Genomic DNA, 72,089 nt, shown 5'->3' on the forward strand with positions numbered 1-72,089 from the left:
TCTAAAGATAAGTTACACATTAGTTCTGTCTAAATTATACATTAGGAAAATGAGTGAGTATAGTCAAGCACTGGAATAAATTGCCTGAGGAGATCTGTGAAAAGCTTCATCATGGGAGACTTTTAACAAGACATAAGACAAATATCTGCCAGGGAAGTTGTAGGTAGAGTTTATTCAGCATTTGGGTGGGAGGTAGAATGGCTGATCCGTGGAAGCCCTTTCCAGCCATAATTTTCTATGATTCAGACACCTCTGCCTGTAAAGATTGCTTCACACCGTGTGTGCATAATAGCCTCTTGATCTTGATAACAGCGCTAGATCCAAACCTATTATGTCACTTGCAGCTTCACACTTCATAAAAGTTTATTCAGTGAAAACAGCATCTAAAACCTCCATAGCACAAGGATGTTAGCCCTGTGTCCAGGCAGCAGACAAGGCACACTGGAAAAGATGAACACATCTGCTGAGTTCTCAGCAGTAAAAGCTGTCAGCATAGGCAGAGGAATGCAGGCAATAAGCAGATGCTCACAGGGAAGAGACACCATGATACAGATCCTGGGGATGCTCTTAGCATTTCTCCCAGGTGGTTGATTTAGTTAAGGGCTCAATCTGCCTCAGCCATCACCAAGTGCATCACATTTGTCAGGAGCACAGGCATGGAGCCAGCAGAAGCCTCTGCTTTGCTTTCTGGTGACAAAAGGAAATATTCTGGTCATGGAGAAAATGTTATAGGTAGTGTTTGAGCATTTCTAACCAGCTGAGGTTAGACTGAGCATCCATCACTCTGTTCATACAGCTTCAAAACAGCGCCTTGTGTGCCTGCGTGTAGCAATCCCCAAATCTCTCTGGTTAGGACCAAATCTCTCTGGCTAGGACCATCAATGCCTCATTTGGAAACCCATCTCTCCAAATCTTGCTCAATTTCCTCACAAAGAACCCGATTCTCCTTCTACACATAAATGGGTCATTATTTGCCTTTCCTTCTACTTGCAGGTTTGTACATGGAAGACTTTTGGAGCTGCTTATGCACAAATGTTGTTGTATTTCTGCCAGAAGGATGACTAAGAAAACAAAGCCAAAGACTGTGACTATCCTCACCAGCTGGTTTTATACATCTCGGAATAAAAGTATATTTTAAACTGGTTTCTGCAAAAAGGACCAGCCACAGAGACATATTGAAGCTTTTTTTGCTGGTCATTGCTGAATAGCATGCTAAGCATTGACAGCAATGAAGAAGCAGCAAGTTAGAGAAGCCCATCTTACGGTGTTTGTCAGTGGGAGTTCAGAAAGAGGCAACAGGAAGGATCAGGCACCTGGAAGACTTGGGCTGTGAAGAAGGGAGGTTGTTAAACAGAGATGAGAAAACTGAAGGCATACTTAGTATTACCTAAAATGCTCAGACAGCTGCTGCCAAAAGTAAAGGAATAAACATTCAGTGGAGACAGAAAAAGAAATAATAGACTTAAACTGCAGCAAGAAAGATTAATTGTCATTAGAAAAAAATCTCAGAGAGATTGGGAAATACCTACTTGCAAGTTGTCAAGAACAGGTTATGCAGATACCCATCAGGAATGAGGTGTTAGTGACAGGAATGAGGTGTTAGTGACCATCCCTTTAGGGACAACGACCTCTCAAGGTCCTTTCCAGCCATATTGTCTGTACTTCCATGATAAGATACAAAACTGATGCAGGTATGACAGGAGTTGTTAGCAACTGGAAGAAAATCCAACTAATTAAAAACTTTAGAAGGTTGCTCTCCTTTGCTGCTCTGCCTCAGGAGATTGGAAGGTCCCTGGGGCAGTGTCTGAGTATAAAAAGCAGACAAACATGGAAGCAGAAAACAAAACTTTTGCTTCAATGATAAAGACACTTAGAAGATGGAAACAGAATCTACTTTCATTATGCTTGGGCTTGCTGCAGAGCTGGAAGATGTATAAATATTTACAGTAACAGGTAACAGTAGGCTCCTCATTATCTGCAATGGCACCAGGAGGGAACGGAGAGGTCCTCTAATCATTAGTATGCATCACTACTACAGCAGTCAAGTGAGTCCAACAGCTCTAATGGCAGCACCATCAGGACCTTAGATGTTAATTATGGAGTTAGTTAAACCTCTAACAAAATGGTAGAATTGAGGCCACAGACACAAAATCCTGATCTTTAAGAGGTACGCTGCACCAGATGCAGTGGTTTGTTTTTTGTCCAGCAGAAGGTGGGAAAAATTGTTGTTAGACATTCATGAAGGGAGCCAAAGGTGTCCTATTTGTTTCTGCAGATTTCAGTCTAGCAGGTTAAACCATCCTGAGTTGTCAGACGTGAGCCACTGGGGAAGAGCTAGGAGCAGTTACACCACTTGAGAACTGAAGCTTTTTTTCTTTGTTGCTGCTTGCACACTCAGCAAAAAGCCTGTAATGAATTCAACTGGCTTGTTAAAACAAGACCTGCTGATTTCTGATCTCAGCTTTTTGGACATTGTCCCTCCACACTCAGACATGTTTGCAGCAAAATGCAAGTGGCCCAGCCCAGGCATTTCGTAATGCAACCAAACACTCTACCTGTTACGCAATACAGGAAAGAAATAAAAAGATGTTTCTGTAAAAAAAAAAAAAAAAGTATTTTGACCAGGGTCATGCTGACTTGAAAAATTTTTGAAACTGGAATTTTACAAGTATTCTGGGACAGGTGGATTCCAGAGCTGTTGGGCTGAGAGAGCTTAAGGGTGCTCAGTGAGCAAATGGAGAGATAGAACCCAAGTTGCAAAGTAGGAACTGACATACACAGAAATACGGGTGCACACCTTGACAGGGTGACCAGTGCATGCCCCAGCAGGCTCCAGGGACCCTGACTCCAGCTACCCAGAGCACGTTCTGTCTTCCCTCCAGCTCCCTGCCCAGATCTCCTTCCTTTACAAGGGAGCTGAGTGGCAGGAGCAGAGAGGAGGGGAAAGGCCCATAGGAGCAGCACCCACAAAAGCCAGCACACAGAGAGAAGAGTAACTAAGCATGGTTGGAAGAAACTCAAAGTGGGCAAGGAGTGGAAGAAGCCCTATGCAGCTCAGATTTACCTGATTTTTACCCAGGTCAGGGAAAGGCTCATCCATCCAGTCAAAGACCAGTTCTTTTCCTAGAGTCAGATCATTTCTTGCTTATACCAGAAAACAGCTAGGGAGGAATCTAGGATCTCCATAACTGGAACAGTTTGAAATGGGAAACCCAGACTAAATTACTTTCTACCCATAATTTGGCACACCAAGGCCTCCTTCTTTTGAGACTAATGACCTAGTTGAAAAGCTGCAGGGCATTGTGGAAGCCAGCTGTCTCAGCCTTCCTTCCTGACGATGTTCTGCTGTGTGTGAACCATATTTTGGAGCCAAAAAGGAGAGAGAAAGATTACTGGGTAAGATCTTTGGGCGTCTGCTATTTTTAGGAAAAGATTCCCCTAAAAATGCTGTTACAAGCATTTGTAACTGGCTAATTATAAGTGGGTGATGCTGAGTGTGATGGATGCTCAGTAGTATTAGTGTGTAAGCTGAAGGCAGAGATGCGGGTTTATAGGAGCCTCCTGAGTTTAAACCCTTCAATTTTAGGTACTCATAAAACTAACTGACATCAATAATTTCTGAATGAAATCACACCCAAGTTCACTTCTAGATGTGTGTGCTCTGCCTGGACCAGGCAGCCCTCACTCACTGTGATGACTGTTGTTTACGCTGTTCTTAGAGGCCTTTCCCTGTTCAACTATTTTATAATTCATCCACAGTGAGCTGGGCCCTTTCTCTAGTCCCTTTCCTTTGCTTTTGCTACTTGTTTCTGTATGTCAGTTTGACAACAACATACATCTTGTTTATCAAGAAAAAGCAAACCGCTTTTTTCCTGCCTAAGCCATCAGTCTGACAGCATCATTTGGCTTCATAAAGAGCTGCTGCCTTTTTTTATGGCTGCAGTACAGCTAACTGTGTGCTTATCTCAAACTGTAGAGTGTTTCATAAATTTGTGTGCTTCCTTTCTTGGTTTTGAGGACTTTTTTTTTTTTTCTTCAAAACCCAGAGTCAGAAGCCAAGAAATTGCACTAGACTTACAGCTTCTGTCTGAAGAGTGTGTTTCTCACTCTCCTAGATGCAGAGAAATTCAGAATACTCTGAAGACCCAGACGTAAATGGAAAGAAGTGAAACCATATCATTCAAATCGAGTTTATTTTAAGGGAATCTTATTTTAGGGGATGGTGATAGAAGTGAGGAGGCAAGGGACAGATGAACTTTAGTTTTGGTTTCATTTTTTTCTGTTTGCCGAATGCTCTGCCATGGTTTGTCTCTGAAATGCAAAAATTCCTCTCCCCTTACTGGACAAAATTAGAGAGCAGTAGCTTGGGCCCTGTAGTTTTACTTTTCATACAGGAACAGAAGGCCAAGTTTAAAGAGCCTGGGATGTGGTTTTCGAATAACCCACCAAGCTATTTGTATATGCATATACATGCACAATGTATGAGGGTGAGAAACCCATTTGAATCTGTCATGATGATGATATCAGAGAAGTATTGCTATATCACTACTAACTTTAAAGTTTCTTGGATAATGGGTCCATAAGATCACAGGTCCTGTGGGTAGGGCATCTTTTCTGCTTAGCTTGTTCCCATTACCAGCCCACTGGATCTGCCTTTTGAGCTGGGACCTGTCCTCAGGAGACCTCTATCTATCTGCAGCAGAGGCTGCAATGCCACACAGTGATGGGTGATGGGAGCAAGATGCCATGCACGCCACGCACTGCGAGTGTGACCTGGGAAAGCCAGGAGAGGACAAAAGGCCAGGGTCATGAGTACCGTGGCAATAATACAGGCGGCCAATGCTTCTGGCACCATTGGGCACCATAACTGTTCAGGATGACAGCACCACCGCACTGCCCATTGCTGGGAACCCGTCCAGGTCTGGGAGCTGACACCTAATTTCCCTGAACGAGCCATTACCATGACCAGCCTTAATGCCTGATGGGAAGCCCTCTAAGCAGAAGTGAGCAACCCAGCTCATGAGGAGCTTGCTACAGCCTGCAGAACTCGTGGACAGACTGGTGAATCTCTGCAATCTTTGGGGCTGTCATTAGAGTTTGGGTGATTTTAGGCAGAGGGTGACCACATGTGACTTTTGCCTCACGGGCAGTAGCCCCCAGGGCTGATGCACCTGCAGTCCTGCGTACATAAAAGACTGAAAAGCAAAGACAACCTTGGAAGAGCTGGTGTGCTCAGAAGCTTGTCCATTATTTTCCTACAGATCAGCTGGTCTGTAAATACTGTTATTATCCTTATAAACTCTGCCACCCTCTTAGACATCTTTGTGGGTTTGGGTCAGCAGAAATTAACAATCTCCTGATGGTACAAGACAGGAGGTGGTGGCATCACACAACTGATATTAGCAAAGACATAGTCAGTCAGCCCATCAACACCTAGCTCTGACTAGGCACACTATAAATATATATATATAAAAGGAAATTCAGGCTTTTTTAATTTTCAATGAAAAAAACCCCAACAAACAACCTTGAGCTCATATAGCTAATTTAAAATACATGTACATTGAATCAATAAATTAGGTGTTATTTCTTTTTGAGTACACATTTTCAGGGTTTTTTTTTTCATAGTCATCAAAGCTAGAAACTCAGATTTTAAATGAAAGCCTCTGTCTCCCATGGGACTTGAAGGAAGCTACTGAATGTTGAGAGATGCAGGTAAACCCATCAACTGGCAACACTGATAGCAGAGTAGAGATATCCTGTGCAGAAACTGTGGGGAATATCACCAAAACTGATGGAATCAGAAAACAGTCACATTGCTTAGAAAAAATTATTTTAAAGAAAGCTATAAGAAAGGTCAGACTTATTATAGTGCTTTGACTGGTTTTGGATGCTTTGCAAAACCAGTTTATGATACCACAGAATAAGTGATATTGAGAAAAATAAACTGAATAGCAGGAAGCATCAGCATCTGTGTTATAATAGAATTGCACGTCTCCTGTGAAGGCAAAAGGTGCTTGCTCTATTGTTGCTCACAGCATGGTAAATCCTGTTTTGCTAGGGAAGATAAATGATAAGGTACTTTTTTTTCTTTTTTTTTTTTTCCTTTTTTTTCTTTTTTTTTTTTTTAATTCACAGCTGGTCGGTCTTCTTATCAGTGACAAGATTTGCAGAGCACAGTTGCACACGCCAAAGGTGAAGCCACCCAGCTACAGGCTATTTTCATCGTCAATTCCTGTCAGGGCTTTGGCACATAGCTTGAATTGCTTTTCTTAGCAAGGCACCTGCTGCATCTTAAAACAATTTCATTTCCCCGGAAAGAAAATGCTGTGGCAGCAATCTGCCAGCCTTGCTGGCACATGTGAGACTTTTATCAGCCAGCCCTGCCTGCACACGTAAGACTCCCATCAGGTACTGGAAGGTGCGCATATTTTTCCAGGTATGTTCTCAAGGGCAAACTGCACATCTTGTGAAGGTGTGGGAAGCAGTATTTGGACTGTTATGCCCTAAGGATGATAAAACCGCTGTTTAAAGAGTGTCTTCTTGAATAACAAGTTTTCACCACATCACAAAGCTTTTTCCACCACTGGGCAATTTTCAGTGTTTTTCTATACACGAAGTCCATGACTCTGACTTTCTCCCCGGTCAAGGATTAATTTTAAAACTTCAGACTCAGAGTACTCTTGAATTGCTTCAACAGTTTTCTGCAGTTCCTTATGTTATGTGATTGTCCAGGGTAGTGTGTTGGGGAGGAAAGCCTTAGGCGAAACATTAGCAGGTTGTTAAATTCTTTTTTATCCTATTCAGCAGAAGTAAATCTAAGCCTTAGCTACTTTCATATTTGTGAGATACCTTCATTTTCCTGAGTCTCAGCTCATTGAGAGGATCAGTATTTTAATCCTGTTTTACCCAGTACCACTTTCTCTCTTAAGCAATTGTTTAGAACGGGATTTAGTGAAAAGAAGATTAGGGAAACGGTAAGGGCATGGAGAGCTGCCCACCACAAATAACACGCTGGTAGCTTGAATAATTGGCAATATTAACTGTAGCGGGATGCATCTCATTGGGATTAAGCTTCAATGCACCTTAGCTTCCTAGGTCCTTTCACAGAGAATCATGGGGCAACAGTCTTTCAGTAGGAAGTATTAATCTGTTTTAGTAGTTGTAATTGCTTACATCACTCTCTGTTGCTTACATCACACCCTATTGCTTTGGGCACAAGCCCTGTACGGGTGTCCTCGCATTGCACAGTGGATTGAGAAGAGGGCCACCCACCCTCCCTCTCCCCAGGTCTAACACAGCTTCCTAAACCTCCAAGGTGGTGGGCTACATTCACCCAAGACATCACATCAGATTTTACACAGTGACAGGTTTGGCCTGTCTAAAAAACCCTTCAGGGTGACTCCCAAGAAAACAGAAAGAAAGGTAGTGCGATAAATACAGCTAGACAGCAGTAAGAAATTTCTTTGAGAAAATCGTTCTGTTTCCAACCCAACCTTAGTTTTCCAGACCATTACATCCATTTCAGATCTGAAGAAAAGTCTTATGTGAGTAGAAGTGTGTTTGTCTTCGTTCTCAATTATTTTAGTTGGTTTAATTAAAGATACTACCTGGGAATAAGCCACTCCAAAACCATGAAGGTTTTTGTCAAATTCTAGACAATTAATTGGCCAATTCCTTTATTTTCATCCAGCAGGAGTTAAACATGAATCGATTTTAAAATGCTACGTGCCAGATGACCTACAGTAAGTGAAATAGTTGGAAAAACAATCGTGATGATGGTAAAGGGTCACAGAATGAGCTGGTACTTCTAACACCAAGGAAGGACCTAAGCAATAGAAAGCACAAATGAGGTTTTCAGCACACCCCTCTATGCAGCAAATTTATTTTTCCTTCAGTTTCTCTATAGGAATCTTATTCAGAGGTTGCATCGCTCACCTTCTCACTGGCTATTGCAAAAACGACAACACTAAAAAGCACTGCAATACACAGTGCAGGTTATGGCCAGACAACATGGTGGGACCTGCTGGGACACTGAAAACTGCTTTGTGATGTGGCCTCCCCACTTTGCAGTGAACAGTGGCATTATAGGGTCTCCCAGCTCCAGCCCTCATATGCTGTAATGGAGAAGCAGGCTCAAAACCCAGATCAAAAACATATAGCACCAGCAAAAGGCAGGGGCAGTTGTTTAGTTAATATTTAAACATATATACAGCTTTCAGCCCTTGACAACAACATCTCCAGCAACGACGCAGAGAATTCCTTGAATCCTGCCCGGGTAACTGCCAACTCCTGTTTCTTCTCTGGATATTTGAAACTGCATTTGGCAAGTTTTCCCCCAACCACTCAGACTATTTGAGTAGAGCTCTTCATGCTTGTGTTATTTTCTTTTCTGTTTGCTGCCAACATCCAGAAGTGATCTCATCTCTTCTCCACTTCTAGCAGATCCCTGAATCTCCTCACCTCCTTTTCAACTGCAATCTCTTCCTCCCCAGTTCCCCCAGACCTTTCACTGCCCCTTTGTCTTTCAGAGGCTCCAGAAATGGTCTTTTGTCACTGTGGAATCAACTCCTCAAAACCACAAATTCTTATCTTGTTAACTCTCATTTCTTCCTCTACTTTTTTTCCTTTGGCATCACTGTAAGCTAGCCTTAAGCCTTCATCTGCCACATCTTAAACTCAGATTTACTAAGTATCCCTATGTCTCCCTAGGTGACCTTCACTCCATCCCTCTGACGTTTCCTGCCTATTGCTGATGTTCAGCCAAGGACCAGAGCACTGAACGTCCATTGCCTCTGGGAAGCCATACCAGTGTTGTCAGCCTCCCTCCAAAACTGCAAAATCACCTATCTAGGCTTGACTCCTGATGCCTTTGAGATCGGAGCAGAGGAGTAGGAAGCAGATCCAGTCCTGCTTGCGTTTGGTTCTAGCTGCTGCTTTTATTCAGGCTCAGCTAGGCTGTTTTACCCTCCTGAATTGTTAATGGGAAAAGTGAAATGTTGTGGGGTGAAGACTGAGATGTGAAAGTGAAGTGCTTGTGGGTTGGCATCTGAGGCACTTTTTTCCATCAGTCTTGGCTAAGTGGTACGTGTCATCATACACTAGAAAATGCTGTTTTCTATATGTGACACATGTAGGGACACTTAGGGACAGATTGCAAATGAGTCCCCTTTGGATCATGCTAGTAAAACAGTTGTTTCTTTTTATTCTTCAGAAGCAGCACTTCACCACATCCAGAAAAGTGATTGATCGTCTTTTGGGAACCTGAGAGCAACATCCTGTGAAAAATTTGAATAATATATAAAAGAACTAGATGACACATGGTTTATACATATATTTTTATATGCATGCGAGCGCGCACACACACATATGCATATATATGTATAGTATATATGTAAATATATATGTGAGTTTATATATAATATTATCTTTAAAAGTTATCTTATCAACACCATTTAAAAATAGAAATAAGAGAAATAGGGATAGGAGAGAAGGGATGAAATCATTTACTATCTTATTTTCAAGACTAAGGCGGCAATGACTATGAAGACATAGAATATCCTGAAGGGAAAGAAGGAAAAATAGACTGGGCAAAGACTAGAAATGAAACTGCAGGGAGTAACCTATTTTGTGAGGAAACTGCCTGTGTAACCTGCTTCACTTTGAAGAGTGCCAAGTATCTGCTATTATAGCCACTTACTAATAACCCATCTGTCAGTCTTCTAACTCAAGCAGTTCAGCTAAAGATGGTATCTTTATCACAGAAATAGTATTAAAAGATAAGCTCGGTTTTGATATCTTAATGATCATTTTTGTTTCCCATGAGAAAAATGAATTCAGGATCCTAATCGAAAGGATGAAATTCTGCATCTAGAAAGCAAAGAAACAATGTTTTAATGAAAATCCATTTAAATACCAAGAACACTTTCAAAAGAGCTAACATTTGGAAGAAGACAGAAAATAAGAGCAGACACACTTGTTCTTCGTTGCTAGAAATAAGTAAATTACTTTTGGGGGTATTGTTGTTGGGTTTTGTCTCTTTTGCAATGCTCCTGCAATCTAATATTGAGACATTTACAGCTTATTTCAGACACCTTTTCTACCCTGAGATATGCCTGTTCAATAATAATTTCCCAAATCCACCTGGTAGGTGTTCCCTGACCACTGAGCTGCCCCATCTTAAAAGCACAACCGCTTTCCATTAATCATTCTTGAAAACCTTTGCTTTCCTAGAGGTGTAACAGAACCTCCCTAGGGGACTTCGAGTAAGATTTTCTTGTGATGGTCCTTTCTTCAGACTTGTCTTTGTAAAGCATGGAGTCTGAAAAGATCATTTTGTCTCAGTTTTTATGAACTGTAAAATCGTTGATGTTTGCATAAAAATACTTGCAAAACTGTTCTCTGTAAGACATCTTTATCCAGCACTGAGCAAGCCAGCCAGATAGAGTTCAGAATGTGCTAGCAACGCTCAGAAAAAGACCTCATTAAACAACAGCCATAATGGCACTTGCCATAGCTGGAGTTGTTCATTATACATTATATTATTGCCCATCTCCCACTTTTGAAAAGCCAATGCTGGAAAGAAATAAAAAGCAGCTGTGGCAGGCCAGTCTCTGGAGTAGGCAGGCTAGCCAAACCCAGCATGACAATCAGTGCTGAAAGGCATGTGATCATCATCAAAATAAAAAGTGCCTTTAAAGCATCACAATCTCCTTCACACTGGGTGAGGAGTTCGGTGAAACCACACCACACAACTGTAAAACTGAGGTAAGAATGAAAGGTTTTCACTAGATTGCCCATATTTCCAGAAGAACAAGAAAAGACATGCAGATTATCAGCAAGAATATTTGTGAAACCCAACTGCTTTTGGAAAAAATAATGAAATGGAAATAGATATTCCATACCCAGGAACAGACAGGACCAGGGATTTTAAGAAAACCATGAGGGGTGTTTTCTGCATTAGATTCATAGAAGTTAAGATATTAATCTGGCCAGACTTCTGTATTTCCTAAATCATTCAACTTCACACAGTAGTGTCTGCAAGTGGAATAGATAATTTTAATTTGGCTAAAAAATATCTTCCAGAGACGTGATGATGAAAAATAACTGGTACTGACTTGGAAACAAGATACAGAGAATTTCTGTCACGCTTTATTAACCTCACTCGCTCAGGGCGTGTACCTCAATTCTATTTTTAATTTGTCCAGTTTCAGCTTTCAGACACAGGCTGTTGTTATGCCTTAGAATAAAGAGCTAGGCATCAAACATACTAGTATCTTTTTGCTGTGTGTCTGCAGTGAAAACAATATGATTATACTGTGTTCAGCTTCCTTCTCAGTCTTTGTTTCTATATGCAACTCAAGCTATGTATGCCCCTCACTGAGAGTCATTTTTTAAGCCCTCAGAAAATTTGCGCAGTTCTTCAATGAATCTTCTCTTGCTCCTGTGCAAGACATGCAGCACTTCTATACTCTGCATCCAGCATCCTTAAAACCATAAAAATACCCTACTCCTCTTAACACCTTCAGGGATCACGTTAGCCCTGTTTGTCACACTGTTAGACTGGCATTAACACTTTGTGGTTTGGTCAAATTTTACAAATTTACCATTTTACAAATTTACCATTTTCCATTATCCCATTTTATATGCATACTGTAACACATTTTGTTTGTTACCAAGTCCAGCTCATGCTGCATTACCAGCCCTTAATCTGTCATAATTTATCATTCTGCCAGTCTGTATCATCCACAGGTTTTATTGGAAGGGATTTTATATCTATTTCCATTTTTAATAAAGGTATTAGTTTGAGCCAGTACTGACTACTGCCCACCGGTTTTACACAAAACCTATTAAGCTAATGATCTGCAGCATGAAACCCCAGGAGAGCATATGGGCATTGCTGAGTGTTGACTAATCACTCCCTGATTCTGCAAGACCAAAATCTGTTCAGGCAGGAGGTTTAATTTTAAGATAGTCATCTGTGTTCTTTCTGTAGCCAATGAAAAGAGAAATTCACTTCCAGGTGCATCCTGCCATAAAATACACAGTTAATATGTGGCCTGGATCTGCCTCTCTCACTGCACCATGTCTGTAGCTGGAGCTTAGTGGATTAACTTAGCTAAATTGCCTAATTAATTATTGAATGGCTGAAATTAAGTGATATGAACTCAAACCTGTATGTTTCTGTACTTACAGAAGAACAGAAACACCATCCTAAGGAGCAAACAGAAATACCACTGTAATCTCAAGTATAACTGTAGCATGAACAGGAGGCTTGTGATTATCTTTGCATTTCCTCAGAGCATTGTGGCTGTGGACAGCAGGTCACTGAACCAGGTCCAGAAAAGGGACAGCACAGAGTACATAATCAAGAGACAAACAACGGAGGGGGAAATGGTGGCGGCGAGCCTATTCTCAGTATCCAGTCCAGTGAGAGAGTGGCTCAGCATGTGTCTTGACATGTTCCATCTTCTTTACATAGTCAGGTCACACACCGGGAGCATGATCCACTAAAGGGAAAGTTTGAGGTAAATTAACATGACGGACTCTACGAAAATTACATGTACATTATGAACAACAGCTTCTGATTTATACCCAAGACTAAAAGAACTGAAATAATCTTTACTGGAGCTGTTGCATATCTTTCCCTCTTGGGTGAAAAAAATTCAAAGGAAGCCACAGGCAGAATATCAATCACATCAAGGTCTGCAATAGGAGGAGAGTACTTGAGTTGCTTGGAACAGACACTGCCTGGAAATCTAGAAAAATCAGGGGTTTTGATGTGACTGCTTTCACCCTCTTTGACTGCCTGTACAGCTGACTGGGTGGCTGAGGGCTAGGATGCTGTCCTTGGTCAGTCGTTAGGCACCAGGTTTCTTAAATACTGCAGCACTTGCCCAAAATTGTGGAGATAATGTGCCACCTTGGCTGGACGCTAGGTGCCTACCAAGCTGCTCTATCACTCCTTCTCCTCAACTGGACAGGGAAGAGAAAATATAATGAAATAATATAAAGTCCATATCTCATGGGTCGAGATAAGTACAGGGAGAGATCACTCACCAATTACTGTCATGAGCAAAATGGACTCAACCTGGACAAATTAATTTAATTTATTACCAATAAAACCAGAGTAGGGTAATGAGAAAACAAAACCAAATCTTAAAACACCTTCCCCCCACCCCTCCCTTTTTCCCGGGCTCAACTTCACTCCCAATTTTCTCTACTCCTCCTCCCCCCAGCGGCACAGGAGGACGGGGAATGGGGGTTGTGGTCAGTTCATCACACATTGTCTCTGCCGCTCCTTCCTCCTCAAGGGGAGGACTCCTCACACTCTTCCCCTGCTCCAGCATGGGTTCCTCCCACAGGGTGCAGTCCTTCAGGAACAGACTGCTCCAGTGTGGGTCCCCCACAGGCACAAGTCCTGCCAACAAACTTGCTCCAGTGTGGGCTCCTCTCTCTGCATGGGGTCACAGGTCCTGCCAGGAGCCTGCTCCACCATGGACTTCCCACAGGCTCACAGCCTCCTTTGGGCACATCCACCTGCTCCAGCGTGGGGTCCTGCATGGGCTGCAGGTGGATATCTGCTCCACCGTTAACCTCCATGGGCTGCAGGGGGACAGCCTGCCTCACCATGGTCTTCACCACGGGCTGCAGGGGAATCTCTGCTCTGGCACCTGGAGCACCTCCTCCCCCTCCTTCTTCACTGACCTTGGTGTCTGCATAGCTGTTTCTCTCACCTGTTCTCACTCCTCCCTCCACTGCTGTTGTTTCACCACAGTTCCCCCCCCGGCTTTCTTAAATATGTTATCACAGAGGCGCTACCACCATCGCTGATTGGCTCAGCCTTGGCCAGCGGTGGGTCCATCTTGGAACCGGCTGGCATTGGCTTTGTTGGACACAGGGGAAGCTTCTGGCATTTTCTCACAGAAGCCCCCCTGCTACCAGAACCTTGCCACGCAAACCCAATACACATGTTTAAGATGCTAGTACAGGTGCACAGCTTAGATGTCATGATACCTGCTCCATGCTGTTAGCCTATGAAGAGAACTAGGATCCAGTGGCACTGGACGGTGGGTAGCCTGAACTACTCATTGCTCTCTTGAAGCTGGACACCTTTGTAGCAGTCTACTCATATCCTCTTTGGGAGGCTAAGATTTCTCATCTGTCACAAAGGTCTGTGGAGAGCTGCTGACTGCACTTTCCATTTCTTCTTAGCACATTACCGATAACTAAAGAAATGCTCTGAATTCAGTGAATCTGGATAAGTTAATGGGCTCCAAAGTTGAAACAGCTGTGCAGAGCAACATGTTTTGAATTGGGAGATCACAAAGGGAAAGTTGGACCAAGTATATGTGATAAATGACAAATTTTCAGAATTTGCTGATGGCAACACCCTGGGAAGTAAGTCATGCTTTGTTCCTTTCTCCTTCCTTTTCCTGCTTCACACCATGATCCCATTGGATCTGGAAGTGTGACTGAAGATAAGGTGGTGTCTCAGACTGCTGACAAAACTTCCTTGTCTTGTTTTATTTTTTCTTCATGGACATTAATGACTGGAGGGGAAGGAGAAAAGCATTTTGGAAAAAAAACAAAAGGTAAAAAAAATCCCTAAATGTAAACCTTAGGATAAAAAGGAATGAAAGGCACTTAAAACACATTTCACAGGAAACTAATTTAAGAAAACACTTAACATATTTTCTGATTCCAGTATGTGAAATCAGATAACTGAAGATTAGGATTATATGTACAGAAACAATTTAGGACACAAGGGGAAAAAAGATTCTGCTACCTTGAATTTAGTTCCTGTCAGAAGAAGGCCTGGTGGTAGGACAGAAGCTTTCTTATCATCCCAGACAAGAGCCATATTAACACTGCTTGCTGCAGAGGGACAAGGGGCACAACGAGAAGTCACAGCTAGTTATTTGAAGAAAGAAAATCTGACCAAGTCTTTTGGCTGAGTGAAACATCTACTCTACTCGTTTTAGTTTGTTAACATAATCTAATAGATATCTCATGAAATCAGTTGAGATTGGTAGATAAAAACAATTAGCAGAGAAACTGAATTCATTTTGCACAGATCTGGCTATCAGGCAGGGAAAATAAATTACTATCAAGCAAGTTCACATTTTTTATAGCATTTTATTATTTGCTGTCTGGAAAATTCAGCCAAGGATTCATGCACTACAATTCTAACCTTTGCATTATCAAGTATGGAGTCATCTAGTCAAATTTACATGTGTTGGTCTGTGGTGGGTTGACACCAGCCAGCAATGAAGCACCATACAGGCTGCTACAAAATTTAATTCCATCCCAGCCAGACCCAGCCAGACCCAGTACAACAGACCTCTATACATTTCATAGAAAGAGTTAGGTACCTAGGAAAAAAAATCCCAAATATTAAACCTCCTAGTTTCACCAAAGGAAGTGGCAGCACGTTTTCTGCCAATTTGAAGGCTATTTTTCAACTCAGCAGAAGAACATTATCAGCTTTTGTTAAGAAATAAAATAAAGGCAGGAGAATTTTTAAAACAACATTCTTCTATCTAGGGATATTTCTTCTTTCCCAAAATTATATCAAATTATTCCAATCAGGATTTACAGTCTTTGCAATATAGTTTTTTTAAAAAAAGGAAGAGAGAAAGTAAAATCGTTAATTTAAAGATTACATTGCTGAGATTATTTCATCTACTGTACTTTATTAGCTCCCCAGTGATTACAGGGATACAAAGCAGCAGTTACTTAGGGCCAAGATGTCATCTAGATATTAGAACTACAAAGACAAAGATGACTTTGAAGATCAAGGAAATGATGCTTGGCTTTGTGTCTTAGATATGGAAGATTGAATGCTGAGCAGTGTTTCGAGGTATGGTTAGAAAATTATATTTGATGATCTACAAATCATCTAGATTCTAATTCAAGAGAAAAGCACTAATTACTAGAGACAGGGACAACCATAATTTTATAACACCTCAACTGCTCAAGTTCAGTTAATGCAAATGGATAAAAGCCTTGAGTGCATCCTACTCTCATCATCATTGTCATCATGTAGAATGTGTCTCATCTAAGTTTTGACATGAAGATACAGAGCTTCATGTGGGAGCACTCTTGCTCATTTTTACAAGATATTAATACAGTTTACAAAATTATTCTTCTAGCATAGACAATGACCTTAAAATGAGAGCATTTGTACTCTGTAATCCACCATTGGACCTCTGTTGAGTATAAAGGGGAATCCAAGGTGACTTGCTTTGATATAGATACCCATTTTCTAGACATCCACATTTATTCAGGACAGTCCCATCTAGGATATCAGCCAAGCCACAGTATCCAGAAAATATGAGATAATTCAGCTTGCCTTAACCAACAGTTAGAGAGTTAAACCCTGTATTTGACATAGGCTGGGGCTACAAGTACATAGTCCAAGCACATATTGCTCTCTTGGTGGCCACAGAACAGCTGGTGAATTACCCTTACTGCAGCTCAGCAAATTACAACCTTATGACTGAATTAAAGATATCTGCCTTTAACTATCACAACTGAAGTTGAAGATTGAAGCCAACAACACCTCCTGGTTTACAGGTACATGCTATTACTCTGAGACTGGGACATGCAGAAATAGATGACACACAGTGACATTTATTTCAGTGTTTTGAAAAATTGATTACTTAAAAAGTCCAGATGCTCTTAGGGATTGAGTTTGGAGTTTAATTTGTGATAACGACAATCTTTTATATGTGCTGGTTTATTGCACCAGTATCACAACACAGTTTCCAGTAAGAATGTTAAACACATGCAAATAGCCCCTCTCTTCCAGATGCCAGAAACTAAACACTGCTTTGAAGTAAAACCCTAGATAATCCCTAAAAATTGTTGCATTATGAAATGTAAGGAGTAAGAAATTTCTTCCTTGTGCTTTAGGAATAGCTCTTTCAGGGAATGGAAAAAGGGATGGGCAATTTTCTTGGTCCCTATAGCTGTAAACACTTACCTTCCAGCACATACCTGCTTCATTCCTTACTGAGCTGGACAAGTCTGGGACCTTCCTTTTACTCTCATGGCCCCAGAAACCTAACCTGATTTTCAGATTTTCCTGAGAAGGGAAGTTGCTGCTTCCTCACTTATACTAAAAGAATGCTATATGAGTCAGGAAAAGGAATAAAGCTATTTGCTTTTAAAGGAAATTTTATACAAAATTAGTAAAAGGCTTAACTTTACCATCCTGTTAAGAAAAAAAAAGAATGTTCATGAGCTTTTCCTTGCCTTTTTCCACCTTTATGTGTTCACCAAAGTAGGTTCCCCCTTTGGTAGGCATGTAGAGGGAGGAAAAAATGACAGTACTTGAAAGGGAGATTTGAATAGCTGGGCCTCAGAAGAGGCAGCGAAGACAAAGGCTCCCAAAGTACAAGGGCTTGAGTTTGGAGAGTAGGAAGTGTAAGCAACTTTAAGAAGTAGAAGCAACTTTATAGCATGAAGAGTTACTAATATACACAGAGAGGAATAAATAGAGCAACAATTCTCTTCTGTTTTGCCTTTGCCTTTTCACAAATTTGGTTGACAGAGTATTTAGCTCAGTTTTCAGCAGTCTCACTGAAGTGGCTATTTGGAGTTAGTGCCTGCCTTTCCATTCATCTTGATGGCATTAACAAGCCCTAATTTAAGGGAAAGAGAGGCACTTTCCTTTCTAAGCAACGGCACTCTGGTTCTTGGCAGCGCTGGCCCTCTTGTTCACATCGTAAAGCAGCTCACAGAAAATCACAGACAGACACATCTCAAGCTCACCAACTGCTCTTTTTTCAAAATGGAAAGGTTTTGCCTGTCTGCTTGGTGGGGAAGGGGAAAGAAAAGGAGAAGAGAGATCATCTTTTGTATTTTCTTCCCTCCAAAGAGGCTCATTACTAGTGTAGCTTGACATGCAGCAGAAACTAAGCAAGTTTCAAAGTGTGAGGGACATGCTTTCTGCAGAAGTTGTGTTAGGTATTGATTTAGCCCAGCTTGCCCAAGCACAGACCACCCTCTTACCTAAAAGCAGATTGAGAATTTGACCAGCCAACAAGCTAAAACCAGAGATGTCACCATTGCTAGGCAGTAATCCAAATAATACAACTAACAAACACATTTAGTTCAAGCATCAGAATTAATGATTTCTCTCAATGTGCAACATAGCTTTTCCTCTTCAGAGATGTTACTTTTTGGACATGAGGAAAAATTTCTTTAGTGAAAGAGTGGTTAAACATTGGAAGAGGCTGCCCAGGGAAGTGGTTGAGTCCCCATCCCTGGAAGTATTTAAAAGACGTGCAGATGAGGCGCTTAGGGACATGGTTTAGTGGGCATGGTGGTGTTGGGTTGATGGTTGGACTCGATGATCTTAGAGGTCTTTTCCAACCTTAATGATTCTATGATTCTATGATTCTAAGACTAAATTATGTAGTTGGTATCAGCTCTTGGTTGTTGTTATGCCAGAGCACTCAGTAAGGAGTTTCCACAAATTATTTGGGTCATTCAAGCAATATTCAATTTTCAGACTTCAGTTGGCTTACATCACTGCAGCCTCAAGCCACTAAAAGTCATTCTCTCTCCTTACATGTAAAGCAGACCTTTAACCTCAGCTTCTGGAATTATCCTGATGTGTGTGCTTGCAGACCTGAACTTCATTTATCTCCAAGATATGAAGTTAAATGATCTTTTTAGAATTAATTTGTTCTTTTAGTATGCAATGTTAATAATCTTGCATTTATCTTCATAATAGAAATATGAGTATGAGTAGAAAATAATCAGGATGGTGTTAATTATAGAACTTTAAAATAATGCTCTGCTAACTTAAGTATTGATATATTTAGCACACTGATTTTTGTCACGTACACCAGGTGAGGGATCTTCCAAAATTCTCTGTAAGTAGACTTGAATCCGAAGGCCACCACTTCTGACTTATTCAGGTTGATTATGAATGTAGAAATTTTAATCTAGATTCCACGCTAGCCCAAGTGTGTATGAAAGATGCAGGTCCCCTCTGGACAAGACTTATCTTACAGCCTTTATACTCATCCCAATAACTTTGAGACATGGTAGACACAACTTCCAAAGAACACTGAACAGCAGTTTCATCAAGTGCCAGTGAGGATACTGGATTAAGTCTGTTCTGCTTTGATCCTAGAACATGCTACATTATTGACTACCAGACAGAAAGATTTTTTTTTTAAACAGCTACCATACTCAGGTTCTGTACCAACAAATGTTCAGGAAACACATGGGTAATTTGCACTACCAGTTGAGAAAGCAGTCTCCAATATTTTCTGCTTCACAGAGCAGAAGATGCTATGCAGCTAGGTTAGATCATATTAGGCACATAGTGGGTTTGTGGCCCCAACAGACTCCATGAGTTGTTTGGTTATAGAGAGCCATGCTCACCCAAGAACAAGCCAATGTGTTGTCCTGGACTAGTCTAGGTTTAGTTTTAGCTACGCACTTCCAAGCACTTGCCAGGTGTGTCTCACCGCTTACCCTACAGTGTCAGAGAGATTGTAGGAGTTTTGCTAGTCGTGTCAGTATGCTCTGGGACATCCAGTAGCTTCAGTACTGCCCCAGATTGCACACCTTCTGTCTAGCAGCAGGTAGTGTAAGTGTGATCATTATCCTGCTAGTGTTACTTGCAGGAACTGGCAAATAAGCCTTTCTGCCCCAAAGAAAGCTTGATTCTCCAACATTGCGGTTGCAGCCAAGTTCTTTTATTGCTAATGGGAACAAATGCTTAACACCGTGTTGCATCTGAGAAGTTAGCTGCTAGGCAAGACAAGAAGGATCTCAGGTTGTTTCTGCTTCAGAAAATGTCTAGTTCTCTAGGGGATGAGATAGGAAAAATTCTCTCTCAGCCTCTCTAAAGACAAAAAGGGTTCAGCCTAAGTAGACACTGTGGTAATCAAGGAACAAGATTATATAATCTAATAGGTTTATAACTAGAAGTTGTCTCAGACTACCTCTACACCATTATATGAAACAACTTCAGTATTGCCCCAGATAGTTCCTTTGGCAGTAAATTCAGCAAATTAATTGCTTTGTATGTTTGTAAGTTTTAATAAGCAAAATAACTGGCAGATTAGTTACAGGGATGCTTTCAATACGCTTGTAAGAGCTTTGCTGATTTTTTTTATAAAAATATGATTGCATACCTCAGGTATAATCAAACCAGTTCACAACAGCAAGTTCTGATGCTACATGATTCCTCATCAGTTCTCATGCAGATAATTTTATACTGTATTCCTAAGAAGATATAGAAGGATACACCAAAACTCATGAAGAACTATTATCATTTAGGATTAGGGAACCAGAGTCCTCTTCCTTGCAAATCTATGCAGAACTGTACCTGTATGAACTGAATCACTGAGCACTTTCCCTTGATGACTTACAAACTCTGGAAGGATCTTTGTCTTCTTAACAATTGCACTTGGCCCATTGGGTTAGAGCTCTGTGGTCATCTAATGCTTCTGTAGTTTCTTAAAAACTGGCAGTGAGCCTTAAAAAACTTTCCTGTGTTGTGTATCATATTAATAGCACACGTTTAATTCAGCAATATTTGATGATATTCTATTACCATTTCAGGGATCAGGTATGGATTTAAAACACCACACTCACCACAGTGAGACTCCTTCCTGCAAGCTTATTTTCACAGCACCTACATCCGCCACCATAGTTACTCATGCTGCATTGTTCACTGCTGCAATGTGTGGAATCTGCCCAGAGATGCAAGCAGCTCAGTCAAGGTACAGAAGTCCAATGCGACATCAAGTCCTTCATGGCTTGATAATGCCACTTTCCCTGCAGATGGAGAGTCCTCACAGACAGCTGGTCTCAGTGTGACCAAGATTTTGTACTTTCCCATGACAGAGTTTGAAAAGATCTTAATGACCTGTAACTCTTAAAATCTATCTGAAATGGGATTATGTGTATCAAGGTGATCATTTAAGCCATTTCCTCAACTCATTCCACAAAAAGAGAACCAAGGTGGGGATTTGAACCAGGACTAATTACTGCTCCTTTTTGTCTTGGCGTTAACTACCTTGCTAGTTAATGAAGGTGGGTTCAATGGTCTCTGACTGTGCTAATGTCTTCCCGTTTCACAAGCCCATCTTTCTGTAGGAAGGAATGTGAACGGACTGGTATTTTTGACTTGATGAGCACCTTGAACATCACCCTAAAAGCAGGTTTATTTAGAACTAATTTTAAAGACTTCATGTATGAATCTTAATTCATCATCTTTACTCCAGTAAAGTGCTCCCTCTTCATAAATGTCAGTCTATGACAGAGATCTCTATAAATGAGATCGAGACATGGTACCAGAAGAATAAAAATTTATGCTGTTGCACTACATAATAACCTGTTAGCTGGAACAGTAAATGCTAGATCAAAAAAAAAAAGGATGCTTAATACTTAAGCTGAAGTCTGGGAGGAAGAAATCTCAATGCCAAAGTAAATGGGAAACTTTCCATATTCAAATGAAGAAGTGTAGGTCCTAAAGAGAAGGATCTCCACTACCCACCATGCTAAGGGAAGAAATGTCCATGCCAGCTCAGCGGGAGAGAAGGAGCATCTCCCTGAAGCCCTCTCCATGTGTGGGAACCTCCAGCCATGAACATGCTTTCGCTCCATGCAGATGCAGACAACTGTCTCACTAATAAAAAAGTAACCAAAATGAAACTTCCCACTCTCTCACTGTCTGAGTATCAGGAGACGTAGCTTCAGTAGTCTCTTCAGCCCGAGGGAATTCAACCCTGTGTACCCCACTTCCCACTAGCACACCCAAAGTATCAGCTCTTCTGGGCAAGAGGCACTCTACTCCTCCCTTTGAAGATGGGCCCTGGGCAGCCCCGGACACAAGTAGAATATATAAATACTAGACTAATTCCAGAAAAAAAGAGATGTGTTTTTGTTTTTCTCTCCTAGCTTAACCAGTGGTCTGCTAGGTAACCAGGGCCTCGTTTTCCAACAGTAAAGTGACACGTGAAATACCAGTCACCTTTGTCAAAAGTTTTCATACATGAGCCTGAAAGTTATTTACAACTACTTTGATGCCATATTTTCTGAGAACCTCTACCCTTGGTATTGACAGTTCAAAGCATTTTATAGAATATAGGTGGAAAGCTGAAAAATCAGATAAACATAACACTTCTGCAGGAGGCCGAGGCAAGGAGACATCAGGCTTCAGGTTCATGTCCTTAAGGATAGGGAACTGACGAGAGCTGGAAGGAAACATAGCTTTTTCTGGGTATACACCAAACACAGTTCAGTCACCCCAGGGAGCCCAGCAACAACTTACCATGTATTTAGTTACAAACAAATGTTTATAGGCTAAACAAGTCATAGGCAATAACTGGACACTGGATGAACAACAGTGCAACACAAACAGTAAACTATTTCTTTCTACCAAGCCCATTTCTGTGCAACAGAACTGCGCTAGATGTTCGTGAAACAACCTCAGGCTTGTGACCCAGCGAGCTGTTCTCAACAGTCGAAAGCAGCATTTCTGCCATTCACTTCTTCTGCTCTTGATGCTGATGATTGTATTTGTGCCACTTATATAGGCAGGGGAAGAACCTGAGGTGCTACAACTGCAGGAGGCTTCTTTGCAGAAGCTTTATATACCAAGGAGGGCACAATCATGCCTTAATTGTGGTGAGCAGTTTGAAGGAGCAATAAGCCAGGCAGTAAATCATAAATGACAGAAGGGATTTTCAAATACTTCAATATAATTCCAGCAAGTTAGTATTGGCTTACCAGAAGTTCATGTTAACAAAACTAATGCAGAAAGTACTGTTCGAACAGGGATATGCACAACCTAAAACCATATCAGATCATAAAAGCAACTAGGTTATGTTCAGCTTAAATAATTTGGCAGCAAGACTAAAACAATATGAAAGAATGAGGAAGCCATACCTGCAGGGGCTGAGGAAGAAAGAGTGTCTGTTAAAAAAGAGCATGTGTCTAGCCTCATGCCATGCTTGATGTCTGGTTCCTTCAGTTCTTGCCTGGGAAGATGTGCTGCGGTCCCCTCGTGTACACTGCATTGGCAGTTCCACCAGGCATTTCAGGACACCAAAAGCATGCACAAAGAGCCCCTCCCTGTTAAGGCAGCATAAACTGCTGTACTCTCATGATGGAGCAAACGCCCCACCAAGTGTTTGCAACAACCCACCCGAAGAGGAATGGCAGAACTCAGCGTAGTTTAAGGAAACATCAGAAGCTCTGAAACAAATAAAGGCAGCCAAGATAGTGGGCCCTTGCTGTAGGGAAAAGGAGGCAGCAATGCTTCTGCAAATGGCCTCGAGTGCTTCAGACCTTCAGTCAGCAGCTCAGAGGGACACTGCAGCTCTAACTCCTGCATGGTGCTTCCGTGAAGCAATGCACACCAGCATTACAATAGCTAGCATGCAAATACAAATAGCTGATGTGGGACAAGGCTTCCAGGTCTGTTTAATTCTTCACAATGTTCTAATAGTTCAAAGACAACAGTTTGAGCAGTTACAAGCTGAAGCAGCACTTTGGTCTTTAATAGTTTGAGGAGCTTGGGAAGATGTTGAGATAAGTAGAAACCTCCTTTAAAGCACAAGGAAGGCAAATCAGTGAAACAGCTACCAGAAGGATAGCTGAAGATGTTCATTTTTCCTGAAAGATCATGTTGTCTCCACTAGAGACCCACAATTTCGCATGCCTGCCAGCTGTGATGAGATCCTACAGAGGGCAAAAAGTAGAAGGCAGAGGGGATTTTAAAGTAATTTTTGGGCTGCAGGGTCCATTTTAGGGTTTAACTAGGTGTCGTTATTGTCACTAGCAGCTTTAGAGAGTCTGTGTATGCCAAAACTAGGGCTTGGCTGCGATAAGGGATTTGGGCACCGAGAGCCATAGGGACATACCTTGCCCACGTCTGCTGAAGATGCCTGCTGGGAGGGATGCAGCACATGTGATGGCAAACTCTGTCTTCCCTGTGCAAGCTGCCCTGTGCCTCCAGCCCCTCTGCAGCATCCCGAGCAAGGAGCTGGTTTACTACCTGACATTAAGCAATGCATTTTATAGGCACTCTCTGATTGGAGATGTGAGTTTTTACATGCCAAACATAAGCAATGTTGAATTGTTTCTGGCAAGACAGCTCTCCAGAGTGGGAAGGGCAGGAGTGATAGATTGCTTTAGAAAACCTTCAGAGATGCTTTTGATTCCTAACCTACTTTGTCTGGTACAAGATGAGATGAAACAAGATGGCTGTGATAGTGAAATTCAGCGGCGATGCTGCAGAGGACGCAGCTGTAAGAGGCTGCTGGCCCAGGCAAGGTGCGTGGCTGGGCAGCAGCTGGTGACCTCTGCAAACTGGCTCCTTCTCCTTCCCTCCAGCGCCCGGGGGCAGCAGTCAGCTGCAGAGCTCTGCAGAGAGCCGGGAGAGCTGCCAGCTTTCACACCCACCCACTACTCGGCCACGCGTAGAGGGAGAGTGTGTTTTCAGTGAGGCTTCGTCTCTGAACTCAGGGCATTTCATACTCAGATTTTTTTCCTTTCCTTTACATGGAGCAATAGGTCTTTGGATGCGGTCCAAATGCATCTGTAATAACAAATAGCTTTCTGGCAAATACAAGAGGAGATCTTCAAAAGTTTCAGAGCAAGCTGTCAGATTAAAGCATTGCTAGCAATAAACTGTGACATGCAGAGCGAAGAGATGCAGAAACAAGAAGGGAAAAAAAACATGTATATTTACTCAAAGTGCAGGTTCAGCAAAGCTTAAGTATTTTGTACAGGGTCTTTTTAGTCTTGTTGAAATATTGTTCTTACACTTTGTTCTTTCTTTAGCTTTCTTAGAAAGAGAAGTGAAATTCTGGGAATGTTCTTGCTTCACAATAGGGCAACTGTTAAGAGGACAACCACTGATAGGAATAGTTTAAGCTTACAAGATACTGCACATTACCAAAATGCACTAGTCTGTCATCTTTATTTGAAGATTTTTGCTCAGCTTGCTAAAACGTATCTAGCAAGAAACAAACAAACAAACAAACAGTGGAAGGATTCTAAATGCAGATCCGCGTGGAAATAAGACACAAGCCTGGCTCTGTGCAGGCAGTATCATATGAGCTGCAGTAACAAGGCAGAACCGGAATGGAGGCCTGTTGGGCAGTCCCAAAGCAGATGTAACCAACGGTCTTATCGCTTTGATCAGATGGATGCTTCAAGAGGTGATTTCAGCTGGATGATCTGGGATAATTCAGAAAGGTGTCTGGGGAAGGACTACAAAGGGATTTTTCAGAACATTATTAGCAAGTCTTCAAATTGTTAGAAGAAACCCAAAAGTGCTTTGGGAAACAGATTACTTCCTTCATTTGCAGGTCTGCTGCAATACCCAAATCTATAGAGAAGTTTAGGGATAAAGAAGTAAGAAAAGAAAAGCACCTTTTCTTTTTTTGGGGGGAGGTGGGGGCGAAGAACAGGCAGGATTTATGTGCTCTGAGGGAAGTCCAGGGAAATTAAGTCCACGGACAAGACAAAGTGGGACTCAGAAAAAGGCTGACTTTCATTGTACACTGTCAAGAGGAAATGCCCTGATGTTAGATGCAAGAGTTGTACAGTACATTAAAAAAGTTGGACAGATTTAAGCATCAGAAACTTTTGACAACTTTAAACTTGTTCTTTAGACAAGGGAAATTCGTAAGTAGTTAGAAACATGAAACATCTGCAGTGCCTATGTTATAACCAGCAAAACAAGATCTTCTCTCATACAAATGTTCAGAAGTCATTAAGTTAGATTTATCATTAATCTCACTATGGCATTTGCTGAATACATTATATCTGAGGTAGAGCTCTGACATTTTGAATATTTCTGAATACAGAAATGCCCACATTATGTTCTGGAAGCCTATCAACTGCATGCCTGTAGGAGCTAGCGTACCAGCATTTCTTCTCATTGCAATGAAAAGAAAACTGATTTGCAAATACTCATCCTTCCCTACTTTTCTGATACTCCTTTTAACTCACTCCCTGCAATTCATAGCATTGCTTGATGGGATTCACACTGCCAACTGACTTGCTCCAGGAATGCGGGAACACATACATGTTAGAGCAGTGTATGAGAAGTCAGTGTTTTCCTCAGGGATAGCAGTCACCTGGCATGAGCCACAAACGTTTGGGAGCATACGTTATTGCCATTTCATCTGCTGAGAAAAGCCAGAATCTCAGCTGTCAACACTACTCTCACGAGAACCTAGTGAAGGCAAGGGGCCAGTGGCTTGCTATTCCCTCCAGCCATATCTGCATTTTTTTTTCTTCATCTTTAAAGCAGTTCAGAAAAATGTAATCATGTGTATTTTAATTGCAAGTTAATGGTGTCAACCACCAGGTTTTGTTTTGGGCTTGATCTTACTATGCCTCGGAGTTATGAGATTTCATTTCTGTTCTTAGCATTATACAAACTTAGTTTAGTGTTTCACAAACACCTTTTAGATGTTTCGATTTTCACAGTCCTGCTTTCAGATACTTGAAACCTATTTAAGCGTGTGGAGTACTCACTGGTTGGGCTGAAGTCCAGGAGGAAATACAAGAACCCAGAATCACTAAAAGTAAAAATCAAGTGCTGGGGCCCACCAGCCTGAGGTCTCCAAATGTCACAGCCCAGCAATGTCACTGGGTAGAGTGGTGCTGGTAGCCACTCAAGGAAACAACAGATTTGTTGTTGCTGCTGGCAAAATTTCACTCCTTCAGCAAAGTGACCATTTGCAATAGTACCCTCAGTCCTGAGTGAGGCCTGAAGCCACAGCCACTAGTGGGGGAGCATCAGTCTGCTGCTGGGGACTGTTCTGCTGAGCGTAGGAAAAAGGACGTGCTCATGTCTCCTGCTCACCTCCTTCCCAAGGAGAGAGAAATAACCCAGTGAAAACCAATTGGCCTCTTGAACTTTCAAACCAACTGAAGCCAGTATCTTGTAAAGTCAGTGCCTTACATCGTGAGTACTAAAGCTTTAGTTATACCTTTTCCTGGCTAAGCAGAAGTCTAAGGCAATTCACCTGTCTCAAACATTAATCAGAAATGAAAGTAGCAAACTGGCAAGCAGAGATGGGCATTCTTTTACTTGTTCCTGTCTTCTCTCCAGCGTTAGCCCACCTTTCTTGAAGTTACCCTGGGGCCTTAGAACAGATTCCCACTCTGATATCCGGCCAGACAAGTATTAAGAAAACTTTTTGCTCAGTCTAAGTTGCAGCAGTACCAGACAGCATGACATGGTCCCTCCTTCCTGGCATGAGAGCTGCTATAGCCCATCTTCTCAATAGATATTACTGTGCCTGAACAGGAAGCTTGCAGCAAAGCCATGGTTCCTTCCCTGCTTAAGGGAAAATCCCTATTTTTAATAACTTTTCCAAGAATATGTATTTTTTCTCACTATGGACATTGCCATCTGTGCCACTAATAACCCCACATAGAGGCCACGTTCCTTTTAAGAAAGTTTTCAACAGAAGTCATTGTCAACAGGCTAATAGTCTGCTATGGCATCAGGTGTGGAATTGGACACGGATGTCTTTTTACCTTTTCATCCCTGTTTTTGATTCAAAGAGTAGCAGAACTATGGAGACAACTGTGTAAGCCCAATACACTGCTGCTAATTGGTAGTCACCAGTTAAATAGCTATAGCAGCTGGAGGAGTTGTACACTGTTGCCCTTCTGTGACAAGGAGGAACTGGAGAAAGAAGCCTTTATTTAAGCAGTGTTGCTGATAGTCATAACTGTGATTTGTTGATTCATGTTTTCACATTTGAGAGTAAGCTGTATTTTTACTTTGACAAATCCATACATATCTAAAGTACCAAGAAAGTTTTGGCATAGTCCTTAGTTAAAAGCTGCCCTAAGTGACAGATCTCGACTATGGGAATAAGCATCCTCTTTCTCACATACTCTAGTGGAAGCAGCGTCATTCCTCCTGCATGCCCGAAAAAGCCAAAGGGAGGTTACTACTGTGCTCATTTTTGTAAAAAGCTGCTCATCTCAAGTAGATGTCCACCGTTGGTCTGACCCACAGAGCAAGAGTTAACCCACCATCACCACCTTCCCATCCACCGATCTCCCCTGCACAGCTGCTGCTTTGCTATTCCACTTCTGCACCTCCTGCATCAGGAACCACACTCAAAGGTCACAGCACCCCAAAACCACATTGCAGACAGTGTATCATTGTTGTTTGCAGACTTCAGCCTCATCAGTTCATATCAGGATTAAGAGACAGGGTTTCCCTCTCTGATGAATTTACTTTGCCAGCATTTCCTCACTGTGCTGGACCCTCACCAGCTTCCCTTCCTTGGTTTACCTCTTATCTGCTGTGGTTTCTTCAAAATTGCCTCTTATTTTGAAGGAGGTTGAAGATGCCCTTGCTTTTGATGGTGTTAGATCCCATCAATGCTGATGACCACAGGGCTGTTTAGCCAGGTTGCCCAGCTCTTGCTGGCAAGACACTCTGCATGTGACACGAATCCCAGGTTTGCCTAAGCTTCCAGGCTCAGAAGCCCCACTGATTTCTTCATGACCATTAAGCGCTTCAGTCTTTATCAGCAGGGCTGTATGACTTGAGGCCTTTGTCCCAGAGAGCAGGCAGGATTTGTATTAGATGACATCAATGCCACAAGCTTGTCTCTTGTCACTGGAAGTCTCTCCCGAGAGAAAGGAGACCATCGGTAGGATACTTCCCAAGTGAGAGCCATGAGCCTGCTCCCAGATAGCTGGTTGCTTTGAAGTAAACAAGCAAGTCAACCCACAAACTGGCTTTCTTCTTGCATTTTTGAGTCATCAGGTTTGCAAGACATCTACAAATAGCTCAGATTCACTTTAAATAGGTGCAAGTAATTGACTGCCTAGGGAGGGTGCGCTTGTCTGCTCCAAACTGATTTACATGGAACAGGTGCTTCACCTCTCTCCCAAAAAACTCTCCGAGCAGCACAAGCATTGCAGATAGCTGTTAACACCAAAGGAAGGCCAATCCCCTCTCTCAGGCTATAGTTTTGAATACAAAATACCTATTTCCCCTCCAAAGAAATGAATGCTAATTGTAGTAAGCCACACACAGAACAGTTCCCAAAAGGCAAGAAAAGTAAGTGCAGGAATTGAGTTCAGCCAGATCGCATCCTTTCTATCCGGGGCACTGCAGCAATCCTCACCTGACACTTTCAAGTACTCATTATGTAATTACTGGATTTGAGTTTTCAAGTTCCTACAAACTGCTCACTCATGGTGAAGTGTTTCTCAAGCTAATAATCCTAAGTAAAAAACCCCAAGATAATGACACAAACTTGAGGGCCCCTCAGAGTTTCCTTTTAAAGAGGACCTGAGCATATGATACTCTGAGAAAACCAATCAGGAAAAGCATCAGTGACTTCAATAAATAGAATATTATTTTATTTATTTTGGGATTAGCCCAAAGTCAGTAAATGTGCAAAACTCAAAAAAGAATAGACCAAAACTAAGATTAGCTATTCTAGGGAAAAAAAAAAAAAGGTAAAAAGAATAATTTTCCCCACAGTCTGCAGTCTTAAAGGCACAAGAGGGTAACTAATTATACATGTACAAACATATTCAGCCCTCAGAGCAATGCAGGCTGGGGACAGGCTGGCTAGGGAGAAGCTCTGCAGAAAAGGCCCTCAGGGTCCTGGTGGGCAGTGAGCTGAGCCCTAGCAGCAGTAAGACCAAAAACATCCTGGGCTGTATGAACAAGAGCACAGCCAGTAGGTTGATGGAAGTGACCTCATCGCTCTCTACAACTACCTGAAAGGAGGTTGTAGCGAGGTGGGTGTTGGTCTTTTCTCCGAAGTAACAAGCGATAGGACGAGAGGAAATGGCCTCAAGTTGCGGCAGGGGAGGTTTAGATTGGATGTAAGGAAAAATTTCTTTACTGAAAGAGTGGTTAAACATTGGAACAGGCTGCCCAGGGAAGTGGTGGAGTCCCCATCTCTGGAGGTATTTAAAAGACGTGTAGATGAGGCGCTTAGGGACATGGTTTAGTGGGCATGGTGGTGTTGGGTTGACGGTTGGACTCGATGATCTTAGAGGTCTTTTCCAACCTCAATGATTCTATGATTCTATGATTCTATGATTCTATGATTATTCCCCTTTCCTCAGCACTCGTTAGGCTGTATCCAGAGTGCTGCATCTAGTTTTGGAATTCAGCAGAGGGCCCCCAGGATGCTCAGGGGGCTGGAGCACTTGCCCTGTGAGGAGAGGCTGTGAGACTGGGGTGGTTTATCCTGGTTAAGAGATGGCTTTGGGAGTGCTTACAGCAGCCCCCAACACCTATGGGGAAGTGACCGAGGAGTTTGAGCCAAGCTTTTCACAGCAGTGAATGGTGGGAGGACGAGAGACTGTGGGTAAAAGCCGAAAGAAGGGAGGTTCAGGTGGGAGATAAGGAGACCCTTTCCTCTGGGGGGACAGCTGGGCAGGGGTGTGGGCTACCCAGGGAGGCTGTGCTGGCTCCGTCCTTGGAGGTTTCCAAGCCCCAGTAGGACACAGTCCTGAGCAGCCTGGTCTGAGCTCAGAGGTGGCCCTGCCTGAGTGGAAAGCTGTGCCGGAGACTTCCTGACCTCCCTTCCCTTCCAAATTTCCCTATGATCTTACAATCCTACATAAATACTTTTTCTACAATGTTGTTACTTACAAAAGTCAACAAGTATGCAAATATGTGGACGAACATATTTGATGCCTAACAACCAGAAGACTATTTCCAGGAAATCCACCTGAAGAGAACTGCAGGGGCTGGAGTCTGCACTTATTAGCTGCTTTTGGCATTGGAATAGCATGTTACAGCCAAAAGGAAAGTCTAAGAAATTGCTTGACTGTTTTCTGATACAATTTTTTGTGATCTGAGCTATAATAGGGCTTAGGGGATCCTCATTATGTCAGGCCTGTACACACCTTGCCTCAAACAGATTACTACCTGAACAGCATGAACAGAAAACAAATGAAGTGTCCAGGGACCTTTGGTGGATCGATACCAGAGCCTAGCTTTATGCCATAACTAGTCATAACGCTAGTCATTGGGACATAGGTCTTCAGAAAGCACAGGAGCAAAAGGGAGAGAAATAGTCTGTTTTGTTACTTTGCTTTTCACAGAGCCCTATATCCCCTCTCCATCACATAAAAGCAGAATACAGACCTGTTGGTTAATTGATTCAGGTGGTGCAATGATAAGGAGAGCCCAATCAAGGAAGCAATTTTATTGCCTCACCCTTCTACAGCCACCAGCACTCTCTCTTTCTGCCCCAAATCCACTTCTTCCTGTAATTCTGTGCCTCTCTGGAGAAAATCTCTGACTGCAGCGGTGCAGAAAGCAAACTAAATTATCCCAATGAGCCTTTCAGACCTTACAGTCTAGGAATTTAGCTGTGTCAATTTGATATGGTGGACTGAAATGAAAGAAAAGAGCATGGGAGAGAACATAACCCTCTATAGGTTGAGCCTACCTTTTTCTTCTGAAAGACAATATGATTTAATTATTTGACTTTAAGGTGGAGTGTTCTTGAATGACAAAAATAATTAAATAATAAAATCAAGACAGTGATCTTTGTGCTAGTAAGGGCATGTGAATAATAACACTATGACCTACTAGCAAAGGAGGGGTAGGAGAGGAAGGAAAACGCTGGGCACTGGGACTCCGTCTTCATTGGTCATCCTAGAGCATCATGTGGCCAAAACTCCTTTTTAAAGATAACTCCTGATCTCCTGAAGCTCATGCTATCTTCCTGTCCTGCATTTCTGCTTGATCCTGTGGAAGGCTTTTCTTTAGCCTGACAAAATGTGTGACCAGTTTGTGGGCACCTGGAAGCTCCTTTCTAGTGAAAACTTTGAGGACTATATGAAAGAGCTGGGTGAGAATTGTTATTTGGAGTTGTTGTATCTGGGACAGGGAAGGAATGCTGCTTTTGAACTTTATTCCTTACTTGCTTTTTCTGGCTATGCTGTTTACCAAGGGGGTTTTAGTCCAACTGTTTTGATCAGATGGTCTTAAACTGGAGAACTTGGCTGTTTGAATTAGTGGTGTCGAATTCCTGTAATGTAGAAAAACCTTGATTGGAAGGAATAGTTTCAGGTAAGCCAAGTCTATGCATGCCTACGTAGTAGTGTTATAAATGGAAGTAAACCATGTCACTGCTATATTTTGTGTGGATTAGCTTTTATCCTTGGACATACAAAGTGGTGTAATGCTAGAATGCAGCAAGCTTCTCTATGTCTAAAAGCAACATACCTAAACTTCTTTGTATTGCTACTGGACTAGGAGACCGATTAATTGTCATGGCTGTTATAGTGAATGAAACTCAGTAGCTGCCTCCAGTGAATATTAACAAAGAAAATTGCATGGATTCATGCAGATACTTGCAAAAGATTTGAGGGATAACACTCTTCTCTAAAGGTGTAGACTTCTTGCTTAAAATTAAAATTGGGCTTTAAAAGGTTTCCGCCTTCTTTTAGTGTGGGGGAAGTATGGGGTAACTTGCACCGATTGGATCAGTACATGCTAAAAAGCTGGGGGTTTATTTGGAGATTAGGGGTAAAATACTCACTGAGACTTATGCAGCATTCAGACAGCTTTCAGTGAGACTCTTGCACTCTTAATCTTTACCCTAGATTTTACTCAGGACGTAACCATTGCCAGCTATTTCTTAATCATTTCCTTTTATTCAGCCTAGCCACTGATAAATATAAAAAGTGCTTTCTTTTTTTTTTTTCTTGTTTGTTTGTTTTTGTGGCTTAGAAACTGTCATATATTTCTGCTTATTTACTTTTAGATACAGTTAGCATAAAAGTTAGTGTACAAACCACCACAGTTATTTCGAACAAGTGTATGTGCAAATATCTGGCATTAAATTCTTGTCTCAGTCTTCAAAATATTGCTTTTGCTATCCGACAATAACAGTGCAGAGAATTTCCTTACGTCATCCCACCCGGCTTGGTCTATAACCATATCAAGCTAGTGAGATGTTACAAAGGAACCTCTGCAACATAGAATTAATAAAAAAATGCAGAAAGTAATGGGGAAATCAGCACTGAAGTCTTTTTTTTTTTCCCCCCCCAACAAATAAGAGAAAAACATTGAGTAAAGATACAAATTTCATAGTGCCCTGTCTTATTCACAGGTGTGGGGTTTGCTACCAGGAAAATGGCTGGTGTGGCCAAGCCCAGTGTAACTGTCAGCATCAATGGTGACGTGATAACCATCAAAACAGAAAGTACCTTCAAAAATACAGAGATCTCTTTCAGGCTGGGTGAAGAGTTTGATGAGACCACAGCAGATGACAGAAAAACGAAGGTGAGTCCAAAAACGGCACTTTCCAAATACATCTCTCAAAAGGGGTGTGGGAGCAGGAGTTGTGATTTTGACATCCAGTGAGAAATGCTGCCTTCAAAGGTAAGAGTGCTATGGATGCTTTGTGCTTCAGTGCTGTTTGTACATGGAGACAGTCTTCTCTTCAGCCCAGAGGACCTTAATAAAACAGCCACGCTTTGCTTTTTTTCTCTTTGGCAGAACATCATAACCCTAGACAACGGCATACTGAACCAGGTGCAGAAGTGGGACGGAAAAGAGACTGTCATAAAGAGAAAAGTGATGGATGGGAACCTGGTGGTGGTGAGTTCATTTTTGTTACTTAATCACTGAATTCATTGCGCAGAATTCATGTTTGGCAGATGTATTACATTGGATTCAAACACAGGGAGTGAAAGCATCTGAAAGGGCTTTGTGCACTTGGCGAGAAGTCTCTCTGAATGAGCCTGGAGTATATATTAAAACTGAAATGCTGTTAAACTTATGGAATGGTATGGAGGTGCCTGTTCTCCATTCATAGCAAGACATGGTTAAGACAGAGTAGGGAGAAAAAACCAACATCCCTGTGAGGGAAATTTTTATATATCAGAATGCTTAAGTCCTGGACAGTATAGAGGAAGCATTAGCAAAGTCCATGTTAAGTGCGTCTGCTCTGTGCTGGTGCAAAATACTCCTGTTCAACTCCAGTAGAGACTCAACAGCCATCTGTGGGAACCGTACTATGTATCATCAACAACTGTGTCAATAGTATGACGTTATAGCAAAAAAAAAAAGAAACCTGTATCCGAGCTCTGTTGGTTGGTGTTATCTGGTCAGAGAGTATTGTGCTTGACTTGGTGCCAGTGAGGCCCACCTGCAGTTTGGGGCTTCCCAGCACTGCTCTCCAGTTTTAGGAAAGACACTTTGAAGAATCTGAGAGGGGACTAAAACTGTGTTCATAAAAGGCAGCTGACATTCCTACATGCTACAAAATGATACACATACGCAAAATTCCTGAAGAGTTCTGCCCTCCCCTAGGGAAAATTAATATGTCCATAAATCTAATATTTAAATTTCTTTGGCTAGAGACCAGAGGAGAACAAGTAGAAATAGTTTTTAATAACAACTTCATTAAGAAAGGTTGAACAAAACCGAGTTTGGTCTAACAGAAAAATAGATGAGGACAGAGCCTAACATGCAGAGGCTGACACCAGCAGCTGCAAGTCTGAAAGCTGTGTAGGACTCTGTGTGGGTATGTGTTGTGCACACATGTGTGAAGAAGACAAGCCACAGCTGCACAAACCACAGCCACGGGTGAAAGGAAAAAAGACTAATGCCCAGCTCCAGAGTCCAATCACTCTCCATAGAAGTCCTAGGAGCCTTCTTTAGAGCTTTTAAGAGGAGATTAGAAATCTCCTGGGGGTTGTTGAAGCAGTCTTTTGATGTTCTTTCAGTCCTGTGCTTGTATTTCAGACTTCTGTTTCTGAAGCTCTCAAGCTTGAATTTCACTGTTTTGGCAATTGGTTTTAGAGGAGATAAAACGCAAATTTTTTCTTACGCTGGCTTCCAGTGGATAAATAATTCTCTATCTTCTGACTAACAAACATTTAGTGAGAGTTAAAAGCTGATTAAATTTGCCTTTCTTTCCAGGAATGTACCATGAATACTGTTACCTGCAAAAGAGTTTATGAAAAAGCATGAAGAAGCCATCTTCACATAGGACTAATGCTTAAAGCTGGAGATAAACAACTTAATTGAAGGAGAAAAACTCCACAAATCTATTTTAAAGAGAACTGTACTTTTTACAGATATATCCCAAAACAGTTACATGCAGCTGGTCTAATTTGTTGTGCCTATTCAATAAAACGTTCAGCTTTCTACAACCTGTGCTTGTGCTGGAGTTTGTCAGAAAGGGGTTTGGGGGAGATGCAATACGGGAAGGGGTGTTGTACAAGAAAGCATCGCGTGCGAGCTAGTACCACACGCAGTAACTGTGACCCATCTCACTGCGGAAAGAGGATTGGAGATGATCCAGTGGCACTTGTTGTGTGACAGTGATAGATGTAGACCTGGACACAAAAACATCCTCCAGTGAGCGCTGTGTGTAGGCTACCCACTGCAAGGAGTCTGTGCACAGCAAGGGGAATAACGGGGCTGCTTTTCTTGGCTTTGAGTGAAGGGCGTTGTTCCTGGGGCAGGGAGGAGGGCGATTACTGTGGATGCTCAGCGTTGGCTTCTAACGTGAGCAGGGAACCAGGCACCTCCTCCTTGCACAAATGCCGACAATTTTAAACCAGGGGATCATCTGAAGTGGCTTGATCTTGTCCTCTTCCACTTGCAGTGTGAAATTATAGCTGCTGTAGCTCTCAGCTGTGATTATTTTGTTAATGTCCCTTTCCTTAACATCTCTTTTTGTCCTAGATTAGACAAAAAGCCTTGAATTAAGAATCATAGCTTAAAAAGTACTCTCAAGCTTACTAAAAGCCTGTAAAAGTTTGCTAGTGGTACAACCTCCTTTATTTCCTATATGCATTTTCTACTAGCTCATTAGGTTAGATAAGTCTTGGGAACACGAGCCTTTCTAGATGCAAAGCCCTTTGGACACCATGTTTTTCAAATCTTCTTATTCTTGAACCTCTGCTGCCCTTAGGCCTGGCCTCCTATTTCAAAACTTCACGTCCACAGAAGCCCTGATTTCTACACATGGGAGGACTCAAACTGAGGACAAAAAGAATGAGAAGTCTAAGGAAAACCTGGACAAGAAGAGTCTGAAAATGTGTGCAGTAACCACAAAATGGGGAAATAAGCATATCTCAAGCTTTGCGATTAAGATCCGTGAGCCAAATTCCACATATTCCTGACATGCCTGAGGTCAGCTGTCAGAGGTGACGGTGCTGAGTCCCTACTGCCAGCAGCAGAGACCTCATACACTTGAACTTTCCTCTGCATGACTCAGACTGTTCCCAAGTTTCTGCACTATTAATACAACTGGAGAGGGGAAAAGAAAAAGGAGGACTTCTACACTCTGGATGAGCTAAGGAGTCATTTAAGAGCAGTTCCAAAACACAGTAAATTCTGCAGAAAATGTTAAAAAAGACATGAACAAACAGCTCCCATGTTTTTACCTTGGCTTCAGTGGTTGTGAAATCTCATCGGCTTAAAGAACAGCAGTTGCATAGGGGAGGGAAGTATGCGTCAGAGTACCCCATATATACAATACTAAATCTACTTAGCACTTAACAAGAACCCAAATTATTTACAAAAGCCAGGATAAAACTAGAATTTAGTGGCAGAAAACCTACATGGGAGAGATGATCATAAGAAGTAGCAACATTGACTTAATTAAGCTATATATAGACATTAAAGATCAGCCTATAGTTAAATATATTCCATTGTCCACAGAAATGGAAATACTACATTTCAGATGTCAAATTTCCAATATTCCAATATTTATATAGCAGCCTTTATTTTCTAGAAATCTTACATTCTTAATAAAGCCTGCAGTTACAATTGTAACATTCACAGCCTGATTTTTCAGAGGTAATCTCTTCTGAAAGCATCACCATTTATTTTAGTACCTGGTGAATGAATTCAGACTTTGTGAATGAATCAAACCACTTAAAATGTCAACTTTTGGAAATTTCAATAAAGTGACATTCTGTCTATAAACTTGAACAGTGCCAGCACCATAATGAAGTATTAGTGATGCTTTTCTCAGAATATGAACATGTCTGAAATTTATCCTCTGAAGAAGGCCAAAATTTATTCTCTAAAAAAGGCACCAGCCTAGTGACTTCTCGAATAAATGGAGATAATTCCTCTCTGGCAAACAAAGGTGTGTGCTCTCAGACCTGGATGGAGTTGACAGCACATATTTCTAAGGGGTAAAGGCAGATCAGTGTCTTGTCCTTGCCTGCAGAGCAGCACAGGTCCCTCTTTCTTTTCTGTAGTGCTGAACTATTCTCCAAAAATCAGAAACCATCCCATAGCATTCCTCTCTGAAAAAGGAGGATCTCACCAAACCCCTACAAACCCCGCGGGTGACATGCTTATCACAGCAGGCACCCTGGAACGCTGAGAGGAGGCGATCTTTGCCCGTTAGCATATTTGCTCACTACTTCTTTAGAGGTTTCTTGGATGACAAGAGGGAAAGGAGACTCACACCCACAGATTTTTAACAGCTCAGGAGACAGATGAAGCAAGGCTTATTCTGAGCTTGGACCTTTCTGTTATTTTTCTGTTTTTCTTTTAACTCTTTGTTTCCACTGGAAGGAACTCGGAGTACTTTTGCGTCCTGGCCAGTCAATCCCGGTGTGTGCCCAGCTGTGCTGTCTGCCCCAAGCTGCCACCCGTTCCCTCGGCCCCAGCAGTCTTGGTCTGGTCTCGTGGGATGCCCCAGCCAAGGAGACAAAAGGCTTTTTGCACCCTCCAATGTAGCTATTGGGAAGAGGCAGACTGCTGGCCTCGTGTTCAGGATCGATCCCTCAGCTCCGTAGAGTCAGTGTTAAAACATCCTTGGTGTCCTCACAGCGAGGCAGGCATTTGGCCTCGGTTCTCCGCTTTTATTTCTTTTTTCTTCATTACTCTCCTAGGAATTTAATTTAGACTTTTTTTGGCACTGAATTTGCCCAGATCATATTTCCTTTAAAGAAATTGACATAAATTTACTTTCCATATTTCTTTAAATAGTCTCTTTACAGTTTTAGCTCACTATTTTTATGAATTTTTATCTTTAGTGCTGCTTCACAATCTCCAAGTGTATTGATTTCAAATCTTGTTTTAATCCAACCATAAGCAAAACAAGGGAATCAAAGCTCCCTCTTCTCACATGTACTCACAATCCTTGACACTTTTTTTCCCTTTAAACTGGAATAAAAGATTGGTTTCCACAGATATTATTTCTACTGAGATATAATTCCCTGCTTTTCTTCTTTCTAGACTGTAAGTCCTTTAAATGAAAGTGCTGATTTTTCTTAGTGACAAAGAGATAGATGGTAGCAATGTCAACATTGTTTGAGGCTGCTTAAGACTGGGGTTTTGTCTGTATAAATAATTCTCTGTCACTTTTGTTCTTAAGGTTACTGGTACTGCAGTATAGCTGTTCTATTCTGACTAATTTGCTCTTCTTGAATTTCTTTGGGCCTAATTTTACAACATCCCAATCATCTTTTATTTCCCAAAGGCACAAGCCTTGTCTTGTTAAAGTGCCTTTATGTGGATAAGACAATTAAATGAAAGAACAAAGAATGCCTGAGGAGCAACGGTAGCATATTTTCATATTATTCCTTGAGAAATAATGGATAGTTTCATTTAGGAGGAGCTTTCTCATTTCCAGAGATCGGATAAAAGAGCTAGATAGTCTTTACACAAAATGTGATATAATGCATCTCTGCTTGTGTGGACAACACCTTCAAAGACTGACATTTATTTGTATATTACAGATACAGCATCTGCTTCCTACTGTGGGGGAGAAACAGTTCTTCTTTACTTTGTTTTCATTTTCAATCACTCTAGACTTTCCTTCCCTACACTGCACTACAGTTAAACCTGAGCAGTAATGGGAAGTTCTGCTCAATTTATCCTTGTTGATGGAATAAAAACATTTTGCATATACAACCAAAATTTGTGACTTAAGACCTTGTTATTTCCCCACAACAACAGTATAATCCAAAGACTACAATATTTTCACTGCCCAGGCTATATTGTTTTCCTGTTTAAGCATGTTCCCCTTCTCAGCTTTCAAGACGAGACCCAAACCTAACCCTCCTTGGCCCAACATCAGCTCCATCTCTCTCTTTCTACCGTAAACACAAGAAATTTGGTCCCACACCCTATAATCCCAGCGTCCCTCCATCCTTACAATGTAGATCTGAAAAGTGCCTATAAGTAGTCATAACCCAGAAAGTGTAATCATGCAAAAAAGACAAACAGGCAACTATTGTTCACACAAGTAAGAAAGAAGCCATCTAATCCTTTCATGTAGCAAGTAATAGTTTTCTCCAGGAAGATGGTTTAGGAAGGGGAAGGACAGAATTACAGTTGATGTGGTCTTACACTAAATAGTTTCAGATAGTTTGAGGTATCTTGAATTACAATGCTTTAAATTCCTACCTGTCAAATATACATATGGTTTATGGATTTGTTCTTTGTGTCAGGTTTTTACTAACCACAAGACAATGGTTCTAAATGTACATTTTTAAAAAAGTTTTTGAATGTTCAAACTCAAACTTTTCAAACTTTCAAACTCAGCTTTGCAGAAGAGGCCCTGGGGGTCCTGGTGGACACCAAGCTGAATACGAGCCAGCAATGTGCCCTTGTGGCAAAGAAGGCAAGTGATGTCCTGGGCTGCATTAGGAGAATTGTTGCAGGTTGAGGGAGATAATCTTTCCCCTCTACTCAACACTGGTGAGGCCACACCTGGAATGCTGGGTCCAGTTCTGGGCTGCCCAGTACAAGGACAACATGGACCCAGGGGGGTCGTGGAGTCACATCATGTGAGCAGGGAAACTTGAAGAAATCTTACAGTAGTAGGATACATTTGAATGCAACTCCTTATATGACTGTGCTGGCTTAAATCTGCCCTTAACTCTATGACAGACCAACCATCCCGGTGCAGAAAGGCAAAAAGAGAGCAGTATATGCCCTCTTCCCAACCCAGTAAAACTGCTCACCTCTCACCAAGTGACTTTGAACTGAGAATAAGCCGTTTAATGACTCAGCCTCTGTTGATGCCATCCACCTGCCAAGCACAAGAGATGATCTCCACTGATGCACTGATCTTCTGAACGTGCCCTGTTGTGAAAGAAAGGAGGCAGCGAAGTTTGGCTGCTTCTTCTCTTTGTGGTGCTGCCTGGGGTATGTGCAGGGAAGATCCCACAGCTTGGGATCATTGCACTGATGCAAAGGGAGAAAACAGAACAGTATGATTCAGTTCTGCCTTTAAATGATGAAATACACAGATCCTTTCCAGGATGGATCATGAAAGTAAAAAAAAAACCAACCCCACTATGTACAGCAGCTTCTTGACAGCCCCTCCCCAAAATCCACATGGCTTTGATTTACCTGACTAGCACACAGGTGACAATAGCGGTAATGTTCTCTACAGCTTCCTGGGAAGGGGAAGTGGGGAGGGAGGTGCTGAGCTCTTCTCCCTGGTATCCAGTGATAGGACACACAGGAACGGTTCAAAGCTGCACTGGGGAGGTTTAGACTGGACATTAGGAAGTATTTCTTTACCCAGAGAGTGGTCAAACACTGGAACAGGCTTCCTAGAGAAGTGGTCGATGCCCCAAGCCTGTCAGTGTTTAAGAGGCATTTGGACAATGCCCTTAATAACATGCTTTAACTTGGTCAGCCCTGAATTGGTCAGGCAGTTGGACTAGATGATCATTGTAGGTCCCCTCCAACTGAAATAGTCTATTCTATTCTAGTCTAGTCTATTCTACATGGTGATAGCAGGAGAATGGCACTGGGAGGACAGTCAGAGCTGGGTTTCATATGGATGCAGTGCTCTTGTGCTCGGTGGCTCCGTGTTGCTGAGACCCCACCAGTGTCCCCTGACTGCTCTGCGGATGCAGTAGTAACCTCAGGTCCCCGTCCCCATGCACCCCTCAGTGTCCTGATCTATTCAGTGGAGGAAGCCGAGGCAGGCGTCACCCGGAGCCTTGGTACTGACACGGCTGCCTTGGACAAGGTGCACATTGTCTTACCCTGGCACTGCCTCTCCTATTGGCCCGTCCTGACCGCTGCAGGGACTGGGCATCTTTAAAAGGAGGCCAGCAAGGTCTGAGTCGGGCACACAATCTCTCTGACTCCCATCAAGAGCTGCTGTGGCCACTGCCTCTCTCTGCAGGACCACTGCCTCGCAAAGCCTATACGATGTGTAACCGATTTGTGGGAACCTGGAAACTCGTCTCCAGTGAAAATTTTGATGACTATATGAAAGAATTGGGTGAGAAATGTTCGTTCTTTTTTTTTTTTTTTTTTTTTTTTTAGTAAGTTTTCTTTGGGAATGCCTCTTCTTCATCTTATGCTTTGCTCATGGATGGTGCCTTCCTCCTGGCCACAAAAGAACTTTAATTACTTTTCTAGCATAATTTAATTTCTTTCCTTTAGCATCTAAATTGGAAAAACAGAAAGGTAGGTGCTGAATTTCTGTAATAAATTTACTTCTGTCTAACTGATCTAATTTGTTTTTCTGTCATGAGAAGAATCTATGGAGATGCAGCATTTTTTTTTATGTTTCTCCTGATTGCACCATTAAACTCATTACTTGTGATAATTTACAATATATAATGGAGCTGATGTCTCATGACACTGGTTTCAGAGTTCTAAATCCTATGAATGAATCTATCTGTTACTGAAGAATGCCAGGAATGTAATAAATTAGGCATTGTTTTACATTTTAATGCTGGCTTCATTTCTATATAGCAAGTGTACAGACAGTCAGCTACAGCATTGCTTTTGCTATATAAATGATTCGCTGAGACACTGACTCCCTCTATTTGAAATGTTAAACTGAATAACAAAAGAATTGCAGTTAATTAATTAACCAGAGTAAATGTGGGATGAAAGTCCAGCTACAGATATTTTTCTGAAGATCTGAACAGAATTGTTTAGTATAGAATAATTACTGCAAATAGTGTTATACTTTATAGATAATTTCATACCCTTTTATATGGATCTTTTCATCTGAGCATAGCATAGCATTAACAAAGGCAATAACTACAGCTATCCCCTTTCTGCTTTTATAAAACACCAGTACATTGTCAGTGGCCTTCATTCTAACTTGCCCCAGACCTCACAAATTGTAGACAATGAACTGTACTGAAAAGCACTAGTCAATATAAAAGGCTTTTCACATGGGATTTTCCCTGAAGCTCTCTGCAGTTCTTTGCTCTTATACTTCATCATTTTTTATATTACATACTTGTACTTTCCACTGAGGTTTAAATGTAAGGATCCTTAAGGGATGTTAGTAGCAACCTAGGAATTGCGCTATCTCCGGTATGTTTTAATGAACAAGCATGAGCATATTGGCAGTTCAGTATCCAGTTTCTTCCATGCAGCTGGTTAACAAAAGTGCAGATTCTCAGATTTGTCAAGAATTTTTTTAAAAAGGATTTTTGCAAGATTTTATAAAGAATAGACCTTTCCTCTGAATTTTTCTACCCATTCTATCTCTACACAAATTCATGCAGATTTGTAACCATCTATGTTTCTTCTTAGCTAAATGTACACAAGTGTATACTCATGTATATCTTTATTTCTTGCTGAAGGTGCACTCTATTAACTGGGGCTGCCTCAGCCTCTGAACGCAGTACTTCCACATTCAGAGAATTAGTGTCTCATCTGTATCAGGCATTAGACTATTCAAGAAGAACCAGTGGAAGCACTGCAGATTTATGAAAGGATACTGAGTTTCTTGCTTGCTAGAATGTAATGATTGTTTTGTTTCTGATTTCTAGGAGTGGGCTTAGCTACCCGGAAACTAGGTGGCCTGGCAAAGCCTGATGTGATCATCAGTATGAAAGGGGACATAGTAACCATCAGAACTGAAAGCACCTTCAAAAATACAACGATCTCTTTCAAACTGGGCCAGCAGTTTGATGAAACAACAGCAGATGACCGGAAAGTCAAGGTAAGGGGGCTGAAGAACTCTGCGTGGTCTTGATGTCCTAGAAGAGCACCAGGAGGAGTTTTTCCTACCCCCTTAGTGCACTATGAGTCTTCCAAACTATTCAAAGCAAGCACTGAAAGGACAAATAGTATAGTGCTGAAACTAAGTGTGTCATTAGCCAAGAATAACGATCTTGCTGAACATAAAGCGAATTGCTACTCTAATCTGCAAAGCTCGGACTGCGGTTTGAAACTCTTCTCTTGGCCTTTGCAGAGTGTCATAACCTTGGAGAAAGGAGCATTGGTGCAAGTGCAGAAGTGGAACGGCAAAGAAACCACGATAAAGAGAAGACTGGTTGATGGGAAAATGGTGGTGGTAAGTTCACACTCCTTGTACGCTGATAAAGGTCAGCAGGATGCAGCCTTCAGTTTGCTTCTGTCTAAATAGACTGTCAATTTTGGCTTTCTCTCTGGCTTATGAGGTAAATTAAGAGGGAGAAAAGGGAACCAAGCTTAAGAAACAAGCTGGAAGGGAATAAATATTGTTCCATACAGCAAATTGTCTTTAAAGTGGCTATATTGGCAGACCTGCCATAAATTGACAGCATACTTACTGCTCTCAAGATTATTATTCTTAAAAGAAATGAATTTTTCAAATAGCAGAAACCTGTGAAATGCAAATAAAAGTTTGCAAGTTGGGTACTGCTGTCCCTGGACTGGCTCTTTCCTTTTTCCTGTCTTTGGAATAAAGCCTGTCCACCTTAGAAAACTGATTTTACACTTTTTCACGTATCTATTTCCACTAAAGCCCATCAAGTCACACACTTCTGTTTGCTTTTTCTGTGTGAGCATGCTGAGCACACTAAGCAGGTGCTTGAGGTTTATCGTGTGAAAGCCAGCACCTCTGTGCCCATGCCTGCCTGCATGGTGACCTGTAGCAGGGACTGTCAGGTCCTGACGGCTCCTCCGAAACACCCGCTGCGGTGTAGGAACCACGTCTTTGCCAGGGGCGGGGGAATTGTGTCTTTCCCTCACCCCCCCTTCAACCTGCCTATCTCTAGGCGCCATGCGAAAGCCATGGGTTGGCCAAGCCAGGGCGATAATACATTTTAGGGACCTTAGTTGTAAGGGTCACTACTAAAATTAAGATTTCACTTTTGAATGAAGGAAAGTACTTTGTTCATTAAAGTTTTTAAAGCGTGGAGACAAACTAATTTGGGCGACTTGTTTGAAATTGGCAGCATTACTCCTTTACGTGCTGGCTTGTTCTGACTGCATTTTGTTTTAAGCTCTCATACATTTGGAAGGGTGATTTGCTTTTGCATTTCATCATGGCTGCATTTCTGTGTAAATTTTTCTAATTATTAAACCATCTTCAAAACGCAGAGAGGTAGAGTCCCTCTTCCATTAGAGTCCTGCCGTCTGCCCCTTGCCTAAAACAGGTCTGGGGAGGAGGCCTCATCTTCTGCAGACCAGTGAGGTCTTTTTTAATGCCCTGTCACCTCTGTCGTGTGCCCCTCATGGCTGTGAGTCACCAGCAGCCACTGAAGGTGGCCGGGGCAAGAGGGTCAGGAGAAATATTTTGTGACTCATAAGTGCAAAGTTTTTTAGGCCGGAAGCCTGACCTCTGAACTACCCAGGCAACTTCTGCTTCCACAAAAAAATAATCTTTCTAAAATTGAAAGTATTCGTGGGCCATGATATAATAAAATAGGTAGTGCTGATATTTCTGTCAAGCCAGCAATAATACCAAGGAAGGTAAATTTGTTTCTGGAAGCTGAGCCTAGTTTTGCAATCTGTTTATCATTATATGCCACTTAATTAAGTTCGAAGTTGTTAAAATAGAAACCGCTCCCATTGCAATATAAAAATAGCTTTGCTGTTTGCTCTAAAAATTATGTAAAGATGTAAAGGTGTAAAATATGACATCTGGATTTTCACTGACTTCAGTGGTGACTGCAACAGACGCACCTGCTGCCAGCGAAAGGTTTATATTAATCTTTTCCTTTGTGCCTTAGGAATGTGCCATGAAAGGAGTTGTCTGCACTAGAGTCTATGAAAGAGTGTGAAGAAATTGCCTCTCTGCACCGGACTGGCTCTTAAAACTCAGCTTAGTTCAGTGACCAAAGCCCTCATGCACTGTGCTTCTTTATTTTCTTATTTCCTTTTATTGGGAAAATGACTACACTATAATTTGATATTTCAAAGCCATAGTGCAACTAATCCAAAGTATTGTGGTAATCCAATAAAAGCTTCTCAACACATAAAATTGAGTGTTTGTCTCCACATGAATGATTTATGTTTTCTTTCTTCGATGGTGCCATCTTTTCTGTTGTTCCTGTCTGTATAAATGGTCACACTATTTCTGAGTAAAATGGTGAAACACAACTGGTCTGCCTCTAGGAGTGGGTTAACACTGCTTCCTTCATATGTGTAAAAATTCTCATCTCATGGATTCAATATTCCTTTCCTGTAAAAGATTTTATTGCTGAATAGTTCCTATAGGGAAAATCATCTTTACTACCAGAATTTTTGACTTTCAGTATGATTTATTGTTTCAGCCTTACAATTTTACCACATCTCTGTTTCATTCTCATCCCTAAATGTTTATACTTCTTTCGGTACCACTTTTTATATCCTGGCATTTATTTGGAAGAGAACAGCTACTGGAGGAAAAAATTATCAGAATATATTCCATGTTTTTTTGCCAAACAGCTCTTGAACTGTGCAATGAAGTGTGGAGCAGGTGTGAATGAACTGCAGAAATCTTAAGGCTAGAGGGCTTCATTTTGGAAAGTGCTCAGCAATCCACTCTATTTCTAGCACAGCATTTAACCATGTGCTTAATGTTAAGCACACAAAGGAGATTTCATTGGGTGGAGTTTGCTACCAAGCCTGGCTGAGTAGCTAAGCTGTTCATTCCTCCCATTGCACTTACTCTGTGCTTTTAACTGAGGAAAAAACAGACGAACCAAAACTAGACTTCTGGAAATCTATTTAATCAAAAAGCGATGCAGCAGCTTATTATTTTTTGCCTCCATTAACTGGTTTTCAGTAACACCACAGCATTCATGCTGACCACATGGAGTATTTCATCCCTTGTCATTGCCTCCATGCCATCATGTAGGGCTCTCCCTGCCTTCTCTGTGGGGTTAAAACAACTGTGAGAGACACGTGTGCTTATTTTGGCTTGTTAGGAGCTGTAGTGCTGATGTGAACTTTACCTACCAGTTTTACAGTCAAGAACATGAATTCTCAAGGCTACGAAAGATCCTGAATGTCAGAATCTAAATTGGTTGGCCAAGCAGATAGTTAAGAGACCAATATCATATGTAGACACAAAATGTAAAGGTCATCTTTCTTCTCTACCCATCACTGGAAAAGGTAGAGACTGGGTCCAGCTTTGGACACACTTTTATATAGATGCAGACTAACTGGAGGCAGCTGCCAGAAGGCAAACAGGATGAATCCTAGAAAATATGAGCTGTGACAGAAGGCTGTGAGACTTATGGACAGCAGTTTTAAGGAACAATTTATCCTGGTCTCTAAACTAGATGGACGGACAAATTCCCCATCTTTAGCCTTACCATTAAAACTCACCTCTGTGAGTGTCAGAGTTTCTGTGACTCCAAGTCCTCAGTGACTGTAATGAGGAATGGAGGCAGCATGATACCCCTTGTATGATCTTTTGCAAACAGATTGTAATCACATATTTTAAGTGAAGACCGTCCACTAGGCTTCCATAAGAACGGTCATACAGCGTGAACTGTTGTTGTACGTGAGCTTCCAGTTTATTCTCCTAGACCCTTAACAGAGAGCTGAAAACACATTTCTTACAGCTCAGAAACTGCGATGGCCTGAAACCGACTTATGAATCTGGATTTTTTCAGTGTAGCTGCTTTGTTCCCTCCCCTTGCAGTGCAACACGGTCGCAGTGAGGCTGCCGGAGCTGCCCGCCCCGGCCTGGCTCTCGGAGGGTGGAAGCCATCCAGAGCCTTTCAAGCAGAGTTCGTCTCCTGCCCCTGAGCCACAGGCAAAGGAGTAGTTACTACTTCTCTGAGGTTAAATGGAAATTTTTAATCTCAAAAAAAACCCAGTTTTCAGCTTTTTATTTCCTTGAGAAAAGGAAATAAACATTCACTTTGGTACAAACTGTAGTTTTTCCAGATCTGGAAACAGTAACAAAATAAAAAAACAAAGGACTGCTCACCTAGTCCTAATTTATTTATTTATCTTCTCCTTTTCTGTGACATAACCCATCTCTCTCCTCTTATCCATATGGAACTTTTAATTGCATTTATTTTTCCAGAGATTTGGGATTAAAATAATGGTAGCTTTGGGTTTTGAAATTCCTAACTAAATGCAGATATGCTATTAGGAGCCTAGTATTTGGCACTTTCACTCTATACAAAGGTTACTTAAAAATGTCATGAGAGCTGGAGACTTTCCAAAACAGGAAAAGTGCAACAGAACTGATAGTGTTGAAGGCAAAAACAATAAGGCAGGTGGTACAAATCAGCACAGAAATGGAGCGCTTTGGGATACTGGTGTCCATAAAGCAATCCTTGGGGTCTCCAGGAGATCTTAAGGGGAATATGAATTATGGAGTCTCAAGGTCTTTTTTATGTCTTACTGTAAATTAGTTTTTCTTCTTTACTAAACTTTTTACATAGGCCAGATACTTATGGAAGGAACATCTAGACTGAGGTACGGTGCCTGTGTCTTGAACTGTGCTTTCACATTGACAAACAAGTGCATTTGTCATTTCCCTGGCTTGTGTATGCACTTAATCTAGAAATATTGGTAGCCTGATGCTGGCATATAAACATTATTATTTAAAGCAATCAGCTTGATCTAATGCCCACCCCAGGTAATGAAAACCTGGCTGATTTTAGAGGGCCACAGTCACACTCTTCTCCCGTCAGTCACTCTTTCTGCGAGTGCTGTAAGGCTCTGTCACACTTCGTTTCGCCTGCATCTCCTGAGGCGGTGGGAAATGCCTGCATGGGGTATTCATCCCCCAGTTGCTACAGACCTGCCAGTGTTGCCTGCTTCTGCGCTGCCTGATGTCTCCTGGGGCAGGAGAAGCAAGTTGGCATGACAAGAGCCCGCCTCAGCCCCAGTGCTCCCACAGAGAGCACTGAAATAAAAAAAAAGCTGCTTCTGGACTCCGGGTACCATAGCTGTTGCCTTGGACTGGGCAGAATTTGGCAATTTATGATAGAGACCATCTCCTGGTGATGTATATCTAAACCTGGGATACTGTACCCCGCACCCCGGTCTTTTCCATGTGGAGTGGAGCAGAGAGGAGAGGCAAAGCCACTGCAAGGGAATCTTTATCCCTACTAACTTTAAATTTTTCTTGACTGTTTTAGGTAAGTTCATTTTGGGGGCAACTGTATTCTTGCAAAGTGAATTCACACCCATCCAGGGGCTCAGCACGTGGCCTTTGCTGTTATTTCAGTCACACAGAAACCTTGTCACCTATAGGGACAGTTTCACTAGACAGCAAACATACGGCTGAGCAGTCCTAGAAATGACAGAGATTTGGGGAGGAGGATTAGGCTGTGTTATGAAGCTCAAGTGCGCTTCAGAAGAAGTCCTCGCAATTTACCACATTTTTTTCATAGAGAAACAACTTGTTATGCTGATTGATAAACACTGTGCTATATAGAAATTACTCAACTGTGTTGTTTAAGACTTTGTTACCTTCCCTAATTTTCATTTTGGATTAAAGATGTTCTGTTGATGTCTGGGATACAAAGGAGTGAAAGGTTAGCAGCGCTGAGGGGGTAATCAGTCAGAAACAAATAGGCTGATGCCATGAAAAAATCACCTTCAGAAATCCTGGAATTTAGATGTAATCAAGGTCTTTGTTAGGGAGGCAATTAGAGCATATCCTTGCCATTTCAACGCAAAACGTTGTGATTGGCTATTGGCCATCGTGCTGCAGATGGGAAACACAAGAAAATGATGTTATTTGGACTAAAGGGCACAACAACATTGGGAATAATGCAGTCCTTGAGACACTACAGAGAGAGAAAGCTGTGTTAGACACCGTTCATACAGTATTTTCAAAGAAGACTGTGCTCTTTTTACCTTTCGAGTAGCAAATCAGTATTTTAATATACTTTTCTCAAATGTTATGAACATTTTTAAAACTAAAATCAGGAGGAATGCAGTAATTCAGGGATTAGGAAGGGTGGGGTGAATGGATTACAGCTGCATCTATTTTCAGGTCCTCAGTGGAGTATTAATTGAAAGTATTTTAAGTATTTTTCATATTATTTGCTATAATGTGATCACGAATATTGATCATATTATTTTTGAGAAGTGTAAGGGAGGGAAAAAGGGTTTTCTATTTACTTCCAAGTGAACATGTCTACTTCCTGGCACACTCCCTTGTGGATAAGACTTCCTTAGAGGCACCTCTGTCAGCAAAAGGATCAAAAAAACCTGCGAGAATTGATCTTGTCCTTCAAGCTTATAAACACTCTCACTGTCACTTATAGCTACAGGAGGAGACATCTGTAGCGGAGCTGTGGAACGTGCCGGCTAAAACACAGCCTGTATCAAGTTTGACAGAGTTTTAGGGTTTCTTTGGGAAATATGTAGACGTAATTACTGGAAAGGAGAGATATTTAATGTATCTAGCTACTGTACAATACTTATACACGCCAACAATAATCTCATTTATCTCTCAGATCCTAGCATGAATTTCCAGAGCTGAAATCTAAAATACATACGCGTGTTTCACCTGAAAGCTCTGCACATTTGATATTAAAATCCGTGAGACAGTGAAGGTGGAGCCCTCAGTTGCCTTGTACAGAGAATGTCCTAGCAGAGGGTCACAGCTTTGTACGGCGTTGTGCCACCTTCTTGTATTTTGTACCATATAGTGTTCAGAGTTTTACAGCCTACTGACTCTTATAAATTTGTACAGGCAAATTCCTTTAAAAGGAATATTAATTCCTTCACAAACCTCCTCTCTTTATGAACAGTGGAAAAATAAGACTACAAAGCAATTTGACACTATAAGACATAACATTCAAGGCCCCTAATTACCCAGCTAACACAAATGTTTTCATTTAAGTTAACAAGAGATAGAGCAGCCAGATTACGAAAGGTTAGGTGCATAAATGTCTCCACTTTCCAGATAGGATCTGAGCCCTCTGGCCAGGAGCACAGGAACCAACATTAAGACTCTCCCTGGTGCTTCCTCTTTCTGGGGAATCTGGTGTAATCAAGAAGCATCATCACAGTTTATACTGGCTCTGCCTCCAGTTGGGCAGAGAGCATGTTGTGAAATAAAAAAGCAATCATTATAGTCTAAGCTAACAGCTTTGGAAAACTTGGGTCAAGGAAGAGGAATAATTTTAAGATTGTGTTCCCTCTCTTTTTTTTAAGAATGGGAGCCTGTCTGGACAAATCATTTCAAACCAACCTCATTTTCTTCTACACAGAGTGACAAGTCTTGCGGATGGAAGAAGAGCAGTAGTAGTCACCTCTGTTGACTTCAGTAAGGCTTTGACAGTAATCCATAAGACACGTTCACAGACATGTTATAAATTTAGGCTAGATTAAGCTGCTGCTACAGAGAAGGGGTACAAACTGATGCAAAAAATAGACTGTCAATGGTTCACTGTCAAAGTGGAAGGATGTATCAAGTGGACTTGTGCTGGTCCAGTCCTATTCAGTCTCCTCAGTAATAACCGGGATGTTATTTATAGACTGTACAGAGATGAGAGGAAATGCAAGCATACCGGAGGGCAGGGTTCAAATCCAAATGACCTCAACAAACTCAGGAAATAGTTTGAAACAGCCAGGGGGACATTTAAGAGGGAAAAATTCACTAGGCAATATCGGCAACAGCACAAATACCAAATGGGGAACAAGCAAGAACTAGTGCAAACACTGGGAGTTCATAGTGGATCACAGACTGAATATGAGTGGCAAATGTGGCATTACCAAAAAAAGGCAAACCTCATACTGGGATGCACAGTCAGGAGGATAGCCAGAGAGCTGGGGTCATCCGCATGCTCTGCTTGTCACCAGTAAAGCCTCCAGGACACACGCTTTCATGCCTAGTTCTGAGTAATGCAGTGCAAAATGAATGAATCAATAGAGAGAGTTCAGAGGAAAGCAATGAGGCCTAAAAAACATGCTCTAAATGGAAGCATGAAGTTACTAGGGAGAAGGGATTCAGGGAAGGGAGACTGGCCAAGGGCACAGAAGACTGTGGTGACACGCCAGATTCCTTGGATAGGTAAGATGTGCATTATATGTAGGTCTACACACACACATACATGCACACACACAGAATTATCTGCTAATACACACGGTTTTAGTCAGAGTCAGTGACACAAGACCAAGCTCCTGTGACTACTGTTCTCCACCACTGAAACTGTGCAGGAGTCGATGCAGTTGAGACTAACCTCACCTCTGCAGTACCTGCTATGAGAGTCACCGTTCAGTGGATCTCTCCTCAGCTACCCAAGTGCATGTGCTAATAGGACAAAAGCTCAGCACATAAAGAAAAAAAGGCAATTTGAACAAGAACTATAGCAAAAGAGTAGATTACTCAGAGCGTGAACAACACTGCTGATTTCCTTCTACTACTCATATTCTCTAACTGATCTGTCATATGAAATAGATTAAAGTTGCTTGCACCTGAAATGCAAAACTAAAAGAGGGTAGATTTAGACTAAAGAAGAAATTTTTTACGCTGAGGGTGGTGAAACACTGGCACAGGTTGCCCAGAGAGGTGGTGGATGCCCCATCCCTGGAAACATTCAAGGTCAGGTTGGACGGGGCTCTGAGCAACCTGATCTTGTTGAAGATGTCCCTGTTCATTGCAGGGAGGGTGGACTAGATGACCTTTAGAGGTCCCTTCCAACCCAAACTATTCTATGATTCTGTGAAATATATTGGCACAATATACTCCTTTGCTCAAGGAATATAAGCAGCTGGGTGCTAAACAGTTTGAGAGAAAAAAAAAAGAAGACGACAAAAGAAAGAGAGAGAAAATCTGAAATAAGTAAAAAAAAATCTTAAATCTGTTATCATTTCAGAAACGCTGAAGTGATTGTAAAGTAGAAGACACTGTATCTCCTCAGGAAGCTGTGTTTGTCTCAACCTGTCACAGTTATGGAGAGAGTGACCAGATGGTGATTAAGTGTCATCTTCCCAAAACTTTTCTAGGATCAGTGAAGAATTGCTGTATTGTTCTTTGATATAAGTTTCAGATTATTCACAGGGGCCTGTGAAAACAGTTGAAGAATGTGCTTTTTGACTTAATTTTGACTGTACTCAACCCAGAGTTCTTCCCTGAAATCCATATAATAGCACGAGCTCTGGATTCCCAAAGCAGGGATTGCCTATGTGATACCTGCGAGCCCTTTGAGGATTGGCTCATAGGTTGAAGACGTATGTTGGACTAAAGATATTCTCAAACTTTGCATCAACAACAGCTCTTCTATCCGAAACCAGCTTGGAAACCTCTCTTGACAGCTCTTGTTGGTCAGCATAGGGGTGTCAATATGATTTCTGTTTTTGATGTAAGGCTGTGCTATCAGAATGAATATCTTAAAAAATAGTTGAGGTAGTAAGGAAAATAGCCAAGATTATTTCTTGCTGCTCAGACAAATTCATAGTCACCTATGCCGTTGTCAAACACTGCTGGGTAACTACTGGGTGCCCGCTGGTAGCAGAGCTCACCTAGACGGACTGATGAGGGACTATTCCCAGGCACTGGGGGAATAAACCATTCCTGAAAAATACACAGTATGGGTATTTTTACTTATCTCCCACTTAACCTGGAAGATGCCAATTAGTCCATTCAAAAATGGGCTAATCATCAGAGTGGTTTCAAAGAATGGTTATCAATATGTTGATAGGCATTTTATATATAAAAATATATAAGAATATATATAAGAAATATATGAAGTATATATATTTTTATATATATGAGTGGCTCAATACATACTGTCCGTGCTGTGCATCGCTACAGGCGGCGGTCGCAGCTGCATTGCTGCCTCTGTGCGAGATCCTACCCAGTGCACCCACAGTACTTCACCTCTTATGGGCAGAGGTCTGGAATGTGCCCCCACTGGGATGCCTCATCCAGGAAGGCCGGGGAGGGTGGGATTTGTCAGGGGTTCCCCCAGCAGCCTGTGGCATCCTGCTCTGGCAGAAACAATGGCTTTGAATCAAAGCAATGTATTTTGCCAAAAAACCTCACCCAAAGAACGAAACCCGCCAAACAAAAAACCCTACAGAACATTTAGATGAGTGGTCTCAAAACACAAGGGGATTAAAGCACATCTTTTCTCCTTTCTGCCTATAGCTCAAGCTTGTTCCTCCTGGCAACCCACACTGCTCGCAGCACACTGTCCCCCCATCTGTTTTTACCAGACAGACAGTCCACACTAGCTGTTCTCTGCATCTTCTCCTAAATCCTCATTTTCCATAGCTATTTAAATGATTGGTTTAACTTAATTTCCCACTAATGCACCTTCATCCCAACAGCAGGGAGGGAAACAGAACAGGACCTGTCCCTGCTTGTGTGAATGCTGAGTGTTTCAGTCTGTGCTGGTCTGTGTGGCTGGCCATGCGTATAGGTGTATGCATAGCGTGTGGGTGGGTGTGTGTGGGCACGCGTGCCTTTTGGGAAGACAAACTCAGCCTTGCTGCCGACTATACCTGGGGCATGGAGCTGAGGCAGCCTCACCTCTGTGGGGCTACTGAATTCAGCAACCCCAAACAGATGTCCCTGCTCTGTCTTCTGTAACTCAGCCATGCCTTTCCCTCCGTTTCCATTCCTCAGTCAGGCTGTGGTTTAACAATGAGTTTTAACATGTATATTACTTGATCTGAGTCCATGTAAGTGAATTGCTGAATTTAGGTTTACTCTTCTTTTGAATCCTCACCTCTGATCTTCTTCTCAATGCAGTGTAGACATCTTCACTTCACCCACCGTAGACATCTCCATCTGAAATACCTCCCTATATAATCTGTGGAGAATGATAAGCACCTTTAGGAAACAGTTTAACTGACCTATTTCAAATGTCTTTAGGAGATGAAAAACAGCTTGAAGTACATGTTTTTCTTCACTGGCTGTTAAGGGATATAAGTTATTGTCCAATACTTGATGTAACAGTTCACTGAGCTGAAGGTTTAGTAGCTCTCACCACTATTTTGGCTAACAGGTCTGCAGCTGAACTTTCTTTGGCAGCAGACCTCCAACGAGCACCCAGCTGGAGAGTGGTGGTGTGCTGGTGATGCAATGAAAACCCTCCTACATTTCTGACTGTGTGCCGGTGACACACCACGATACCCATCTGGAAAATTCAGTCCACATTTTCTACACAGGATCAACTCTGTTAACATGACTGAAGATCATCTATTGAGATGAGCAGAGAAGGTGACCTGCTTCCTTCCACTCAGATGTGAAAGCGTGGTCCTGATCACATACAGGCATACGTCAAGTGTGGTGGGGTTGGTTCATTTGCCCCTGCATGCATGCTGCTGCCTTGCTTCCTGCTCTTTCTATGGATTTGACAGCCTGCCCCGCTTCTTGGGCTAAGCAGTTGGGCAGTACTGATGGCTGCTTTCCAGTTGGTTTCCTATCCTAACTCGAAAGTAGCTTCAACTTCTTTGCAATTATAGTGTTAGGAAAACGTGGGAATCTGGGGGGCTAAAAGTTCCTCCTTGACTAAATGAGACAATATGCTGTTGTATTGTCATAACCTAATTTGGACTCCCAGGAGACTCTCACGAATCTGACAAACACTCAAAATGCTGGAAGCAAAACTAACTTTGAATCCTTGTTCCTCATTTATTTCTAAAAATACTGCATTTTTTTCTACTTGCAAAATAGTAACACAAAATAGCAACAAGATTCTCAAGCTTTATTTATTAAATCAGGAAATTACTCAGTACTCTCCAGAGCAGTCTTTGCTTTTTCTTCCTCTTCTCTTGGTAAGTCTGCAGAGAGTACTTTCAGCAGATGGGGAAAGGGTGAAACATAGAGAGAATGTTAGAGTTCAACAACAGCATGCTGCTTATGTCCCAGAGAAAAGGGGGACATCACCTCTGGGACTTGAGCTGAGCATCCACATTATGATAACACAGTGGAACATTCAGATCCAAAGCCAGGCAATGGGAATGTGACCAGCGTCACTCCCAGGTGTGGTGCAAGGATGGACCACAGCCAAGAGGAAGGGAACTCTTTTTTCAGTAGCAGAAAATTCTCCAAGCACCATCTGGATTTGAATAGAAGTACTCGTTAAAGGAAATAACTTATAAACGATGACACGATCCTTTGTGATTTACATGCCTTACCACACACATCCTTTTCATAACACACAAACACACACACACAGAGTGGATGTACTCCTGCTTACAAACCCATTCATAGGCTATAACTTTTTTTAATCTTGCAAATTTATTAGAAGTCTCTCAAGCTGTGAGGAAGAGAGAACATGGCCAAAAGACACAAAAACTGAGGTATCCCCTTTAGCATCTACATGTGAGGTAGGAAGAGAGGATAAGTTTGCTTTCCTTAGTTAACCCAAGCAATCCATTAGCTTAAAATTCAATAATTAGTGCAATTGACTCCTCTGCAATAATTTATGGGGAAGAGTTGAATCTGAAGGCATAGCAAGAGTACATCACTACACATCTTTAGCCTTTCCTTCTGATGCTTCTGTATGACATCTGCCTAGTCTTTGGTCTTACAAAAAGCCTATAGAGTCTCATAAAATTGAGGTCAGTAAGATCCTGTGGAAAAGTAAAAAAACTCAACAGGATTTATTGTTAATTGTTATAACTTACAATATTAATTGAAACAAACCTGCTTTTTTTTTCTTATTTATTTGATATTAGTCCATAGACTGTACAACAGTTCTTCACCCCTTCTGGAGCTTTGTCTACAACTTCTATAGGAAAGACGCTCTTCTCTATTAAAGTGTGATGTTTTTTCCCTAAATATATTCATATTTGCTCTCCTGGATGTGTCTAGCACCTCCACTAGTAAGAAATAAATACAGGATGATAATTTAAGAGGACATTCCTGAAAAGGATGATTTATCTGACAAGGTTATCTTGTTTGCTAGCAATAGGAAAGCAGAACTATTTGTTGTCAGATCTTCTGGCTATAAGTGAATGATATTTGTAATCCGACTGCAACAATACAATGGTGCCAGGACTAGTGCCCTTTCTGTTAGCCTTTACTAACACAGAGAACAGTTTCTGCTCCAAGGAGCTTATGGTACAAGGACCTGGAGTATCACACGTCTCCAAGAACGCAGATTTACTGCTGTGTGGCAGCTAAATGGTAATGGAGAAAAAGAAGTAGAATCATAGAATCATTAAGGTTGGAAAGGTGTTGCTCCTTTTGGATTCACTGGTTGTAGCTGAGAGAGATTCTGAAGTAAATACAAGCAATTTCCACAGGCTGGAGAAATTTCATGCTTGCACAGAGGTCAGGCTGCACACTCCTCTTTGCAAAATGGATTCCATGCATGTTATCAGAACTGTATTTCCATTGAGGTTTGTGTCCGCTCCCCAGCTGGCATAACCAAACTACAGTATCTAAAGTCGGTGAATATCCAAAAGTGTAACAAACAATCAGTAGTAGCTGCTAATCACAGCACTTAGGAAGTGATGCTCATTTTGAAAGAAGCAGACTGTAGATTTGAAAAACAACATGTCTCTCCCCACCATCAGCACAGCATTTGCTGTTCCATTATCTTCTTGAGCAGGTCTGATCTGAGTTTGTGCATGCACAGCAAGGCAAATTACTATTTACTCTGCCATTTTCACAACCAAAGACTCACCAAGCACAGTCTACTCACGTTCGTACAGGAGGAAACTAGAACAGGACGATATGGCCACCACAAGTGAATGGCAGCTGTGGCAGACAGGTGAAAGGAGCCATGTGTCAAGATGGAGGGGGGAAAATCATTTTGTATCTGTCATTTTGTAAAGAACCCATGGTCAGAGTATCTTGCACAGACTTGTTTGCAGTTTGAACATGCAGAAAGCTCATTGCTTTTCTTTTTCATCTCAGCATGACAATCTGTTTCCCAAGACACTTACTTAAGGAATTAGCTCTTAATCACATAAAAAAGTTGACATTGATTTCAAAGTGAAGGAAGAAAAGTCTTTCCATGAAAAGAAAAGAGTATTTTCTATTTTTCCACTATTAACCCAAACAGAAGGATGTGCTCTGAAGTCTGGCTTTGTAGGTACTAGGCCAAAAACCACCGCGGACAACATTGGTCTTCAGCATGGTCAGTGAGCGTACATAGTCACCTGTAACAAACAATTGCAGGAAATCCAGCCCTCAGGGAACGGAAAGTTCAAACATATGAAATCCAACACATGTATTATTTATTTCCATATTAAGCATGATACTCAAGATGGATGAATGGTGGAACGGTAACTCTATGCAATGTTTATAGCCAGGAAACAAAAGCTATTTATAAAAGCTAAATAAAAACACTTGGTTTTGTCCAACATTAAAAGTTTCTGTAATCATTTTAAAATGTTCTCACTGAACAAGAAAAGACAGAAAAGAATTCTTACAAAAATCCCACTTATGTTCAGCACTGGTTTTACACTTTCCAATATACTTCACTTTAGAGTTTCATGCCAGAGTCTCCTCTCTGTCTCGGTAAAGGTAACTAAGCCCTTTTCCTTGCTTGTGCACTGTGTTACTGGCTGTAGGTTATTCCTTGTCTCAGGTTTCCTCCTCACGGGCTCTGCAGGTGACAAGTTTGGGCATCTCGTGCTAAGGAAATTCTTGGGCTAAGGATTTCAAGGATTTCACTTGGATAGGACTCAGTGTTTCATGTTCTAAAGTTTTGTGAATTTTCCAACATTACTCTCAGGTAGCTGTTAAAAACATGATCCAACAGCTGCTATGGCTTCCTGTGTATATAGATTTGCCTTTGTTTTTTGACAGTGTCAGTTTTCTAATGAGTTAGCTTATACACATGGATATATAATAATGCCTTGTGAACTTGGGAGGGAATAGAGCAAAGAAGGTGATTCTGTATTACCAAATTTTCCTGGAAGAAAGCAGCTTTGAATTAAATTGGAGAGGCCACGAACTCCAGACTATGGCAGGCTTGAAGATACAGTTCAGTGGGAGGATAAAAGAAACACTATGCTAATAAAAAGGTCAAAAGGCTTTCATGCAAATAAAAATTACACTTGTAAAAAGTCCATTTTCTGTTCCAAGACACTATCACCTAAGTCTACTGATAGCAAAGATCACTGCAGGAATACATATTTTAATATGTAGGGATGCTTATGTGAGGCTGAACAGGTAATAACAGAGCTAATAAGCCATATTAGATTTCTGTGTTATGAAGGTCAACCAGGGACTTTAAAGTTTTTCTTAAAAATTGATTTGTCCTTGCAAAGATTAGGGGGATATTTAGAATCATAGAATCATAGAGTCATAGAATCATAGAATCATAGAATCATAGAACAGTTTGGGTTGGAAGGGACCTCTAAAGGTCATCTAGTCCAACCCCCCTGCCGTGGGCAGGGACATCTTCAATTAGATCAGGTTGCTCAAAGCCCCATCCAACCTGACCTGGAATGTTTCCAGGGATGGGGCATCCACCACCTCTCTGGGCAACCTGTGCCAGTGTTTCACCACACTCAGCATAAAAAATTTCTTCCTTCTATCTAGTCTAAATCTACCCCCCTTTAGTTTAAAACCCCTTGTCCTGTCACAACAGGCCCTGCTAAAAAGTCTGTCCCCATCTTTTTTATAAGCCCCCTTGAAGTACTGATAGGCTGCAATAGGGTCTCCCCAAAGCCTTCTCTTCTCCAGGCTGAACAACCCCAACTCTCTCAGCCTTTCTTCATAGGAGAGGTGTTCCATCCCCCTGATCATTTTCGTGGCCCTCCTCTGGACCCGCTCCAACAGGTCTGTGTCTTTCTTATGCTGAGGGCTCCAGAGCTGGACACAGTACTCCGGGTGGGGTCTCCCCAGAGCAGAGCAGAGGGGCAGAATCCCCTCCCTCGACCTGCTGGCCACGCTTCTTTTGATGCAGCCCAGGATACGATTGGCCTTCTGGGCTGTGAGCACACATTGCTGGCTCATGTCCGGCTTTTCATCCAGCAGTACCTCCAAGTCCTTCTCGGCAGGGGTGCTCTCAATCCCTTCATCCCCCAGCCTGTAGTGATACCGGGGGTTGCCCCGACCCAGGTGCAGGACCTTGCACTTGGCCTTGTTAAACCTCATGAGGTTCACACAGGCCCACTTTTGAGCTTGTCCAGGTCCCTCTGGATGGCATCCCATCCCTCTGGCATGTCGACCGCACTACTCAGCTTGGTGTCATCTGCAAACTTGCTGAGGGTGCACTCGATCCCACTGTCTATGTCATTGATGAAGATATTAAACAGTATCAGTCCCAATATGGACCCCTGCAGGATGCCACTCGTCACCAATCTCCATCTGGACGTTGAGCCGTTGACCACTACCCTCTGGATGCGACCATCTAATCAATTCCTCACCCACCAGACAGTCCACCCATCAAATCCATACCTCTCCAGTTGAGAGAGAAGGATGTTGTGGGGGACCGTGTCAAAGGCCTTACAGAGGTCCAGATAGATGACAGCTGTAGCCCTTCCCGTGTCCACTGATGTAGTCACTCCATCATAGAAGGCCACCAGGTTAGTCAGGCAGGACTTGCCCTTGGTGAAGCCATGCTGGCTGTCTCGAATCACCTCCCTGTCCTCCGTGAGCCTTAGCAGAGCTTCCAGGAGGATCTGTTCCATGATCTTCCCAGCCACAGACGTTAGACTGACTGGCCTGTAGTTCCCCAGGTCTTCCTTTTTACCCTTTTTAAAAATGGGCGTTATGTTTCCCCTTTCCCAGTCAGTGGGAACTTCACCGGACTGCCATGACTTCTCAAATACGATGGACAGTGGCTTAGCAACTTCATCTGCCAGTTCCTTCAGGACCCGCGGATGGATCTCATCGGGTCCCATGGACTTGGGCACCTTCAGGTGCCTTAGATGGTCTCGAATCTGATCTTCTCCCACAGTGGGTGTCTTTTCATTCTCCCAGTCCCCACCTTTGCCTTCTGCGGCTTGGGCAGTGAGGCTTGAGCACTTGCTGGTGAAGACCAAGGCAAAAAGTCATTGAGTATCTCTGCCTTCTCCATGTCCCAGGTAACCAGGTCTCCCGTTTCATTCCAGAGAGGGCCCCCATTTTCCCTTGTCTTCCTTCTATCCCCGATGTACCTATAGAATCTTTTCTTGTTGTGCTTGATGTCCCTGGCCAGATTTAATTCTATCAGGGCTTTAGCTTTCCTAACCTGATCCCTGGCTGCTCAGACAATGTCTCTGAATTTCTCCCAGGCTACCTGTCCTTGCTTCCACCCTCTGTAGGCTTCCTTTCTGTGTTTGAGTTTGTCCAGGAGCTCCTTGTTCACCCATGCAGGCCTCCTGGCGTTTTTGCCTGACTTCCCCTTTGTTGGGATGCATCGCTCCTGAGCTTGAAGGAGGTGATCCTTGACTATTACCCAGCTGTCTTGGGCCCCTCTTCCCTCCAGGGCTTTGTCCCATGGCCCTCTACCAAGCAGATCCCTGAATAGGCCAAAGTCCGCTCTTCTGAAGTCCAGGGTAGTGAGCTTGCTGTGCGCCCTCCTCAGTGCCCTCAGGATCTTGAACGCCACCATTTCGTGGTCACTGCAGCCCAGGCTGCCCTTGAGCTTCCCGTTCCCCACCAGCCTCTCCTTGTTGGTGAGAACAAGGTCCAGCGTAGCACCTCTCCTCGTTGGCTCCTCTACCACTTGGAAAAGGAAGTTATCATCAACACATTCCAGGAACCTCCCGGATTGCTTATGGCCTGCCGTGTTGTCCCTCCAACAGATGACGGGGTGCTTGAAGTCCCCCATGAGGACCAGGGCTCGTGAGCGTGAGGCTGCTCCTGTCTGTCTATAGAGGGCCTCATCCGCTCAGTCTTCCTGGTCAGGTGACCTGTAGTAGACCCCCACCGTAATGTCACCTGTCCCTGCCTTCCCTTTAATTCTGACCCATAAGCTCTCGGTCGGCTCCTCATCCATCCCCAGGCAGAGCTCCACGCACTCCAGCTGGTCATTGACATAGAGAGCGACACCCCCTCCTCATCTCCCCTGCCTGTCCTTCCTAAAGAGCCTGTATCCTTCCATCCCAACACTCCGATCATAGGAGCCATCCCACCACGTCTCCGTGATGCCAATAAGGTCGTAGCCTTGCAGGTATGTGCACGTGTCTAACTCCTCTCGTTTATTCCCCATGCTACGTGCGTTTGCATAGAGGCATTTAAGTTGGGCCCCCAATGAAGCTGTCTTACTGGCTGGAGTTCCTTTGTGCTGCTCTTCAGACACTCTCCTGCTGACCTGTGTTCCTTCTCCAGGCTCTGGGCATCTATTGCTGGCCCTGGCATCAAACTGGTAGGAGTGGGATGGATTGAGGTTCCCCTCCCCTGGCATCTCTAGTTTAAAGCCCTCCTCACCAGCTTGGCAAGCCTATGACTGAAGATGCTCTTCCCCTTCTCTGACAGATGGACCCCGTGAGCCCCCAGTTGACCAGGTTTCTCAAAGCAAGTCCCATGGTCTAAGTAGCGAAATCCCTGGCTGGGGCACCAGTCCCGTAACCATTTGTTGACTCGCCCGATTTGACTGGCCCTTTCAAACCCCTTCCCTTTGACCAGCAGGATTGATGAAAAAACTACCTGCGCTCCCGAGTCCCTTACCACCGCTCCCAGGGCTCTGTAGTCCTTCCTGAGAGTCCTCAGACTGCTTCTGGCTGTGTCACTGGTGCCCACGTGAAACAGCAGCAGCGGATAATAGTCAGTGGACTGTACGAGGCTTGGTAGCCTCTCGGTGACATCCTTGATGTAAGCCTCCACTAAGCAGCACACCTCTCTAGAGAGTGTGTCCGGTCGGCAAATGGGTGCCTCCGCACCTCTCAGAAGAGAGTCGCCTACTACTATCACCCGTTGCCTTTTCTTAGTTGCACTGGTTGTTACACAGGGGGGGCAGATTGGGCTGCATTACTCAGCTCCAGCACTTCTCCTGGTGTGACAGGACTTTCCTCTTTGGCCTGCAGAGTGGTGAAGAGGTTCTGCAAGGGCACATTAGGCTTCGGGGGAAGTCTCTTCCTCCTGCTGGTCCTTGCCTTTGCAATTGTCCATTCTTCTGCATTATTGGCCCCCCTGCTCCCTTCTCCGTGTGCCGGTGGGGGAGTTTTTGGCTGTTTGGCCGTGGACTGCGGGTCTGCTGCAGACTGCGCTTGGAACCAGCTATCTAGCTCCTTCTCTGCCTCCCTGATGTTATGCAGTCTACGAGTCATAGTCATAGAACAGTTTGGGTTGGAAGGGACCTTCAAATGTCATCTAGTCCACCCCCCCTGCCATGGGCAGGGACATCTTCAATTAGATCAGGTTGCTCAAAGCCCCATCCAACACGACCTTGAGTAATTCCAGTCATGGGGCATCCACAACTTCTCTGGGCAACCTGTTCTGGTGTCTCACCACCCTCATCATACACCATTTCTTCCTTATGTCCCATCTAAACCTACTGTCTTTCAGTTTAAATCCATTGCCCCTTGTCCTGTCACTACAGGCCATGGTAAAAAGTGTCTCTCCATCTTTCCTATAAGCCCCCTTTAAGAATTGAAAGGCCACAATAAGGTCTCCCTAGAGCCTTCTCTTTTCCAAACTAAACAACCTCACCTCTCTCAGCCTTTCTTCATAGAAGAGGTGTTCCAGCCCTCTGATCATTTTTGTGGACCTCCTCTGGACCCATTCTGACAAGTTCATGTCTTTCTTGTGCTGGGAACCCCAGAGCTGGATGCAGTACTCCAGGTGGGGTCTTATGAGAGCAGAGTAGAGGAGGAGAATCACCTTCCCTGACCTACTGGCCACGCTTCTTTTCATGCACCCCAGGATATAGTTGGCTTTCTGGGCTGCGAGCACGCATTGCTGGCTCTTGTCCAATATTTCATCCACCAGTATCCCCAAGTCCTTCTCTGCAGGGTTGCTGATTAATTAATTCCTCAGTCCGCACTGATATTGGGGGTTGCCCCAACCCAGGTGCAGGACCTTGCAGTTGGTTTTGTTGAACTTCATGAGGTTTGCATGGGCCCACTCCTCAAGCCTGTCAAGGTCCCTCTGTATGGCACCCCTTTCCTCTAGCATATCCAGTATAAAATGCAGGCTCTGTTGCAATGAGTCTCAGGAAAGATCTCCCACCTGTATTATTTACTAGTCTCTTGACTGATGATCTGCTGTTGAAGTATCTCTGAATGCTGCAACCTCAGCACAGGAGAAACAGGAGTACTTTATACAAAATTATCAATAGACAGAGACCATCAAAATGTATTTTGGAGGCGGTGAGACTAAACTTAATCTGTTGTAACAGAAGTTAATCATCCATGAGTTTTCTGACAAACATTTGCTATCACTTGTAGAAGAAATGAAGACAAGGCGCATGACACATCAGTTGGTGGACATGGAGCTGCCACTTGCTATTACTAATAGCGGGCAAAACTAGTGGTAACTTGACAAAGTCTCTGCATAGCTCCACCTTATCCAACTACAGAATATTTTCCTCCTCTTTACATGAAAAACAGCTAGTGCATAGACAGTCTTCATTCATACCTAGCTTTTTTATAAAAGCTTCATTTCCTAGTTTGCTTTGATGATTTTCTTAAGTCATCACCTTATTGTTTTGCTGTGTCTACTGGAATTTTTATAAACTATTTTAAAAGACTTCTGAGACAACATGTTGTTGGAGGAAACTGGAATATTGTTCTCCACCCGGATGTTTTAACACAGCTAGCTGCCTTTTATGTAGCACAGAGACAGAAGAGGTTAACTACAGACATGATGCCACCACAGAGGAAGGGAGATTTCCTAAAGTGTGGATCTAGCACATGTTGCATGCCATTGCACAGGAATCCCGTCTCTCAGAAATGCTTAACTAGGCCTCGCCATTTCAGTGTTTCCTAAAGATGTGTGTGCTTTTATTGTCATCAGCCCCAAACACGTGGAATCCTGTTATTGTCCAAAAACACAGTACTTCGGACCCCTTTCATTTTGTCTTCTGGTCCTTACATTGCCAGTGATCACATTTTCAAGCTTCCTCTGATGATAGTTTACTGTTTGTTTTGTCGTTGGGTTTTTTTAATGAAACTGAGGCTCTTGGACGTTAACACTACTCCAGGAAAAGCGGTTTTAAGAACAAAGGAGCAAAGTAATAAACATGGTTAAATGAAATTCAAAAAACATATGCAAAGAACTGACTGACTCCACAAACACAAAAGCCAGACAAAAAATACTTTTCTATATATTTAACTGGAGAATCATGTGACAGCATTGAAGGTACACGAGTCTTACTGAACTGGAAGCTCTATAAAAATGGAGAACATAGTACCTACCTTTAAAGATAATGTTTTGTGTATTATTTCTAGCCAAGTCTTCCCCAGGCTCCTGAATCCCCAGTGTGTATTTAAAGATCATATATGCCAACCAAACACAACAAACTTAGGGGAATTGTCTTTTCTCTCTTTACTGTGTGTGTTCGTGCATTTTGAAACAGTATCCACTGAGAGCGCCTCTGAAAGGTCTAGCAATATGTGATTTGGATTCACAAACTCTCACTGAAACATAACAGTTTGGGAAAGGAAGTGAAAGAATTAGATTAAATCATAGAAATCAATAATAGGTTTTGGCTGTAGAAGCAGCACATTTAAAAAGCCATGAATGAGGTCAGCCCACTTGTTTTTGAACAGACTGCATACATCATGGTTGTTCCCAAACTCTCCTGGGGTACTGGGACTGAATACTGCTGGGGTAGCTTGCCACAGAAAGACAAGGTTTTGCAAAATCTGGTGTGCCATAGACTTGGCTATATCACTGTTCCTCATAATACCTGGCTGGGACAAAAATCTCCTCAGGTTAGCCCCTGGTGAGAAGTGGCACAGAAACCCTGACCCTAAAACCAGGCTTTTCTGGCCACATTAACCTTATCTGTCAGCATAGGAATTTGGTCTGTATTGCAAGACGACTCCTGCATTTACGGATTTTTTGTTTGTTGTGAAATTCCCTTTTCCCATCTTGTGCCCAGGGAGATGGCGCCTGCAGCTAACAAGGCTGGCTGCCCCATGGACGGTGGCCAGATGCCACCCTGCAGGACCTCCTGGGTGTATAGTGTCACTGTCCTTTCACTGGGTGGGAGCCATTGGCACCTCCCCTCGTCTTCACTGCTACCCTTTCAAGTACTTGGGTCTGTGAACAGAGGGTCACAAGACATGTAAAAAAACCTCAACTTGATTCATGTGCTAATGCAAACCATCATATTAAATATTCTGTCTTCATATATCCATTATTTTATAGCTGGTTCTCTAGGAAAACACTGAGCTAGTTTGCACTCTCCAGGTTAACATGGCTTGAAGGATATAGGTTGGGCGAAATCAGAAAAAAAACATTTTGGCAGAAAATAAATCACAGATTATACAATTCATTTCCTATCCAACAAAGAACAGTGTCCCAGAAGAATAGGCAAAGCAGCTGTATGTATAAAATGCTGTTTTTTCATTTGTACATGAGAGAGGAAAATAGTAAATCAGTGATCTTACCAAGTCATGTACTTTTCTTGGTATTTTAATTATGTATTAAATAATCATGTGAATGCTTTGGTGCCCAGGATTAAGGTTTATGTTAAAAAGTCACATGCATCCTAAGCCAGGGACCTCTGTTGATCATACTTACTCTTTTCTTTTAAAGCTGTTTTGGGGAAGATGCAGTTAACCGAACATGACTTACAAAGCCTTTGAAGTCAATAAACTGTATTACAGCAGATTTCTGTTGAATTTTCTTTGGTGGCTGATTAGCAAAACTTATATTCATTAAGAATTAGTGCTTTCCAACACTAATGACATGACTCATTACCATGCAGAAATCCTGGCATGGTGCTGAGGAATGGGAGAATGTTTAGTATTCCGAGAAAGTTTATAGTTCAGCATCCTACAGTTACTACCTGTAATCAGACAAGCAGACACTCCAAGACCCTGACAATCAAATGACAACATCTAATGAAAACATTTGCTCTTCAGCCTCTGCTCAGAAGGTATCTGGAACTTGTAACAATTTTTGCTGTCTTGTGATGTACTGCCCATTTTGCACCCTGCCAGTTGCAATAGGGGCATACAGAAAACCTGTAACGTCAAACAGATAGTTTGATGGGGGAAGAGGGGGTAGTATTTTGTTTATATTTTCTTAAAAGTTTGAAACTACATGAGTGGCCTAAAAACCAATGCTAATACATAGCTTTATTTTCTTCTTCCATGTCTTTTGTCATTGAATGGTTGTCAAGGGAAGGAGGGCACTGAACTTGTTTCTAAAAAGAAATGTGTGGTAGATGAGCATGAACAAATGTGTGGGTTGACAAATAATTAAAAGAACAAAAACCAAAAGACCAAATTTTAACACTACCTTCCTCATGCATCTATAATCCTCAGTGACAACTCTGACTTTTTTTTCAGCTTAAAAAACACTTTCTGAGTCATCACTCTCACTGACTGTGTGCCACTGCTATTCTTAGTCATCCGTGCGACAGCCTGACTTACTCAGAGTGGATAAAGTGCAGAGTGGGACAAATTTCTGCGTCTATTTTTTCTCTAAGCATAAGTCACCCCTGGCCTATTATTAGGATGCATATGTCTAATGCCTAATGAAACATCTAATCCCTATGGCCACCCCTGGAAAGACATAGCAGATAATGCAAAGCCTGGCACTGGAGTCAGTGGTATGGGAACTAGAAAATGGCCCTCAGCTCACTCTGCTTCTGCACAGACCTCCCAAGAGCTGCTGACGAGAACAAGTCATCTGGGTTGGATTCCATCTGGCAGGCTAGAAGTGCAAAGGCTACAGCTTACTTTCTGTGCTTGAGTCACCTAGGCTTTATTAAGAGAGGAATGTATAGGTTATCCATACAGTGTTTTAAAATGTTAAAAAGAATGGTACTAGCTGCCAAGTCGAGCCCTCAAAAGTTAAGAAATGTCCTTGTAGAAATAATTCCTCTGCTTAGTACATAGAGACTTTCAGTGATCATATTGTTCCTTTTTTTTTCTGGGTGGGTTCCTGGCACAGTCTATAATCAATATCTACAAGAGCAATGGCACAGACATCTTCTGACTGTGCTCAATGTGCACCTGGCAGCAGGTAAGTTGCTTTCTTTTCTGTGAATCTAAAGGGAGGGCACAACACAAACATCGCTTTTCACAAATTGTAAGAAGGAGGAAGTGATCTGGGGCAGCGAGATCTTCAAGCGGTAAGGATGCGCTGTGGTCTGCTGATTAAAACTACAACCACAGGTAGAGAGCTACATGCACAGGCTCAGCACAGCTTCTCTGAATACTTCTGTGGCTGAAGTTGGGATGGGTGCCCTAGAGCCAGGTCTCACCAGACTGACCTTGAAAAGCCATTTTCTTGGTCTGCCTGTGTCAGGGCATGAGACCACGGTCAGAGAAAACTGTAGTGAACTTCCCCAAAACAGTGACACCAAACTGGCAATGGGAGAAAGGTGGTTAAAGCACCTGCTTTCCTGATGGAGACATTTTCCCTAGGCCAAGCAGTACTTTGTAAAAGAGGATCCTTTTCACTCTTTCTCTCAGATATCGCCTCTTCCAAAATGTGTTAGTAGATATCCTGTAACATATCTGAGGTATGTGGTACTAACAGGTCTGAAATTCGTGCACACGTATGTCCTTTCAGTACATTTCTTCTTCAGAGTTGAAGTCTCCAGCTAATAAACCAGTGGCAACATGGGAAAAGTGAAATAACCACTTTGTTTCATCAGGGCTGCCAAGTGACTGGTAAGCAGGACAGCTCCTCTTAAAATTGGAGAGCCCTGAATCATCACTTTGTGCTCCATTCAAGCATCCAGAAGGTCACAGTCTCGCCTTTTCTCTAGTCTCTAGGAAGCTCTGTGCTCCTGTGTGCACCAATGATCCCAAAAATGCCGGCAAAGGAAGCTATGCCTTCGCAGGGGCAATGAAGTGTTGCTAGAGTTAGCAGACAGTGGCACTGGCTTTGTTCGGTAAATGCCAACGTCCAAACCATCTTCCCAAAAAGACCTGTAAATCTGCTCCTCCTTCCTGAAGTGAGATGGCAAAACTGCTGTGCATGCAGGTAGGAGATACCAAGTAATGCTTCATATCTGTGGTCTTGGCTATTAAATCCACATTCTGTTTAAACCTGGGTTAATAAATCTTCATGGACGGAAATTCATCTCTATCTGTGATACACATTTATGATCTTCCATAAGACTAGTCAGAATAAGTAAAAATTACTCCAAATCTGATACTGACAGCAGTGTACTTGTACAGACTCGTGTTGTTGCTTTTGAGTTGCAAAGCAAGAAGTACTGTGATCACCAAAGATGCCATGTCTTTGCTAAGAAACTCAGATAATTACAGTTTTTTACTTAAGCTCAAATGATATTTCAGTTTGGAAAAGGTACTCCTCATCTCCCATCCTAACCTCGCCTGGAGCGTTATGGAACAATTTCACATTTCAGAGCACAGGGAGCCCCTCTAAGTCTCTGCACCTCTCTGCAAGCCGCCTGGGAGCACTTCACACAGAGGTACCTCATCTTGCACTGCTACCTGGTCCTGCCACGGGCCCCACGCTGGTTCTCACATGCATCTGCTGGAGCGCCTCTGGGACCAGCACCATCCTGTGTTCCCTGTGCCCAGCCCGATGGCCACGGGGTCCCAGAGACTGCAGCCAGCCCAGACCTGTTTCACAGGTATTGTGAGCCCCCGTGCCCAGCGCGAACCCAGAATACCACCAATTACTATGGCATGCAGCCAGGGAAAGGCAAGGAAGCCTGAAGCAAGGACACTGGGATATTAATGAACTCGCTTTCCTTTTCCAGGCTATATTTTGCACAGGGTGGAGTGCAAGCGACAGCTCTGGAAAACGAAGGAAGCCAGCGAGCCCGCCACATGCTTTCTCAGGACTGCTCTCCGGGCTGGACGTTAAAGGTGGACATCCTCGTAGAAACCCTCGGTAAGTAGGGCCAGGACCAAAAGCCATTTCCTGAGCAGTTCGACGGCTTGTCCTAGCAGGGCAGGACCCTGCTTCTCCCTCCTTTCACAGGGATTTGGACCTGCCAGAGCAAGCCTGGCACCTTGCCCAGGGGAAGCTGCCGTCAGCACCAAGCACAGGCTTCCTGCCTCGAGCTGCGCCAGCGGCGGTTCACTCTCTTGGTAAATGCTCCCCATTATACCCCTATGTGGTTAATTAGCAGCTGTTCAGACATTGTAAAAATACAACAAAATACCACAAAAATTACCTATAAATAGATAACAGCAAACAGCCTGGTTGGAAGCCTATTGAAGTCAATGGGAAGACTCCCGCTGTCCTCGGTGGGCTTTGGATCAGCCCCAAAGACTGTTTGGCCTTAGATAAGGAGAGGTTTGTGTCAGGATACCTAACCTGTGTAGTAGCCAGGATTAATTACACAATTAATTTTTCATGAATTATCCCAAATTATCTTCCTTAGCCAATCTCATATCTTACTGTCTTAAGCTCTGAAACAGTGAAGCATTTCAGCTTGTGCCTAATTTTGAATATGCAATTAGTGTCCTGGACTTTGTGCCTTTGTTGCCTTTTTTAAGAGTACAGGAAGGGTATATAATGCTCTTGCCTCTGTGAACAATGGTTTTCACTGATGTGATGTTAATTAAAACATATAACCTGTCACTATCATGTAAACTCATGGTAGATGCCATATTTTCAGTGACCATGTACTCATATTGATTCTACTACTTGAAAGATAACATGACTAAATGTATTGGTTTTGAGGACAAAAATGGGTGCAGGGGAAGGAAGGAGGAAGAAAATATTGAATAAGCAAACATAACATTTAAAGCAGTGGCTGTCATTTCATTAACAGTCAGTAAAAATGTTATAAAGTTCCTATTGAGAACATTTTTATTCTCTGACATCAAGTTTGTCTGTTCATAGGAATATCTCTGTTTTTACTGACTCTGATGGTACTAGAAAGAGAACAGAGCTTAAGGGACTGGGTACAAAATGGGAAGTTCTCTAACTAACAAAGGAAGGAACCAATTTTCTGAGCTACCGATACCCACTGGACTAAGAATGTAGTCGGTGGTGTAATATTCTTTGGGCAGCTTCCAAACAATGTTGTGTTGTGGGAAGGAAGTTATAATGCAGTTGTGTCTCTGTCTTATATTGACTGCTAGGTCAAACAAAGCCCAGAGTGATTTGGAATTCACTTGCTGTGCCACTGCCTACTGCAGCTAGTTTGTGAAGCAGGCTATTGTGGGCGAAAAGGGGAAACAAAAAGCATTTGATCTTTGCAGCCCTCATGAGACAGCTTTGAATTTATTGCAACTTTTTTTTTTTTCAGGCAGCAAAGGAACAGATTAGTATCTGATTATAGATCAGCACTTTCACAAATGCTGAACAGCAAATGCTCCCTGGCATCACTTACTAGGGATGTGAAAAGAAATTATTCAAATCATTTAGAAATTGCTTGACAGGGCTTTTGAGATAAAGATGCATTAAAATAAATCTGTGCCTAAGCATTGCTTACTTAGAGATAAGAACATGAGCGCTGCTGTACTGGATCAGACTGAAAATCTGATCTCCAGCAGTAGCCATCTATGGATGCAGAAGAAAGCACACAAGAGTAAGCAGGGCATGTACCAAGTGGTCCTTTCCCTCATACATCCTCCCTGTCCCCAGATATCCATGGATGAGGCACTACTGGAGCTGGAGCTCGCATGCACATTCTTAAATTGAAGAGTCTGGGTGCTTCCCTCCCCAAATTAATCTAGCTGCTTTTTGAATTGTTTTATACATCTGGCCTTCTCACCATTCTGGGATCTCAATTTCTACCATATAGCAAATTTTAGTGACCGCATGAAAATTATGGCCATTTGCCTCTTTTTCAGTGCTTGCCTGTTAGCTTCCTGAAATTCTTGAATTCTGCAAAAGGTGAAGGGGAGAAAACAACCATTCTAGCTTCATCTTCCCCAGACTACAGATGACTTTGTAAGTCTGTATCACATCTGAGCCTGGTTATTTTTTTACAAGCTAAAGATAGACAGTAGCTTGAAAGATCAAATGATTAGCCAATCTTTCTATGCCTTATTTCATCCATCTGTAAAATGGGGGTTCTGATGTTAGGCTCATTTTTAACATTTTGTCCTCCCCTCCACCCTAATGTCCAGGAAAGCTCACCTAACAGAACTGTTTCAGCTCTTCCTGGTATTTTAGTAAACTTCCTGATATTGCAAAGTTAACGGACACTACAGAATTCTCAACTGCATCGAACACAGCAGTGTTGTACAGCAAATGCTACTGTTAACCCAGTTTTCATGCAACAAGCTTGATAAAAACAGTTAGGGAGAAATAACAAACTGTACTGAAGAAAGAGCCCACCTTTTGCTGTTCACTAAAGTGGTGGGAAGAACTGCACATAGATCACTCATTTACATTTTTCAACTCGTATATCTGCAAAGCAGAAAGCACAATAGGCCAGAAATGCCCGTGATAGATATAAACATACTGGCCATGTGCAACGAAGGAATGAGAATAGCCTGTGCTGAGCTTAGTGAGATAATTACTGGGAATGTGGTCCTGTCTTCTTGAATCAGAGACAAAATTCCTAGTTAAATTCCCAGGATTATGTATGAAACTTAATGGGAAAACCATCTTTAAAAAAGGTGGATGGGGGCAGCTTTTTGAACGTCACATTTCAAATTCCCTGTGGGCTTCAGCAAAATAATTTTCATTTCTGAAATTCTACTTCCACGCAAGCACCTTCTCTAATATGCTACCAGACTGCCCTGCCAGGCTGGCTAAAAGAAGCTTCCTCCCCTCCCTCTCCAGAACAAGGAGGTGTTAAATAAATCAGGAAAATTTGCATTTGCTTTTTAACAAAAAGGGCACAAGTATCTTAGAAAACAATTTTGAAAGGTATCTTGCTGTCATCTTTCAATGAACTTCTATCTACTATGACTTGTTTGTTATATTTCTTTAAACTCATAAAAATGCACTGAACAGCCCTGCCCCTTCAGTGAAATGCAAGCTGGCTGTAATCATTAGAAAATTACATGATTACCTATTCAGGGC

The 72,089-nt window shown here is 42.4% G+C and overlaps 2 protein-coding genes across 2 annotated transcripts; both read left to right on the top strand.

Moving 5' to 3' along the window:
- The first annotated feature begins 31,718 nt into the window (after nt 1-31,718).
- LOC143157353 (fatty acid-binding protein, adipocyte) lies at nt 31,719-35,169 on the top strand. Its single transcript, XM_076332179.1, has 4 exons — nt 31,719-31,853; nt 33,120-33,292; nt 33,509-33,610; nt 34,937-35,169. Exons 1-4 carry the CDS (start codon nt 31,781-31,783, stop codon nt 34,985-34,987), a joined length of 399 nt encoding a protein of 132 aa, XP_076188294.1. The 5' UTR covers nt 31,719-31,780; the 3' UTR covers nt 34,988-35,169.
- A 5,915-nt stretch (nt 35,170-41,084) lies between these two features.
- Nucleotides 41,085-45,170, top strand: LOC143157354 (myelin P2 protein). The gene is made up of 4 exons (XM_076332180.1): nt 41,085-41,237; nt 42,754-42,926; nt 43,179-43,280; nt 44,923-45,170. The coding sequence occupies exons 1-4, from the start codon at nt 41,165-41,167 to the stop codon at nt 44,971-44,973; spliced, it is 399 nt and encodes a 132-aa protein (XP_076188295.1). The 5' UTR covers nt 41,085-41,164; the 3' UTR covers nt 44,974-45,170.
- The last annotated feature ends 26,919 nt before the right edge of the window (nt 45,171-72,089 follow it).

The sequence above is a fragment of the Aptenodytes patagonicus genome, chromosome 2, assembly GCF_965638725.1.
Source record: "Aptenodytes patagonicus chromosome 2, bAptPat1.pri.cur, whole genome shotgun sequence".
Lineage (NCBI taxonomy): Eukaryota > Metazoa > Chordata > Aves > Sphenisciformes > Spheniscidae > Aptenodytes > Aptenodytes patagonicus.

Bases quoted from the DNA above. Each gene is read 5' to 3' on its own strand.
- LOC143157354 (XM_076332180.1), top strand. From the start codon at position 41,165: ATGTGTAACCGATTTGTGGGAACCTGGAAACTCGTCTCCAGTGAAAAT. The intron at 41,238-42,753 runs GTGAGAAATGTT...TCTGATTTCTAG, and splicing joins TGACTATATGAAAGAATTGG to GAGTGGGCTTAGCTACCCGG. The intron at 43,281-44,922 runs GTAAGTTCACAC...TTTGTGCCTTAG, and splicing joins TTGATGGGAAAATGGTGGTG to GAATGTGCCATGAAAGGAGT.
- LOC143157353 (XM_076332179.1), top strand. From the start codon at position 31,781: ATGTGTGACCAGTTTGTGGGCACCTGGAAGCTCCTTTCTAGTGAAAAC. The intron at 31,854-33,119 runs GTGAGAATTGTT...TCTTATTCACAG, and splicing joins GGACTATATGAAAGAGCTGG to GTGTGGGGTTTGCTACCAGG. The intron at 33,293-33,508 runs GTGAGTCCAAAA...TCTCTTTGGCAG, and splicing joins CAGATGACAGAAAAACGAAG to AACATCATAACCCTAGACAA.